The sequence below is a fragment of the Salarias fasciatus genome, chromosome 15 (assembly GCF_902148845.1).
Source record: "Salarias fasciatus chromosome 15, fSalaFa1.1, whole genome shotgun sequence".
In the NCBI taxonomy this organism is placed as follows: domain Eukaryota; kingdom Metazoa; phylum Chordata; class Actinopteri; order Blenniiformes; family Blenniidae; genus Salarias; species Salarias fasciatus.
Genome location: NC_043759.1, coordinates 16,911,939 through 16,983,288, shown reverse-complemented (window position 1 = coordinate 16,983,288; position 71,350 = coordinate 16,911,939). Strand labels below are relative to the sequence as shown.

At 40.4% G+C, this 71,350-nt stretch overlaps 3 protein-coding genes and 1 long non-coding RNA gene across 6 annotated transcripts in view; 1 reads left to right on the top strand and 3 right to left on the bottom strand.

Moving 5' to 3' along the window:
- Positions 1-4,482, top strand: part of LOC115401588 (cytochrome P450 2K1-like) — a 6,138-nt gene extending 1,656 nt beyond the window's left edge. For both annotated transcript variants that reach the window (XM_030109862.1, XM_030109861.1), the window contains 9 exons: positions 59-161; positions 256-418; positions 694-843; positions 922-1,082; positions 1,172-1,351; positions 1,462-1,603; positions 2,619-2,803; positions 3,943-4,084; positions 4,162-4,482. In XM_030109862.1, coding sequence (XP_029965722.1) covers positions 59-161; positions 256-418; positions 694-843; positions 922-1,082; positions 1,172-1,351; positions 1,462-1,603; positions 2,619-2,803; positions 3,943-4,084; positions 4,162-4,346 — 1,411 coding nt within the window. In that variant the 3' untranslated portion in view covers positions 4,347-4,482. The remainder of the gene's footprint in view (positions 1-58; positions 162-255; positions 419-693; positions 844-921; positions 1,083-1,171; positions 1,352-1,461; positions 1,604-2,618; positions 2,804-3,942; positions 4,085-4,161) is intronic.
- An 8,187-nt stretch (positions 4,483-12,669) lies between these two features.
- LOC115401889 (uncharacterized) lies at positions 12,670-30,933 on the bottom strand. Of its 2 annotated transcripts, none has more exons than XM_030110268.1 (8): positions 30,904-30,933; positions 16,513-16,833; positions 16,051-16,371; positions 15,555-15,674; positions 14,846-14,871; positions 13,622-13,681; positions 13,394-13,465; positions 12,670-13,261 (listed from the first exon to the last, which is right to left on the bottom strand). In XM_030110268.1, the coding sequence occupies exons 1-8, from the start codon at positions 30,929-30,931 to the stop codon at positions 13,205-13,207; spliced, it is 1,005 nt and encodes a 334-aa protein (XP_029966128.1). In that variant the 5' UTR covers positions 30,932-30,933; the 3' UTR covers positions 12,670-13,204. The 2 variants fall into 2 exon arrangements, with proteins under 2 accessions (XP_029966128.1, XP_029966127.1); XM_030110267.1 differs by lacking the exon at positions 30,904-30,933 and adding an exon at positions 17,812-17,906.
- LOC115401900 (uncharacterized) lies at positions 25,977-29,141 on the bottom strand. The gene is made up of 4 exons (XR_003933029.1): positions 29,036-29,141; positions 26,734-26,759; positions 26,186-26,245; positions 25,977-26,030 (listed from the first exon to the last, which is right to left on the bottom strand). It is a non-coding gene; the product is annotated as an uncharacterized LOC115401900 (long non-coding RNA).
- A 9,829-nt stretch (positions 30,934-40,762) lies between the features above and the next one.
- LOC115401891 (uncharacterized) lies at positions 40,763-45,435 on the bottom strand. Its single transcript, XM_030110271.1, has 8 exons — positions 45,363-45,435; positions 44,210-44,527; positions 43,794-44,081; positions 43,554-43,673; positions 42,457-42,482; positions 41,547-41,606; positions 41,311-41,382; positions 40,763-41,193 (listed from the first exon to the last, which is right to left on the bottom strand). The coding sequence occupies exons 1-8, from the start codon at positions 45,406-45,408 to the stop codon at positions 41,137-41,139; spliced, it is 987 nt and encodes a 328-aa protein (XP_029966131.1). The 5' UTR covers positions 45,409-45,435; the 3' UTR covers positions 40,763-41,136.
- Between the last annotated feature and the right edge of the window lie 25,915 nt (positions 45,436-71,350).

Here is a 71,350-nt window from a genome sequence, read left to right as displayed (position 1 = left end):
TTATGAGGAAAAGATTCATGTTTATTGTTGTTTTGCATGCACCCATTTTTATTTCCAGTTTCCAAAATCAGAGGAAGGAACCTCCAGGACCCATGCCGCTGCCTTTGATAGGAAATCTGCTGCAGCTGGACGTGAAGGCGCCCTACAACTCACTGATGGAGGTAAACAGACATTAAGAGGGAACTTCAGACGCCTCTGTCAGGTTTCTTTCATTTATAGGAAAGAAAAAAGCGCAAACTGTCTGATGTCTTTCAGTTGTCCAAAAAATATGGAGAAATCTTCACCGTGTATCTGGGAACCAAAAAAGTGGTGGTCCTCACAGGATACAAGGCAGTGAAGGAAGCACTTGTGACCTTCGATGACGTGTTTGGAGAACGAGATCCTCCAGCATTTATGAATGACTACTCCCAAGGACACGGTGAGAAAAGCAAGACTGTTGTAGCTATAATGAATAATAACTTAGTATTAAAGCAACTGGGAGGCAGAAGTAAGTCACTGTTTCCAAAAGCTTCAGCTTCAGCTGTTAATGGCTCGCTGTACCATCTTGTGGTTCAAAGTGGTACTACAGGACAGATAAGGCCTGCTAACCTGTTTCCCCGAAGCGTTGTGATGATTTGGCCGTACAGAGGTGGACGGTCTACCTTTCTGCATCGGTCTTGGTCATGAAAGTGCTCCTAAATCCCTTCGCTCCAGGGGTTATATGGGCCAACGGCGACTCGTGGAAAGAAATGAGGCGCTTTTCTCTGAGCAACCTGAGAGACTTTGGCATGGGCAAGAAGATCTGCGAGGACAAGATCATTGAAGAAAGCCACCATCTTATTGAGGTTTTCAACCAATTCAAAGGTAGTCCAACATTCAGTTGCATACTGGTTGTGCAGGACTTTAACAATTGTATCATCAAACTTTTCTTTATTTTTAAAGGAGAAGCTTTTGATACGACTCAGCCAATGAACTATACCATCTCCAACGTCATCTCTTTATTCGCCTTTGGCAGAAGATTTGAATACGATGAGCCTGAGTTCGTCTCTATGATGGAGGGAAGCGTCAGGAGAATTGAGCATCTGGGTTCCCCTTCAGTACAGGTGTTTTTTCACACCTTTGTGAAGCTCATACTGATAAATAATTTCAAAACGCTCGTACATTTAGCGTGTTATTCGAATTTGTGCCGCAGAGGTACAACTCCCTCCCCCGGTTGTTCAGATGGGCCGTTGACTTAGGGCCGGCGCAAGCCGCGATTCGGATCAACAAAGAAAACCTGTGGGCCATCATCAACCGCCTCAAAGAGATGTTCGACCCACAGGCGTGCAGAAGCTTCGTGGACGCGTTTCTGCTCCAGCAGCAGAAGCTGGCGGTTGGTTATTTTTATACCGTCTCCAGTGTGGCAGACCTACGTTCCAACATACGGGGAGACAAGGACGCACTCTGGGAACGCGGGACCTCATTTTGTGTGTCTCTGTGCAGAAATCCGGTACAACCAACCGTCACTTCCACAGCGACAACCTCCTGAACACAGTGTCAAACCTGTTCGCTGCCGGGTCCGAGACGACCTCCACCACTCTGAGATGGGGATTGCTGTTCATGACCAAGTATCCCAAGATACAAGGTATGAAGCTCAAGGCGGCCACAACTTAAATGCAACAAATTCTTCTTTTCTTTTCTTTGTTTTTTTTTTTTGATAAAAATTACTCTGTAGGATCTGAAAGGGGCAATTAATGTTATTTTTGAAAGATAAACTTAAATTTCATCCTTCTGTGTGACTTTTATTGTAGAGTATATCTGATACGATATTCATTACAATTGGGAACAGTTTGTGTCTAACATTTTTACTTTAGATTTGCTTTCATTCTCATATATTTACTTGTGAATTCGGTGAATTACTTTAAATCTAACTTTGGATGTGGTTTTGAACTTATGGTAGACTGCCTTCAATCATTTTGGACTCAGGTTTCAGACTATGTTAGGTTAATTTATCAATAGTTCTGAACTTGGTTTTGGTATTAGTGTAGTGCATTTTAAGAATAATGACATATTGACGAGTTGGTATTGAACAGTTTGAAACTTCTGGGCAGCTAATTTAAGTCCATGGTATCTCATGTTACACTGATCGTGCATTGATTTTTTTGGTGGGCAGACAGGAGGAAATGAAAAAGACAACAAGAAATCCAAAAAGACGAACTGGACACGACACAAAACCAGGAACAAGACAGTTTAATGACGTGAGATTTATTTCAGGCTTGTTTTGAATGTTGTTCTAGACTTGTAGATGTGTTGAAAGTGAATTACAATGTGGGATCGATTCACTGGGCTTTGAAATAATTTGAGACGCAATGCAAGACTAGATGTTGAATTTTATTTTGAAAAGATCGCTGATCAGATTGAGACTGGTATAAGACCACATTTTGAGATCAGATGACTGTGGAGGTTGTTTGAGCATGAAAACATAAAATAAAATCAGTGGATTGTTGAAGAAACCAGTTTAAAATGATCGAACTGAGGTAGAATGTCGAACTCAGGCAGCGATCAAAACTCGCTGAAGCAACTTTCTTCTGTTCAGGTTCAGACTCGTGAAGTAGCGAGTGCTGCTCTAATTTGGCATTCTGTCTTGTTTTACTTTACAGACCAGGTCCAGGAGGAGCTGAGGAGGGTTGTAGGCATTCGCCAGGTGCAGCTGAGTGACAGGAAAAGCCTGCATTTCACCAATGCTGTCATCCATGAAGTCCAGAGACTGGCCAACCTCACTCCCCTGGCACTTCCTCACAAAACCACTCAAGACATCAGTTTTCATGGGTATTTCATCAAGAAGGTGAGATTGAATACACTCCTTGGCATAACATGGCCTCCTGAAATGAATAGAAGTAAGACCCAAACTGCTTGTAAAAGACATGCCAGGAGCACAGAAGAGAAATGGATTTTAACCCTCCTGTTATGTTCGTTTTTTAGGAACAGCAGTGATGTTCCCGGGTCAGTTTGACCTGGTGCGTGTTCAACTATCCAAAAGATGTCCAAAACCAAAAAAATCCTGACAATCATTGTTAGTCTGTCATTACTAACTCCATTATTCTCTCAATATTTAGTGCAATGGTGTTCTTTACCTCTAGAGGTTCATTTAGGATAAGTCACTTGTTTTTTTCTGAAAAACTACATGTTTAAACATTATTTTAATCGTTTCACCACTTCACTACTTTTGAAAGACCAACAAATAAAACAATATTTTTGGATGACATTGAAACACAGCATTTGAATTTTTCCCTGATTCTTCTCTGGGGCTCCTTCAACTGGATTTCCAGTGTAAACCTGCATGTTCAGTGGTGTTTGCATCACATGCTGTCTGGTTTTTTTTATCCCATATTTAGATGGCTTGGAAGGCATGTATTGCCTAAATGGACAGTGACCTCTGAATGCCTCCAGCCTTTCCTCCACTGTGACATGAGGGTCTGGGTTATAGAGTAGTGGAGGTGGTTCTACCCACTTGTCCCACACTGTCCTCAGAGCTCCCAGGTTGTCTCTCCTGTCTGCCAGCCCTTGTCTTTGGATTATCAAGTCGGAATAGTTGGGAGAAAATGTGAAAAGTCTCCAGAGACACTGTGGCTCAAAATCTGGTCCTGCCTGCCTTTGTATCCCTCAGACTGGCTGTCGATTCATCCTTCGACTTATAGACCCCAGCCAGGATGAGGAGCCCCAAATACACTCCTGAATGTGTTTTGTCCAACTCCTTCCACTTCTCCCCAAAAACACATCTCAATCCTACATTAGTCCAGATCCAGAATGACTGTCTGTACTGAATTAGGCCTGACCAGCTCAAAAGCTGCTAATTATGGCAAGCAGAAGAAGTTTCATCCTGAAAAAATAATTTTAAATACTTTTCCTAGGTCTTCAAACTTTAAACGGGTCAATTTGACCCGGAACATGACAGGAGGGTTAAAGTTTGTGTCATTCCTGCAGGGAACCACAGTGTGTCCTCTCCTCATGTCCGTCCTGTACGATGAGACGGAGTGGGAGCGTCCGCGCTCCTTCCACCCTGCACACTTCCTGGACGCCAACGGAGAGTTTGTCAAGAGGGACGCCTTCATTCCTTTTTCTGCAGGTTTGTGAGCTCGGCCATCGCTGCCGAGGCGGTATTGACCAACCGGAGGCTCACGGAGTCTCCGTCTTCTCCTCCAGGTCGGAGGATTTGTCTCGGGGAGGGTCTGGCCAGGATGGAGCTCTTCATCTTCTTCTGCACCCTCCTGCAACACTTTCGCTTCACTCCCCCACCTGGAGTTTCAGAGGACGACCTGGATCTGACGCCGCATCCCGGCTTCACCCTCGCCCCCTTACCTCACAAGCTGTGTGCCGTCGCCTTGTAGAGAAGACGCTACGTTTCTTCTTATTTTAAAAGCTTTGTTGCAACAAAAGATTTGATTGATCCAAATGTTTGAATGACAGAGCAATATGTTTAATATAAAAGCTGCACATTTCTCAGTTGAAAGAATAAACCTACGTTGCCACGAAAATGCAGATGAATTTTTATTTTTTTTATAAGATGTACGTGTGTCATATGCAGGTAATAGATTTTAAGGCAATACAAAAGACTCATTTTAATCTATTGGAAAGACCGAGTGGTATTCCCCTCATATAAAATTTGTAGATCTATAGTTCCTCTTTAAAACTACAGCTTCCAGTTAAAAGTGTCCATGCAGGTGACTGCAGGTTGTCCAGGAGGTTTTGAGTAGCAGCAGCAGAAGCTGTGAATTATGGTTAGAAAAGATATAATCTCATGCAATGAGCACATTAAAAAAAGTACAATGTACATACTGCACATCCATTTCTATGAAGACTTTTATCTAAAACAACACATTACATCCATACATAGTACACAAAGTTTGCAACAACAACAAAATGAAAATAGCATTTAGTTTTCAAGAATGTTCAAAGAATTGTAGGTTTTACAGTTTGAAACTGACTCCAGAGTCACCAGACTCACCTGCTCTGCAAAGGATGTTAAATAATGAACAAAGACAAAAGAAAGTGTCTCAATGCTGTTATGATGAATGTACATACAGTGGCATGAAAAAGTTTGGGCACCCCTGATCATTTTCAAGATTTTCATTTATAAATCATTGGTTGTTCGGATCAGCAATTTCAGTTAAATACATCATATAGCAGACAGACGCAGTGATGTTTGAGAAGAGAAATGAAGTTTATAGGATTAACAGAAAGTGTGCAAGAATTACTTAAACAAAAGGAGGCAGGCGCATGAACTTGGGCACCACAACAAAAATTTCATCTTTTTTCATCATATTTAGTAGATCCTCCTTTTGCAGAAATAACAGCCTCTAAACGTTTCCAATGAGGGTCTGGATTCTGGTTGAAGGTATTTTTGACCATTCTTCTTTCGGTCAGGTTTGATGGTTTCCGAGCATTTAAATCACACCACAGATTTTCAACGATATTCCGGTCTGGGGACTGAGATCACCATTCCAGAACACTGTAGTCGTTCCTCTGCATGAATGCCTTTGTAGAGTTTGAGCAGTGTTTCAGGTCGTTGTCGTGTTGAAGTATCCAGCCCCACAGCATGATGGAACCGCCACCAAGTTTTACTGTAGGTAGCAAGTGTTTGTCTTGGAATGCTGGGTTCTTCGTCTGCCATGCACATCGCCCCTTGTTATGTCCAAATAACTCAATTTTACATTCATCAGTCCACAGCATCTTATTCCAAAACGAAGCTAGCTTGTCCAAATGTGCTTCAGCAAACCACAAGCGACTCTGTGCCATGTGCGTAGAAAAGGCTTCTGCAGCATTACTCTCCCATACAGCGTCTCCTTGTGCAAAGTGCGTTGAATAGTTGAACGATGCACAGTGTCACCATCTGCAGCAAGATCATGTTGTCGGCCCCTGGAGCTGGTCTGTGGGTTGAGTTTGACCGTTCTCACCATCCTTTGCCTCTGCTTATCAGAGATTTTTCTTGGCCTGCCACTCCGGGCCTGAACTACAGCTGTGCCTGTGGACACAGTGGAAACTGACAGCTTAAATCTCTGAGCTTTTTGTATCCTTCCCCTAAACCATTATACAATCTTTGTTTTCAGGTCATTTGAGAGTTGTTTTGAGGCTCCCATGTTGCTACTCTTCAAAAGAGATGCAAAAAGAAGAACAACTTCCAACTGGCCACCTGAAATGTGCTTTCTCATGATTGACTTGCTTCACCTGTGTATGTAGGTCAAGGGTCAATGAGCTTACCAAACAAACTTTGTGTTCCAGTAATTAGTGCTGAAGGAACTCAAAAAATTCTTCCACACTTTCTGTTAATCCTGTAAACCTCATTTCACTTCTCAAACATCACTGTGTTTGTCTGCTTTATGATGTATTTAACTGAAATTGCTGATCCGAACAACCAATGATTTATAAAGGGAAATCTTGAAAATGATCAGGGGTGCCCAAACTTTTTCATGCCACTGTATATTCTTAAGCGCAATTTACCAAGATGATTGACTGTTCACTGAATTCTGCCTCCACTGTACTTCACCATTGTGAAGATATCTTTATGTTGGCAGCAGTGCCTTTTATTATTATTATTATTATTATTATTATCATTATTTATTTTTATTTTCATTCAAAAGATAACAGAAAAAATATACATAAAAGAAAATAATACAAGAATGAATGAAAAGGGGGCAGAAAGAAGAATAACTTGTAATGTCTGCCCCTTCTTTAAACAGTTCATATTTTCCCAATATTTACAAACACCATCATGTTTTCCACCTGATTTTACACTAGTTACACACACCTATTATCATTTTTTTCTCTATCTACCTCTCCTTTTTCCAGCCACTTATATTCCGTCTACAATTTCGATCATTGTCCATATTCAAAATTCCAAGACCAATTCAATTCTGTCAGAAGTATATATGTGTTATTATTATTGTTATGTAATATAGTGTCCTATGTGGTCCTTGTCTGACACAAATGTCCATGGTGGATTATGTTCAGCACAAATGATTATTTGTGCAGATAGAAAAGTGTCAGAATCCAAATTACAAAGTCATCTGAGAGCAGCAAAAAGCAAAGGTCTGAATGAATCAGCATGTTAGGCAATGTAATGTGTGAGCCCTTTCAATTTTATTGTGTGTTTATTTATTAACAGCTGAACCTGCTCACGCGTTTTCTCCACAAACCAGGATGTTATCATGCGAGGTGATTTGAAGGTGAACGACTTGTGGGTTCTGTGAGTAGTTGAGACCTCTGGTACTTTGACCAAGATTGAAGTCAGTATGAATATTTCACAAAGTTTAAGTTTTGTTTCTTGGATATTTACATATACACAGTATTGTTGATGCCTGATCCACATGATGTGTGACATATATTTTATGTCTTCAGTGCTTCATTCAGGTTCAGGTTCCTGGTCACCTACATTAGTGAAGACCTGACCGGGACTCACATCAGTCCTGCAGAGGGCACAGCAGAGACTCTGCTTCCTGAGGATTCTGAGGAAGAAAAACCTGAAAACTGAGCTCTTGATGTCTTTCTAGTGCTGCTCGGTGGAATCGCTGCCGAGCCACGGCACTTCGCTGCGGTTCTCCAACAGCACTGCAGCAGAGAGGAAGCAGCTCCAGAGGGTCATAACCACGGGCCAGAAGGCGACCGGCTGCCCTCTCATCTCTGGACGACATTTAGCGTCATACTTTGACTAAAACAAATCTCAAAATCTTAACAGTAGAATAGCACAGGCCTGCATTACAGTACCAGATTTTGAATGCCCAACCTGTAATAAGAATAAAAGCAGAATCCACAAACAACAGCAGCAGCAGCAGTGCCACGGTCTGGATGTTGAGGCTGTGGTGACCGATGGGTACGGAGACTTCAAAAGAACCAGTACGATGCACACAAGCACACTCCTTTTACAATTTGATTCAAATTATAATAGAATTCAGATAATAGAGGTGAGACGTAAAAATTTTTTTTTTTTTTTTTTTTTTTTTTTTTAAAATCGGCACCTGACTCCCCTGCAGCTGAAGGGAATTTCTGCTCCTGAGCATAAAATCATTATACATGTAATGCATATGCAAATACATGTAAATAAAGTGTCATTCTTGTCTATTTCATTTTAGCTCATGGCTGTAAATGTGAGTTTTTCCATAAGGTAATTTTTACTTTTTGTTCAAAGGACAGACGTTATAAAATTTTTATCTTTGTAAGTTAAGCTGTATTCGTGCACTGTAAAGCAGAAGTCCCTTCAAGGTGTGTAGATGACGATTTGCTGACACAGCAGTAGAAGTACAACTAAAATAAAACCTGTGTGAAGAACAGACAGAGCAGGCAGTGGTGACACTGTCGAGTCCGATTTCAGAACTGTTCATTTCCAGTTCACTCAGCGTTAGAGTCCCATCGTACAGGACTGCTGTGGCTCGGCTGGTCGTCATCGGGAGGTTGTAGGTTTGATACCCTATCTGTCCACATGCTGCCAGGCAGCCGCCTCCACTAGTGTGTAAGTGTGAATGTGAGCCAACATTAAGCGCTCTGGAGACTTCTCAACAGTTTGCACGCAATCAAAATACATAACTCGGATTCAGATACAACATGTTGCCTGTCTGAGCTGGAGTGTTGACAGAGTTGAGTACTAATTAACCATTTCTCTGTCCAGGAAGAACTCCAGACCACTGCATAGAAGACAGCAGATGCTCGACTGTCTTTAGCAGACTCCTGCAGACTTAGCAGGACTTCTGAGTAGGCGGAGTCCACTTCAAACCTTCTTTTACAGGTTGTCTGTATTTTCGGTCCATGTCAGTTTGTTAAAGGGTTAAACAGTAATGGCCCGAGGACAGATCCTTGAGGGACACCTGTGGACAGATGAAGGAGGGCTCATACCACGCACCGGCTCTCCCTCAGGTTTTGACTCTTGCCTCCACAACAGCAGGTCTGCTGCAACACATTCCACCTCCTCTTTTCCCTCTTATTTAGTAAAAACAGTGCTTGTTTCACCTGTTCCAGCCTTTTAAGCCCTTGCTTCACCAGTGACACTGACCCTGACGGTTCTGTCCCGCTGATTTCTGAACCACTGCACTCAACCCACAACATTTTTATACACTTTACAAGAAAAAAATTGGATTTTTAAGAAGTGTTTAAAATTTTCAAAACAATAATTTACAGAACTGTGCTAAAATGTCTGTAAAATGCCACAGGGCCACTCCAGACCATGCTTACCTCTTGTCTGCTGTAGTGCTTCTTCTTGCGGTGTGATATTAAGAAGGCGCCCTCTGCTGCTCAACATAAATAAGTACAATGATATTTTAAGTACTTCTCTTTCCTATTGAAATGGAGAATAATAAACATTTTTAAGACTATATCAGTTGAATAATCGGCCCCAAAGTCACACTGCATTAGATGTGAGATGCCTGGCTGCAGACCAGAACTACTCATGTTGGATTCAGGTAAAACAATTTCATCTTCTAACACTTTTTCTGCAATCTTGGACACAGGAATACCGACGGGTCTTAACCTGAGACTGTTTAATATCATATTTACACACAAACAAAAACCGGCACAAGTAACTTGTGTGAGAAGATATCTTATGATAATAGAATATTTTACCCGAAGATTAACTGTAATAAATAAATAAATAAATAAATAAATAAGGTAATGCAGATTGGAGTGGTTAAATTTTGGTCTTGGAGGGCCACAATCCTGCAACACGCCTGATTTCTGCAGATCTCAGCGGTGACACTTGAACTGGAATGTTTAAAACAGGCTGGAGAGCGACTCCTCACTCTGGGTCTGGTAGGATAAACTAAAGCCACCTCCCACTTTCTTACAAAACATAAACAATTATCTAGTTCTCCCTATTTGCTGGTAACCTCTGCAACTACTACCTTGATGTGATTTGCCTCTTATTTGAGATTGACTCTGGGCTGGTCCAGTCCCTGTCGAGGCCCAGCCCCCCTCCCCTCAGACTTAATTAAAAATTAAGAGAAATTCGCTGGTGCAGCTTGATCCGCAGAACATTTCGTGGTAAGGTGAGATTTCCCTGCTGTCATTGAGCCATTGAGCCATAGTTAATGAAGTCCAGCGTGACTGTGATGGCACCTGTACACAAAGACCTGCTGTCTGGAATTTTCTGTTCATTTCCTCTTAAATGCGCTTTGAGACCACCAACTGACCACATGTGTAAGGGGTGACATGTTGGTGCAGTGGTTAGTGTTGTATATTTTTATCTCATTTTAAATGGTTACACTGTGATTCTATTACTCTGCCTTGTGACTGCCTTTTGTGCCTTGCAACTGTGTAGGTGAGGGGTCACCATAGCTAAACCTTTGATCTCTTTGTGATAATGTAAATGCCACAGCCCTAGGGACTTTAGGTGTGAACCAGCCAGGATAAGGAGCTGACGCCAGGTCAGAGGCCACAGGAGGTAACCAGGTGTCAGTCTATTGTACCGGTCGTATGTGGCCTGCTGAGATAAGCTGAACTGTTGTAAAAGGCCCCAAGCTAGCAGGAAGAGACTGTTGTGACTGTATGCAGGATCGCAAATCTTAAGCATGATTGTTAACTCCTGGAGACGAGAAGTCCCATATGCCACCATTAATTATGCGGAAACCGAGGATAAAGGTGTCGCTCTACCAACAATCAGGGCCATTCAGCCTGGGGTTCAGACTGAGATCTGTTCTCGCAGGGCTGATGGACCGAGAGCCTCATATTTTGATTTTATTGCTGGCATGAGACCTTCTTCGCTGTCTGATCATCCTCAATCAAATAAAAGAATCTGTGCTGAGACTTAGAGGTTTCAAGCATCCTTTTTTCATTTCAAACTCAGTCTCAACATTAGTAGGTTCTTTGATTTTCCAATTTTTTACACAATTGTATGCTTTTCTTTCTCTTTGTGAAACACTTTGAATTCCATGTTTATGAAAGGTGCCACACAAATGAACGCGCCTTGACTTGGATGTGTGTTCTTGGAAGTCAGTTGCGACATTTAATAAGACAATATGTTGCATCATTTACCATATAAAGTATGTACTGAGAATTTGTTGTCTTTCGTGCAGGAAACCACAGTCTATTCATTCCTGTACGACGAGACAGAGTGGGAGAAACCATTCATCCTCCACCCTGCACGATTCTTGGAAAACGAAAAGAGAAAGAGAATCAGGTTTGTAAGCTCAGCTGCTGATGTTGAATTAACTGACATGTTGAGGATTATCGCTGAAAAACATTTGAAATGTGTGAGCTTTTGAAACTTTGCCAGTCGGCCTGACTGCAGCTGAGACAGTTTGTGGGAAATATTCTCTCTCTTTTTTTTTTTAATGCACCAAGATTCTCAAGGGAAAAGGCAATTTCCCTTCTCTGTCTGTGCTGTACAAACTGATGAATTGTAGCTCTGTATTACAGTGTGGTGAACATTTGTGACTACTATCATGTAAAAGTATCTCAGCTGCATGTACTGAGGCTCCAGTGTGCCGGTGACTTTTGTAGTGAATGGAAACAGCTTGAGAGCTTCAGAGGTTGAAGCACGTTTAGCGTTATTAATAGCATCATTAATTCCTGTGGTATCAGCATTATTTCATGACTATGACTAAAAGGGTTATTTTCCAGAAGAAGTTATTTTTTCCAGAAGATTATGTGAGTAATACTGTTTGCTGTTGTCATGTGAATGCTCCCAATTCTTAATTCCCAATAGGTTATTTTCTGAATTCCCAGCAGCGCAAAACAATGTGCAGGACAGTCTGGACCCACAGTAATTCTCGATGCAAAAAAAACAAAAAACAAAAAACAAAAAAAAACAATCTGAATTGGTTCCATAAAGGACTCACAAAACCTTCTCAGTTCACTATCTGTAACCTGCAGGTTCCCTTTTTACTTTGTTGCAACATCTGCGAGATAAAATGACTAAAACGGCCGCAGCATACTGACGCTGTGTCCACTTCAAAACAAAGTCAGGTTAATATGATTAAACTGGAACAAAAAGCTTCACATGCAAAACTGCACAAAACACCAAAATGTCTTTTCGACGCAGCACTTCACACCAAACACACATTTTCTCACACTAAGTAACAACTTGTGGCTGAATGCAGTTCCTGCTGTGATCAACACATCTTGACTGAGGTGGCAGGGTGTGTGTGTATGTGTGTGTGTGTGTGGTCAGTGCACCGTCAGGGTTCAGTGTTGGTGCCAGTTGTGAGTAGACTGTTCATCTAAATGTGGATTATATAAACTTTATTTCTATTCTGGCTTAAATGTTTAAGCGGACAATGTCAACCATCATGCATCGACGTGCCTGTACCCTGATTTCACTCTGTGAACTCTCTATTGCAGTCACAGTAGAAGTTGGTTCAGACGATACGTATTCATAGCTTCTCTAACAGTCTACACATTTTCTAACGATGTTTTTATTAGTTTTTTTGTTTCACCTCTATTATAATCTGCCGCCCTGTGGTTTCTGCGCTGTTTAGGCAACAGTGTGTGGAAACTCTTGCAGGCAGTCAGTGGTTGCAATATAACTGATGCAAAACGATTGCATGTTATCTTTTGGAGTCAAGAGAAGCAGAACTAAAGTCTTCACTTTAGAGGAGTCATTTAAACTGAAAAAGAGCTTTAAAAAATAAATAACCTGCAATATGGATAATTCATGACCGTGAAACATAGCAGAAGTGAGATAAACATAACAAACAATACATTTTGGAGAAAACACTAAAAAGTCTCATTTTTTACCTCGATTTTTATACTGATTTTATAACAATTGTACACATTTTCTGAAATATTAAAGCAAAACTCCAGACATTTTAAAATCAATGCAGCATCACGTCCATTACAGCAGGGAAAATAACAGCAAAAAAATAAACCAAGCTTCATCCATCACACAAGATGTTGAATCTTCAAAGTGGAAAACCCTGATATTGTTAAACAAATAAATAAAAATGGATTCTGTTGGTCTCCTTAAAGATCCTTACCATGGGTGGGCTGTTATTTTGGGTTTTCAAGAAAAAAATAAACTTATCTATTATATATTATCCAGAAGTAAAATATTATGTTGAGACGTATAATTATAATATTCAGTAAAATACTGACATGAGAAAAAAAGTTTAAAGATGACACTGCTTCTGTACAAGTGAAATAATAATAATTAAAGAAAAGCCTGTTTAAATCAAAGGAAATGAAACTCATTACAAACTGCTGACTGCTCCTTCATGAGTGACGACAGTCTGACCCCGAGGCATTCTGGGGGTTTTCAGTTTGGTCTTCACCGAGTCCTGACAGTAGAATAAGTCACTTCTTCCTCCTTTTCCTCGACTTTGACCTGAGTGACACAAACAAGAGTTTTTATGTGATTCACTGCAAGAAGGTCACTCTTTGATAAACTTTACAGTGTTGGACTCAGAGGAGTTTTCATTTCTTTCTTCAGGTCAGTGTTTTAAACAGAGGGACTCACCTTGTTCTTCTGATGGACCTTCTGATTAGTGAGGCTCACAGTGGCGTAGGTCAGACTGATCTCTGTCTCATCCTGAGTGTCAACACACACGTTTTAAAAACAACAGAAAAAAATTAAAAATTAATTCTCTCCAAAACTATCATGGCACAATATTAGAATCTCAGAGTGACAAAAAGTGTAACTTATTATGCTTCTGTGGTTGAAGCTTAAATAGATCAAACTACTTACATTTTTATGATCAGTGGTGTGATGCTCATTCACTGTGGCATAGGTCGCCTCTGTCTCTTCCTGGAAAACACAGGAGTTTATGAAAAATGTGACTTTTGATGGTTCTGATCAGTGTTTAGGAAACACCTCACTGCTGCTGACACACACTGCTGTCTGATGGAGGCTGACTGATTTTAATCACTTGGTTTGGATTCAGTGAAAATATCAGTGTGAGATAAAACAGGAACAATTTTGTTTCCACGGCAACTGTGGTAAACACGTCACACTTCGTTGACTCAGATACTGAAAAAAATGTGCTCAGCATGTTGCTCTAGCTGGCAAAGGATTATGGGAAATATAGCACTTAAAACAGCTGTGTACAGAGAGGCAGTCACAAGCACAGACATGAGAGAAACAGCAGGAAGTAACTTGATGGTCACTACAGTGAAAAGTCTCTGTGGAGAGTCTTTCAGTTGTTGCAAAACTTTAAAGTAAAATCTAACCAATAACAGAACACATTCCTATTGTTAATCTGTAAATATCTGCTGTAAATCTATTTACGGTATGGTATATTAAAAACCGTGATGGAGACTGTCCCTACAGTGAAATGCCTTCATAAGTAAACAGGTCAATGCTTTTAAAATACTTCAACGTGCGCCTCCTCCCTCCTGTCTGTCTGCACCGCCGCTGCCATTGATGTGTGCATTTGTTGTCGCGTGTGACTGTTCTTCTAACTGCATTTTCTCAAAAAGACCAGGACTAGACAGCTACCAGAAGTGGATATAAAGATAGATACTATTTGTGGCAGTTGTCCTTTTTGGAGGGTTTTATACCAAACTGACTTTCGATAAAGTTAGCTGAAAGTCACAAATAGTTGTTATTACTTTTAACTCACTCAGAACAGTAATATATGACTGAATTATGTCTTATTTCCCCCTCAGGACAAATTCATGTCAGAATCAATTGTTATCAGCTAAACTAAATCCAGATCACTAAACAGAACATGCTGGTTTTTCACCTCAGATTATTAGCTTACTTCTTATTAATCTGTACATGACAAACGAAGAAGAAAAAGGAAGCAAAACCCACACTTTCCTGTCAGCACGCTGCAGCTCAACTTCCAAAAATAACTGACAAAAGCAAATATCTTACAAGTGCTTGAAATTCAGTTTTACAAATCATAGGAAGTGGCTGCTTGTGTGGAGCTTTTATGAAGTTATCAAAATCCACTCAGGAAATACTTACCGGGATATTGGCAGATTTTGGAGCATCTGGAAGAAAGAGAAAGATTTCAGTACAATCACGAGATTACATAGTGAAACTTGAGTTTAAGTATTATTTTGATACATTTTCAACACTATAATAATAGGTACAGATAAGCACATTAAATATTCTGAGATATTTATGCTCTGGTCTGCACTTGTGTGCAGTGTTTTGGTTCATGTTCATGGATGAATTTGTAAGAAAAGGGAAGATGTGACTCTTGGAACGGGATGTAAAGACATTATTCATCCACTCAGTTCATAAAATTCAAGCAACATTATAAAAATATAACTTTATGGCTGTTCATATGAAAAAGTAAAAGCAAAGCACAGACCTCAAATATCTGGCCATCATAATATTCCTAATTCTAAAAATTACTGAGGCACTGACTAAAACTTCAGTAAAAGTCAATGAGTTACTAATTTCAGGAGGGGAATCAGTTTCAGAGAAACACTTTACATTATACTGCATTATTCAGAGCTCTGTCTGACAGACAGAAGCAGAGAGGAAGAAATCATATGTAGTGTTCACTCTCAGCACTTTGCTGTCTGTTTTTTTAATCTTGTTACAGTATCCATTAAAAACATTTAGTCGACTCTCTGACAGCCGTTTAAGTCATTTTGAAAGTGTTGTTGAGTAGAAATAAACTTTATCATTGACTTAAATGCTGCATTTATTCGGTTTTACTGACCTTTTGTAGCTTTGGCTTGTTTTCTGCATTTCAGTAGAATCACTGCAATGACAAGTAACAACACCAGCAGCCCGACCACTCCCCCGATGATGAAGATGAAGGCTTTATCACTGGATGAACCTATCATCAGATGAAGTGATTAATCAAAGAAACATAAGTGCTTCATGTAGTAAAGTTTTTTTATAAGCTGTCTCAGTTTCCATTTGTGGTTAGATTTGCAGTGTGTTCTTGTTCCTGTGTGTCAGGACTCTCTCTGCTTCTTCCTTTCCTCCCTGTACTCTGTGTCCCTCATCCTCACCTGATGTCTGTCTCTCTCCCAGTTTGCCCCTCCCTCACCTCACATTTCCTATTATCCAGTGGTCTCGTCTTCTCTCATCTCCTCCCCCTTCCCAGTGTATTCAAACCCTGCTCTCATCATGTTTGATTGTCTGCTCACTGCGTTGGACCTGTTCTGTGTTTACAGCGTTTTCTGTCATGTGTGTGTTTGAGTCCTCACCTGGTATTGTACCTGTGTCACCTGTTGGTGACACTGAGGACACAGTTGAGTAGTGAGCCTCGATCTTCACACCTGCTCTATCAACATACTGGCAGGTGTATCTTCTGCTGTGTTCAGTCTGAAGCTTCACAGTCAGATAAGAAACACAGTTTGTCTGTCCTTCATACTTGAAACCATCACCTTCACCATCCAGCTCAGCTCCCGTCTCATCCACCCAGTGGAGACTCCTAGTTTCACACTGTCCTTTGTGTTTGAACATGGAGCAACTTAATGTCACTTCTCCATCTTTATTTGGATCTGTGTCTGTAGATGACGGTGAAACTAGAAGATAACAAGTAATATCTGTTAACAGAGCAAAAAGTGGAACATGTATCTGTCTGTAGTAGAAACATCAAACTGTTTTACAATCAGACTCCTCTCAGAAAAAAAAAAACAAAAAAAATGTAACATTAAAACACTCACTTGTCAAAATGTTAAGAAACACCTGTGTGTCCCAGTCAGTGGCTGTCAAATATCGACAGGCGTACAGACCAGCGTCCTCAGCTGTGATGTTATTGATGATCAGAGAGCAGTTAGTGTGCAGACTCAGTCTGGCAGCTCGGGGTGAGGTCCTCTCAACTTCTCCATCACGAACATCAGTAGAAGTTCCCCTTTCATCTTTGCTGTAAAGCCAGGTAAAACTTGAACATGTGATATAAGATAATGATTCCTGAAGACAGGGTAACAAGACCTCATCTCCAGGTCTCTGATAGAGATGATAGAAACAGATCTCTCCTCTGATGCCTGATGGAAAGATAAAACAACAAATGTCAAATTTTTATTAGAGCAAAGCGACCAAAATCAGGTCAAATATTTTATGTTTAAAAAATTTGAAAAAACAAAACCAAAAAAAAGATCCCTATTAATCTAATCAATTAACTGAAATCAGTTCAAGTCAATAAAGTCATGACTGAAATTTTAAAGTTAAACTGTTATTCCCCTTCTTTAATGATACCAGTGCCAAAGATTATTTAAATTTGCTGACATCAGTTTAATTCATTTACATATTTGAAACAACCACAAAATCATTTTTTTTTAATTTTCACAGTATAGAATTCAATCATACACAGTATTTGCAGGAAATTCAAAAGAATGACTGAACAGTCATTACATTATCAATACGTTTTTAAACCAATTTAATATCACACCCCCCCCACCCCCTTTTTTTTCCTCACCACAAAATTGCTTTTAATCTCATCCTTTAACTCAGTTTCCTGGATTAGAAAATTCTCCTTTATTCAATTAACTTTTTACCAAAAATCACTCTGACCCAAGTCAAATCATTAATTATTACCTATCACTAAACTCAGTTTCATAATGTCCACTTAATCATTTGGATGTATATTTACAACACTGAACTACAGATTCTGTTTTTAATCTAATCAAACTTACAAATGCCTGAAATGTGAAGTTAAATCATGTCAACACACATCTAATGAGACTGGATGAGAGGCTTCCTACAAACCAGAAATAACCTGCTCCACAATGAATGACTTAATCACCATCATCTCACTAATATCATGTATTTGAGCAGATGGAATTCATCAAAGTTTTCACATCAGTATCTCTGCAGAGCGACATCTCACTGACACTGCAGGAATAAATGTGATCCTCCTGTAAGTGTCCACCACGTTCACAGTTCAAATACAGTGTCAAAAGTATGTTGTTTCATATCAGTATCTTGTATCAAAATATGGAATAATTAACACATAAGAGCCTTACCTCCATTCTGAAGTAGAAAAACCAGCATCAACATGAGCAGAGTCATTCTGCCACCAGGAAATCAATATGAGGCTTTTTCTCTGACACGAAATCTGTGAGACACTGAGCTGCTTCCTCTTTCTGCTCAACATATGAACTATCAAAAAAAGAAAAGAACTTGGCAGCAACGCCCACCAACGGCTTCTCATGAGAGTTTTTCAGTTTATCATGTTTGAGTGGCTCCACTGATCAGACAAGAGATACAACTAAAAGAAACAGTATTTCTTCTCACAGTTGGTGTTGTTGGAGCAACACAAAGCAGTCATACATTTGGCTGAATATGTGTTGATCACAGTGAAGTTTTTTTTTTGGTCCTGAAATGGTGAAATACATAGTGGTGCAATTCCCACTGTCATGTCAGTGGTGAAATAAAAGGAGAAGTGTCCTGTTTGGTGATCAATCCAGCAAAAACAAGTTGACATGTCTTCCAGACCAATCTGGAGCTTTGAGTTTAAATACTGAGCATGAAGAATGTGCTGAAGCGGAAAACATTTTTCTGCCAACTGTTGAAAAGTCCAGGCGCATCTCTGAAAGTGGAACCAAATTTGGCATGCGCTACAGAGAATTATTACAAAAACAGCTAACCAGGCTGGTGTTTGTGGTCAGAAGCCTGAAAAGCCGCCTCATGTTGAGTCGATAAGACGACGGCTGAATAATTCATGTAACTCATCTTTCTGATTTTTTAAAGGAAACCATGACAAAAAGAGAGATACATTTAAAGCAATAACAAATTAAAATCTGACTTTGAAACTGAAAGAAACAGTACATGCATTGAAAGACACTAAATTAATCAAGTCAGCTGCTGCAGCATAAACCACCAGCGACCAACATCATTATTTTATCATCAGAGAAAATCTTGACAGCTGGGACACACTGATGAAGGCAGCAATGATTGTCAACAGAAAAACGGGTGTTTAAAGTTAAATGAACCGTGTTGGGTTTTTTTTTTTTTTTTTTTGCAACAAGGTTTTTATTTCTTTTTTCAAAGCAATAACAGTAATACAATGATAATGAAAAGTATGATTCATTGTCTCTTCTAACTCAAAACCAGAGCCATTGTTATCCTCTGATCAGTTCGTTCACAGACCAAGAACCAGCTCACAAAATTGACCAGCAGCAATGAAAGTCTGGTTCTGGAACTGGGTCATGTGTCATGTGTTGATGCATAAACCACTGTATTTACAGTAATCTTGTTACACACCCTGCCTGTCATTACACTTTGCAAGTCTGATCAGTTCTAGTGTTCCTGCTAGCAGCTGTGTGTTAACATACAACCCCTACATGACAGATTTATTTAGTAGGATCTATTTCACTGAACAAACCGTTGGCTGTGAAGTCTTCCCACTTATAAAGCTGTTCTTTCCAGCCATGAACTGCAACATATAAACAATGATCCCTGATCACCATGAAACCTAAAGAACACACACCAACACTGTCAAAGAACACATTGGTTGCTTAACAGTACAGTGGGTGTGGCAAAACATTCTGAAACTGCTTAGACTTTTTCTTTATTTGCCAAATATACTTGAAGGGGTGGTATGATTTTGTGCCAAAATTACACCACATGATGCTCCCCTGAGCCAGAGACTGAAGTATTTCTAAGACTACATCAAAAACTGTTTTATCCCATTGTGCAGTTAAGTGGACATTCTGTGAGGTATGAAGAAACCAAAGTTTTCTTTATTTCATTCATTTCAAATGTTTGTTGCTTGGAGTTGTTTTGGAGTTTCGGGTTAGTGACAAAGCCAGTAACTTAATCTTCATTTGTTTATCAAAATATCAGATATTTCTTGCCAGCTATCATGAATCAGCCGTAATTGAGGTGCTACCTCATAAAAAAAAGTTTCATGTAGCTACTTTTTAAAAACTTACATTGACGTGAAATGTGTTTGGTAATATCTAACTGATGAATTTAATGAATACAAATGGTAAATAATGAGTAAATACACTCACTGAAGCGCCACCATTTACACCTGTGGTTGACAGTCCTGATCATCTGAGTCATTCAGGTTTCACCACCTTCCTGTTGTGGGTCACATGATCTGCTACCTGGAACACAACTTGATCGGCTGGATGTTGAATGATTTGATTCAGTTATCGATTGCTTCTGTCTGGTTACCCAGATGTTGACTCTGAATTTCAGATGCTGAATTTTGAACATCAAATTTTTTTTACACTGCATTTTCTTAAACACTGTAAAAGAAATCAGTAGTAGAAATTGAAGTACCGTATTGGCCCGAATGTAAGACAATATTTTTTTTCCAGAAATTGCATCCTCAAAAGTGGGGTCGTGTTATAATCGCGGACTTACGGTAGATGGTCAATACGCATCCGCGCAGCTAGAAGGAGCCGAAGTATCACTGACCAGAGAGCGAGCGGAGCGATGAAATGAGATGAAATGATCTGATGAAAAATGGCGGATCATCTGGAACGAAGGGGCTGGAACGCTGGACAACTGAGCAAACAACAGAGGCGAAGTTATGATACCAACTTAAAACTGATCTTGATCAACGCAGCAGAGTCATCAAACAGCTGCCAAGCCGCCAGGAGATCTGGTGGAGCAGATCGCCTTGTTCTTATTGGAGAGCACAGAAAAAACGCCTACAGATGCTAACGCTATGAGAAAAGCTTTCCGTGGTCCAAGAGTGGACGCTTCAGAGAGACTGATAGAAGGGTGAGTCACTGAAAAACGGAAAGACGGAATGCCCATCACCAGAGCCGTAATTCAGCTAAAGGCATTGGAAAGTTATTTACATCATTTATGCAGTTTTGACCCCTTGAGGCTTCTTATTTGTTGCTTATTGTTTCTTATTTTGAGAAAGAGAATATATTTTTTATTCAATATTGTAGTGATATTTATTTTTATTTATTTATTTATTTGTTTCTTTCGTTTAAAACAACAACACAAAAACAAAAAAATGATAAGAATACAACAATGTCTGTTTGGACACAAAACAAATGAAAGAAAAGGAGCAGAAAGAAGAACAATCTTATTATAATAGTAATATTTTTTCATTTTATATCTTGTGAAATGTTATGTCTGTTGTGAGTTTTTGAGTTTATAATAATTGTACAATAAACATTTGTTTTTTGAGTGACCTTATTGTCTTCAGCATTTTTTTTTTCACAAAATGATCTTTGAAAAATAGGGGTCGTGCTATAATCGGAGTCGTCTTATATTCGGGCCAATACGGTACTTTTGAAATTCAAAGTCTGATTTCGAGGTTAAAAAAAAAAAAAAAAAATCGGGTATGAAATTTATAACTCAAAATCAGATGGCACAGATTTACTTCCCAACAGATTAGGCATCGGAACTTTTGCAGATTTATACGTTGACTCAACTTTTACATTTTTTCATCAACCACAAGTTAAAGCCAGGGTTAGCAGTCCTGTTCAGAAACACTTTTTGTTATACTTGGTGAAATGGTCCTTCCATCCTGAAAGTAGTCAGTGCATTCTGTATTCATAAATAGTTTTATTAGTTTTTGATTTTTTTAAGTTCTGACAGGGGTGGAGTTATTTGTGTAAGAACTGTGAGGTGTGGCGTGTGAATGGGCTGAAATGTGTGAGAGTTGAGAGCCCTGCATTAAGGTGTGGACTGGAAAACAGCGGAGTCCGCGGACAGCTCCCCAATAATGACAGTTAGGATCCGCACTTTGACAGTGACTATGACATTTGGGCTCTAACCCTTTCTAGTCTGAACTATTTTGTTTAGTTAAAAAATTCTTTAAGTTTTGCCTGTTTCGACATAAGTCTCCCGCTGTATTGTTGTTGTACTCAGTGCTTTGTCGGAGTAAGGAAACATGTGCTACAAGTTTAGTTCTGCCTGAAAAAGATAAGAGTCGGGGTTTTATTGTTGTTGCTTTTTAATAAAATAACGTGGAAACTGCCTTTTTTAATTTAAACTTCGCTTGGAGGGAATATTCAAATAAAAACTGAGCTTGGAGGGAATATTTTTCATGGGACATTTTGACCGGTGGTGTTAAAATATGTTGGACTTCGGCAGATTTTACCGGTCAAAGTCCGGTCATTACCGGATAACGGAAACCCAGATGCAGGGTTTTATGCCATTTTATGCGGTAAGATTGCAGTCATTTTTGTCGGGTTGAGTTTCATCTGCCTGCTCAGTGATGTCTGCCATTAGCTCTATTCCACTAGCCATGGTGGCTACGTTAGCATAGAGCATAGAGCCCGGTTAGCTGAGCTCGTTTCTCCCAAGCTTCGTGGGCTGCAGCTCCTATGTCTGAGACACAGACAATGGTTCCCGTCTATTTTAATGCCTTTTGCAAACACTGCTTCTCTATTTCTCTCGATATCTCCTCGTCTACTTGTCTCTGGTCTGTTCTCATACATCTGTGTGTTGTTGTGGTTCGCCCGCTAAGTACCGTATTGGCCCGAATATAAGACGACTCCGATTATAACACGACCCCTATTTTTCAAAGATCATTTTGTGGAAAAAAAAAAAAATGCTAAAGACAGTAAGGTCACTCATAAAACAACTTTTTATTACACAATTATTATAAACTCAAAAACTCACAACTGAGATAACATTTCACGAGATATAAAATGAAAAAATATATTCTCTTTCTCAAAATAAGAAACAATAAGCAACAAACAAGAAGCCTCAAGGGGTCCAAACTGCATAAATCAGGGGTGGGGAACCCCGGTCCTGGAGGGCCACAAACCTGCATGTTTTCCATGTCTCCCTGCTTCAACACACCTGAATCGAATCAAGATTCATGGCCAAGTCCAGCAGAAAGCCAGATAACGAGCCTCATTGCAATCAGCTGTGTTGAAGCAGGGAGACATGGAAAACATGCAGGTTTGCGGCCCTCCAGGACCAGGGTTCCCCACCCCTGGCATAAATGATGTAAATAACTTTTCAGTGCCTTCAGCTGAATCACGGCTCTGGTGGTGGACATTCCGTCTTTCCGTTTTTTCAGTGATGTATTCACTCACCCTTCTATCAGTCTCTCTGAAGCGTCTCTTGGGACCACGGAAAGCTTTTCTCATAGTGTTAGCATCTGTAGGCGTTTTTTTTTCTGTGCTCTCTGTTACGGCCCGGCTCAAGACCGCAACAAAAGAAAGAGGGGACAGGACAACGGCGGAAGTTTAAATAGTTTATTTAATCATTAATTTGGTTTCTTCTCTTTAATTAATCTAAAAGCTGCAAATACAAAAAGGGTATCAGTGTGTCGTCAGTATGCAGTCAGCTGTAGTGCATGTTGGTTGCAATCAGTAAATGGAATCACCGGCAGGTGAGTGTGTGAGGTGTTGTAAAGGTGCGGGTGTGCGTGCGGGAGATCAGTGTAAATGTGTGTGTGAGCAAATCAGTCAGTTAACCTGAAAACAGGCGGCGTGGCAGGCAGACTCGGTGCATGGCAGAGTCGGTGGAGGTTGGCAGCCCGGAGAGAGAGCGGCACCAGCGAGCTGCAGCAGGGAGAGAGCCAAGAAGCAAACCCCAGAAGCGAGCTCCAGCAGCAAGCTTGAGAGGCGAGCTCCAGAAGTGAGCTAGAGAGGAAGGCGGAAGCCCGGCTTTTAACAGGGGCGGCCGGAAGTGGCGCAGCCCCAGGACGCACTCAGCTCCTCCCACTCATGAGCTACCACAGACCACCAGCAGGGGGGCTGTCACACTCTCCAATATCGAACGAGCCTCTGCTACACCATATCTCTTGGCGGCTTGGCAGTTGTTTGATGACTCTGCTGCGTTGATCACCATCAGTTTAAAGTTGGTATCATAACTTTGCCTCTGTTGTTTGCTCAGTTGTCCAGCATTCGAGCCCCTTCGTTCCAGATGATCCGCCATTTTTCATCAGATCATTTGATCTCTTTTCATCACGCCACTCGCTCTCTGGTCAGTGATACTTTTGCTCCATCTAGCGGCGCGGATGCGTATTGACCATCTACTGTAAGTCCGCGATTATAACACGACCCCACTTTTGAGGATTCAATTTCTGGAAAAAAACATTGTCTTATATTCGGGCCAATACGGTAAGTCGTGCGGAGACAAAGTGAGAAAGAGAGAGGAAAAGGGACTGTTTTGGCTGCATTTTGCGCCACACGGGAGTCTAAAATGACGGACTGTTGTGGGCGGAAATAACCGGTGTTGCGGAATGTCTGCGGTTATATAACCGTGACGTTTAAAACCACGGTCAATAGAAAAACCGGTTAATCGCTGCACCCCTAGTCAGAGAACAGCGAAGTCTCTCTTCACCGAGAGTCTCTGGAGGTCTCCAAGCCGGGCGAGGAGCCCTGTGCGTGGGCCGCGGGGCATGGGGGGGCCGCGGCGCGGCTGACAGGAGAAGCTTCAGCATCCCAGCTAATTGTGGCTAAGTTAGCGAGGTGTCAGAGAAGAGCGAAGTGGAGCAGATCCCATCAGAGCAGAGCTTTGAGCATCCAACCCCGGACCGAAAGGCAACCCGGGGCCGCCACGGGGGCCCCCCGCCCGGCACGGTGCCCAGCGCCGCCGCCGCTGTGGCGGACGGTTCCCCCAACCCAGCGGCCTAGCCTCCAGGCCCGGTCGGGCTCCGCAGGCAGGCGACCGGACCCACGCGTCGGCCGCCCCTGGCCGTCAGCTGACCCATCTGAAGATGGGAGACGAGCTGATTTTATGCAGCCTCCTGGTGAGTCAGATGCCCGGGCGCCGTGACAGCCGAGGCCGACTCAAAGTGCCTTTCTGCTGCCGAGAGGAGCTCAACAACGTTCCCATCCGAGCTAATTGTGGCTAAGTTAGCGAAAACTGTCAGCTGACCCACCTGGAGACGGTAGACGAGCTGAATTTATGATAACACTGGCGATGGATGAAGAAATATAGCCAAAATGAGCGATTGTGCAGAGATTATGTCCCGCACTGAAGCTCCATTGCCGTGGCCCCCGCTAAGTGCGGCTAAATCGGTTGGATCTAAATAACTTCTGAAGGACTCCTAGCTGCACGATGTTTGTCTGAGTGAGTATATGAGCATGCACACACCTAGAAATAAGGTCCAGGTGTAAAAAAAACCGGAGTTGCCTTTAAAGGACAGAGACATTCATTTGTGAGAAAGAAGGTTGTTCCGTCTTTTGCTGAATTAATTTGAGTTGTGCATTTTATTTTATCTTGTTGTTGTCAACCATACATGATGATATTGTAGCAGTGTTACTTGAAATGTAAACACTGGCTGGTGAAACAAACTGAAAGCGCTCAAAGTTGAAAAGGGATATAGCTTGAAAAGGGATATAACTTGAACTTCATATGTAAACGAAAGAACTAAACTTGCAGGTAGAACTAAACTGGAGTGAAATATAAAACTTGAAATGAAAAGCAATCTCTTTGGATGAGAAAACGTTATCCTTTTAGACCAAATAATAGGTTTAAATCTGAAAATCAATTGAGAAACCAAATCACTTGAAAAGAAGGGGAAAGAAAATTTAATTTATTTTAAAGCGATAGTGAAACATCTGGCATCTCTTCCTCAACTGTTTGTTTGCTTTTTTGTTTTTGTTTTCTGTCCTCGATATAAATATAAGACTGAAATTTAAGCTGATTTTCTGGTCTGTGGTCTTTAACAAACCTACACTCATCGCTGCTCGAGCAGTCGAACCGAGCACTGTTCCTACGAATCAGGAATATATTGTAACTAGTCCAGAGGTGTTACGAAAACAACTGCTGTATTTTAAATAAAACATGTTCAGATGAGAAACTTAAAGAAGAAATAATTAAACACTAAACCCAAACCACAAAGAGATCAACTTACATCAGTATCACAATGTCAATGTCTATCACATTTTTAACTTATATTACACTATATGCTCTGTTTCTGTCTGTAAATATGGATTTTTTTTTCTCCATATTTTTGACCATCAAAAGTGCAACACGATTTTCTTCTTATGAGTGACGACATTCTGACCCCGAGGCATTCTGGGAGTTTTCAGTTTGGTCTTCACCGAGTCCTGACAGTAGAATAAGTCACTTCTTCCTCCTTTTCCTTGACTTTGACCTGAACAACACAAACAAGAGTTTTTATGTGATTCACGGCAAAAAGGTCACTCTTTGATAAACTTTACAGTGTTGGACTCAGAGGAGTTTTCATTTCTTTCTTCAGGTCAGTGTTTTAAATAGAGGGACTCACCTTGTTCTTCTGATGGACCTTTAGATTAGTGAGGCTCACAGTGGCGTAGGTCAGACTGATCTCTGTCTCATCCTGAGTGTCAACACAAACGTTTAAAAACAACAGAAAAAAAATTAGAAATTAAACTATCATGACACAATATTAGAATCTCAGAGTGACAAATAGTGTAACCTTATTATGCTTCAGTGGTTGAAGCTTAAATCATCAGATCAAGTTGAACTACTTACATTTTTATGATCAGCGGTGTGATGCTCATTCACTGTGGCATAGGTCTCATCTGTCTCTTCCTGGAAAAAAACAGGAGTTTATAAAAAAATGTGACATTTGATGGTTCTTATCAGTCATTAGGGAACACCTCACTGCTGCTGACACCAATTCCACTCCACTCTACTCTAAAATGACCATGTAAACACCTGAAATGTGTCTGTTTAATTCTCCTTTGTTCATGGAATTATATGTAAATTATAGGCACAACAGTCCGGTCGTTCTGCTCATGCTGGTCCATCGCGATGACATAATATTCCAAGATGGCGAACCACGGTTTGACTCTTATGGAGAGGATTTATTAAGTGAGCACTTCAGAAGAAATAGATATCATGAAAAATGCAGATGGACGGGTGCATAACAATGCAGACATTTCTAAAGCTGTAGCATCAAAGTTAATTGATAAAGAAAGAGAGAAAAATCACCAGTAACATGCTTTGTTGCTGGTGAGAAAGTGGCTACTTGTATGGGGCTTTTATGAAGTTATCAATTCTTTTCAGGAAATACTTACTGGGATATTGGCCAGTTTGGGAACATCTAGAATAAAAAAGTGAGATTTCAGTCATTATTCATCAGTACAATCACAAGATTACATGGTGAGAGTTTGGTTTAAGTTTTTTTTTTTTTTTTTTTTTTTTTACTCTACCCACTCAGTTTGTAAAATTCCAACAATAAGATAAAATATAACATCATTGTTTTTAATTTGAAAAACTAAAAGCAAAGCACAGGCCTTAAACATCAGGCCAGGACAACACTGCTATGCGGAGGTATTGTTGGTGAGAAAGGTTTGAGCACTTGTCAGCAAAATTTGTAGGTGTGTATCCTAAGTTGTATACTTGTAGACTTTCTTTCTCTTCACAAATACAACACAAAACTTACACATTCACAAGTCCTTAATTGCAGATGCACAATCTTATTTAACAAGTCACAGATTAAAAAACTTAGAAGCTCATATTTTTTTTCTGTTGCTGTGATAGGGCGAGTTATGCAAAACTTAACTCATAAAATAAATCAACAGATGATTTATGTGAAAATTAGAGTTTGGTGAAGCCGACATGGTTGTAGAAACTATTGATAGAGACCAAAACAGGTTCTGAAACCAGACGCTTAATATGTTTATTTGCACTCCGAAAATCTGCATTTTTGAATGGTTTCCAGTGAGACCCGGGCTCTTTTTGAAAACAACATTATCGTCCCCTGCTGGAATTTCCCCGGTATTACAGCTTTTCTGCAGTTCCGCATTATCTTCACGTTTTAGAGGTTGGCAGTTGGCCACTCTCATGTTGATGAGAATATTAAGAACTTTAAAAATTTCCCTTGATTGTACATTTAGAATAGATAAAAACGGTACGGTCAATTTGCAATTATTCCAGAGTTTATGGACAATCATGCAAAAAAAGCGATTAAATATTTTAATCTATTGACAGACCCATGAAAAACACATCTGTGCTCCTGTATCAATATGAAGTTATTCCTGAAGAGTCACAGATTCTTTTCTCCTTCAGCACAAGTCACACATTGTTGCACTGCACGTATGTATATTTGGTTAAAATAATCTGTACGTTCAGTCGATGGAGAAAAAGGCGGGGCTTAACTGAAATCGACTGACTCCACAGCCAATCAGAAGAGAGGAGCTTTTGCCTCATGGACTTGCCATGACAAGCTGAACTGAAGTTTCTTTAGAATCAGAAGTTTAACTTAGAGATATAATTTGTCTTGACGTTTGCTCCGGTTGTCAACAGGAATTTAAGCCAAGTGCTTCGGTTACAGCTCACATTAAAAAAAGAAAGAAAAACAGAAGGGAGAGTCACTGTGTGGTGCCAAGGGAATCCCAAAAACTTTACCAACAAAACTAACAATATTCAGCCCACATTACAAGTCCTTGAAACCTCTACCTAGTCTGACCTTCATGTTTTTTTATTTTTAATTTCACTCTCTTTTTTCTTTCTTTCTTTTGTCTGTGTGATGGGACTGTGGGACTTCTTTAGACATGTTTCAGTATTCACTGGTTGTTGTTTCCAATGAATAAAATGGATGAAAATAACATAAAAATACTGTGAAGTACAGCACTAACCACATGTCAGATGACAAGGATACATAACTTAAATGGAAGATGCAATATTTGCATAATATGTAAAAAAAACCAAAAAACATGGGTCTACTTTCTGTGTGTCTACGACTTGCGTGTCAAGTAAATTTCCTGGAGGTGTGTGTGGTAGCCTGTCCCTGTGTGATGCTCTGAAGACCTCTCCAGGATGGACCCTGCCTGTAAGTTGGCTGTGGGAACCTTTAACAGGATGGTTCAGATAGTGGATTAATTAAAAATACATTTTATGAGTTGTACTTTGATTCATGACTTCAGTTAAAACATTGATCCACCTCAGATGAATTTATGTTAAAATGAAATTTTAAATTATTACAACTTAGTGAAGGGAGTTTTCTTGAGTGAAATAACTTTTTGTTTTAACTCTCAGTATCACATGAAACAATTCACTGAAGTTGGTCCAGCTACTTTCTTTTCTCAGTGCAGACAGAACACAGGAGGAAGACAAAAATAGTAATATTCACTACAAATGCTGAGCAGCAGGAATAAAAATGTCCTGCTGAAAGTTTTAAACAAAGTCTTCAAATCCAGAAAGAGTCATAAACTGAAGCAGAGTAACCCCTAACACTTTGCTGTCTGGTTATTTGATTTTCTTCCAGTATCCATTAAAAACATTTAATTGACTCCATGATAGTATTTTGAAAGTGTTGTTAAGTAGAAATAAACTTTCTCATAGACTTAAAAGCTGCATTTGTTCAGTTTTACTGACCTTTTGCTGCTTTGGCTTGTTTTCTGCATTTCAGTAGAATCACTGCGATGACAAGTAACAACACCAGCAGCCCGACCACTCCCCCGATGATGAAGATGAAGGCTTTATCACTGGTGGGACCTATCATCAGATGAAGATTGATTATTAATTGTGAAAATAAGTGCTTCATGTAGTAAAGTTTATTTTGTAAGCTCATCTTAAGTTTCCATTTATGATTCAACATGCAGTGTGTTCTTGTACCTGAAGATACAGTTGGTGACACTGAGGACACAGTTGGTGACACTGAGGACACAGTTGAGTAGTGAGCCTCGATCTTCACACCTGTTCCATCAACATACTGGCAGGTGTATCTTCTGCTGTGTTCAGTCTGAAGCTTCACAGTCAGATAAGAAACACAGCTTGCCTGTCTTTCATACTTGAAACCATCACCTTCACCAACCAGCTCAGCTCCCGTCTCATCCACCCAGCGGAGACTCCTGAGTTTACACGGTTCCTCATATTTGAACAGGAAGCAACTTAATGTCACTTCTCCATCTTTATTTGGATCTATGTCTGTTGATGATGGTGAAACTAGAAGATAAGAAATAATATCTGTTAACAGAGGAAAAAGTGGAATATCTGTCTGTAGTAGAAACATCAAACTGTTATTTTCTCTGTGGTTTTGCAATCAACAAGGATTTACAATCAGATTACTGTTGGAAAAAAACACTCACTTGTCAAAATGTTTAGAAACACCTGTGTGTCGTCCCGAGACTTCTCCAAATATCGACAGATGTACCGACCAGCGTCCTCAGCTGTGATTTTATTGATGATCAGAGAGCAGTTAGTGTGCAGACTCAGTCTGGCAGCTCGGGGTGAGCTCCTCTGAACTTCTCCATCACGAACATCAGTGAAAGTTTTGCTTGCGTCTTTGTTGTAAAGCCAGTCAATACCTGAACATCTGGTATCAGATAATGACACCTGAAGACAGGGTAACAAGACCTCAACTCCAGGTCTCTGATAGAGATGATAGACAGAGATCTCTCCCGTGATGCCTGATGTGAAAAGAAAATAACAAATCAAACATTTTGAGTGAAATAATGCAGGCCATGATAAGTCCAAAGCAAAGTCAAATATTTTATGCGTCAAAACAAAACAAAACAAAACCACCTATATCAATCTAATCCATTAAGTGAAATCAGTTCATCACTTTAAGTCAGTAAAGTTAACTAAAATTTTAAAGTTAAACTATTATTCACATTCTCCAAATACTGCTGCAAAGGAATATTTAAATTTACTGATATCAGTTTAATTTATTTGCATATTTGAAACAACCACCAAAACCACTTTTAATATCATCCTTTATCTCAGTTTGTTATATTAAAAAAAATTCTCCTTTGTTAAATTCACTTTTTAACAGAAATCAATTTGCTCCAAATCAAATCATTCTGATCAAATTATTACCAATCATTAAACTCAAATAATTTCAACTTAATCATTTCGATGTATGTTTTCAACACTGAACGACAGATTCTGCTTTTAACCTTATCAAGCTCACAAGAGCCTGAAATGTGAGGTAAAATAATGTTGACGCACATTTAATGAGACTGGACGAGACGCTGTCCCACAAACCAGAAATAACCTGCTCCACAATGAATAACGAGATAACCATCATCTCACTAATATCATGTATTTGAACAGATGAAGTTTAATATCATCAGAGTTTACAGATCAGTTTCTCTGCAGAGCGACATCCCACTGACACTGCAGGAATAAATGTGATCCTCCTATAAGTGTCCACCACTTCCACAGTTCAAACAAAGGATCAAAAGTATCTTGAAACCATTTCAGTTTCAAACTATGGAATAATTAACACATAAGAGCCTTACCTCCATTCTGAAGCAGAAAAACCAGCATCAACGTGAGCAGAGTCATTCTGTGTCATTCTGTCAACAGGAAATCAGGAACCTTTTTCTGTGAAATGAGGAAATATGTCATGCTGCAGTTTCCACTATGTCATGTCAGTGGTGAAATAAAAGGAGGAGTTCCCTGTTTGGTGAGAAATCCAGCGAAAACAAGCTTCCAGACCAATTTGGAGCTTTGAGTTGAAATACTGTCCATGAAGAATGTATCGCAGAGGAAAACATTTTGGTATAATTCGCTACGAACTGTTGAAAAGTTCAGGCACATCTGAATGTGGAACCAAAATTGAAATAATATGGGCTGGTATTTGTGGTCAAAAGCCTGAAAAGCCGCCTCATGTTGAGTCGATAAGACATCAGCCAAATAATTTATGTTACTCATCTGAAAACCAAGACAGAAAGAATAATTCAAAACTTAAAAAAAAAAAAAATGAAATCAAAACCAATTTTAAGACTGAAAGAAACTTTACACGCAAAGAAAGACACTACATTGATCAAACCAGCTGCTGCAGCATAAACCACCATCGAGCAACAGTGTCAGCAGGACAGCAGGAGTGGTGGAAAACAGTGAGCAGCAAGAAGACATGAGACAAGGTCAAGTGGTCCACTTCTTTTTTATTTTCATGTGGCAAAGAAATGATAAAATGCCAAAAAGTGCATGAGTGCACGGATTTCAATGGAGCACAGCTTCCCCAGCAGCAGAGCAGAACCAAGCAGCAACTCCCCTGAGTGAAGGTCTTCAGGACTTTAAATACATTCACCTTAAGTGGGTAAAACCATAAAATCTGTATAGGGTTAAAACATAATATTAGTTCACTAAAAGTATGTTAAAATCGTCCATTTCAAACTCCATTATAATAATCTAAAGAAAACAAAACCCATACTGAAGAATAAACTGAACTAATCACCCAAATGAATAAATTAAATCCTAAACCATATATAAAATCAGTGCAAACCACCCCCCTCCTGTTCCTGCTCTTGATCCAGCCCAGAACCTTCTACAGTGGTATGCTTCGCTTGGGGAAACTTTTGGCAGGTACTGCGAGCTTGGATCTTCCAGACCAGCACATCAGTTTCCTCCTGGGAGAAGTTTGGCTGTCTGCTGCTCGTGTGTTCCTCCATGGCTGTTCAGTCAAATTTCGAATGGCAGCACATTTGAAGGCGTTTATTTAATTCAGTGGTCCTCAAACCAGTCCAGAATGAGCCGCTGTAGCTGCTGGTTTTTATCCAGGATCTGCATTTTTATTTCATTTGTCCGGCTCCCCAAGCTATTCAAGAGATTAATTATACAAAAATAGAATCATGTACTTTGTTGGTTTGTGGTTTTAGTATTAGAGTTTATTTTTTGTTTTTCTGCTTCTGAGTGAGTGGGGGTGGGGTTCGGGTCATATTTAATCAATAAGTAATGTGCACACAAATATACTCACAATGAAGCATGTAATTCTTTCAAGGTACAAGACAAAGTTTTTCATTCATGATTAATGTGCATCTTAACCAGAATTGTGGCACAAAGAAGCAGAAATAAGCTTAACTCCCCTCAGACAGTCTGGGATGTGGCAGAGCAGCCAGGATATAAAATGTATTTAATCATATTAATTTGGTAGTGTGCTTCGCTGCAGTGCATTCAAAAATGAGGAGAGGTGTTCATTTGACTGGTCGAGATTACACTCAGCTGGATTAAACCCACTTTCTCTCCTCCCTCTTGCTACACTTGCTCCGGTGGGCGGGATGGAGGCGTGGCTGCGCTGCTGTGCGCCCCTTCACCAAAACTGCAAAATGTTCTGAACACGCCTCGTTGACTTCCTGCGCTGAAAGTCCGCCTGCGCTGCCCTTACATCAGGAGCAGGCTACAAAAATAGACTCCTCAAATTTTATTCAATAATTATTCCATTTTAACTTTTTCTTTTTTCGAATGTAACAAATCAATCCTGAATCATCCACAGATTAAAAGAACTTTCAATCATTTCTTCTCATTCTCCATGCATGTTTTGCCATTCTAATATTCCTTCAATTACCAAGTTACACCAGTGTACTGAAAGTATCTAATGAGTGTTCTTTTTTTTTTTTCTTTCATGATGTCGAGATAATATGGAGTCCAGCTTTATGTCCTGTCAGTGCAATGTGGTTTCAAAATTGTGAGACTGAAAATAATAATTCTGTTGTGATTCTGGTTAAAACTGCCGAAAGTAAATGTCAGTTCTACTTGGTTAAGAATGTGTTCATTTGCGTTTAGTTTAACAGAATTGATTGATTCAATAAATAAATGTAAAAAACCTCTCAAGATTTGTTAAAACTTCTGAAAATAAACAGTCTTGTGAGCTTCAATCATCAATATTTACTTCAAAATGCTTGAATGCTGGATCAGAAAACTTTATTTTTAAATGTACAATTCCACAACAAAGCAACTCAAAGTGCTTCAAATTACCAGAACCGAACAAAACATCAATAAAATATTCGATAAAGTGAAAATACAGACGTCAAGAAATACTACAAATAAAGACTGAGTAAAATCAAGAGTGAAAGAATCATAAATGTAGAAGATACAGTGCATCAACAAATCATGATAAAACACATCAGTACTGATTGATGACAAGATTTGCTGGAACCTCGAATAAAACAAATTCGGAAGAAAATATCCAAAAGCATCTCAGTCCTGACCAAAGCTAAGTGCTGTTAGAGCAGAATTCTCTCTATATTCTGTCCAACTCACTGACACCACCTCATCTAACTTACTGTGTGGAGGGATGGAGAAATACTTATGCAAGTTCCTTGAAAAAACATGTTTTTCTGCAAAAAAAGAGCAATAAGATTTCTACACAATGTTGGCCTTCAAGAACAAACCAATCCACAATTTTCACAATTAAAATACAATGTTAAATTAAAGGATCTTGTTGAATTTTAAATTATTGAAATGATTCGTAAAGTAAAGAATAACGTATTTCTGGGTTATTTTAAAAAATGTTCTGTTTTGAGAGATGGGTGTGTTTTAACTGTTCACATTATAGCATATTTGTAGTCTATTATTAGGTGATAATTATAAAGATATATTGTTTTTGCAAATTGAGGTAAAGGCAACGGTGTGAAGAAGTAGGACTGAATAAGTATTTCTACTTCCTGCTCCTTTTCATGCATGTGAAAGACACTGGCACATGATGCTGACTCTTTCATGTTGTTCATGTAATGGGGTGTTCTGTTTGTCTTTCTGTTCTTTGACTTTTCACTTTGTTTTTTCACTTGTCCAAAACTTAATATGAATTAAGTTTACACCTGATTTACTCTGAACTGACTCAGTCCTCTGATGAAAGTCGATCATAACCCGTATCCACAGTCGCTGTCTGATTCTGTGAAGGGTTTTTTTTTCTTCTCTATCTCCATGCTTGATTAAGAGCTGCTTACTGCTGTCTAAATGTTCTCGATAGTTGATCTCTGCTGTTTTCTTGCTGCTTCTTCTCATTATCATCAGGTCTTTATTAGTTTCTTTCAAGAAGCGTGTCTGTATCTCTCCGGTGTCTGGAGCATCTTCCTCCCACAAACTGATGTAAACTTCAGCTGAACTGAAGAAACTGATGAATCACTTTTCAAAGAAGAAACTAAAGTTCTGTTTTTTCACTAACTTGCACAACAGTTGATCAAAATAGCAGTTTAGCCATGTTTCAAACCTACAGAGTTCTGATCTCTGTGAACCAACAGTAACATTTTGAAGTGTTCTGACTGACAGAAAGTCGGTGTTAAGACCAGGACTCATGCTGTTGACTTCAGTTAAGCTTTCTGTGAATATTTTTTATATAGAGCAAGAAAGACAGTAAAATGAAGATAAATGTCTGGATTACTTTCTTTAAATTCTTCAGGAACATTAATCTTGTTTCTCAGCAATTCTTCTAATGAGAGTCAGTTGTTTTTTGTTGAAATATGGCTGGAAGGACTCAAGTTGAGTCTGAGGTTTCTGGCTTTCTACTCTTAAACCTCAAGGATTCACAAAGAGCATCAAATTTTAATCTTCTTCGATCTGAACCTACAACCTGTTAACCTCATCTGTATGAAGGAGACATTAATCCTAAAATCTGTCAGCATGTTGAATTTTTAAGTCAGGAATCAAAACAGTTCATGTTAGCATGGAGAGTTGTTGTTGCTGGAGGTCAGTGCAGCGTGGAAGGAGACAGACGCTGTTCTACATTTTCATAGTTCACTGCTCCACCATCATCAGTCTTGATGTAACGAACCTGTAAAATAAAACAGGAAACAATCTGAAAAAGAGGCTTGAGGGGACTGAATAAACTACGGTGCCTCCAGAGAGTTGCTGCAATGCATCTTCACAATCTGTGATCATCAATAATGATCAAATGAATGATCTCATCAACACAGAACATGTGGATTTAATGTGACGGTTCAATCCTTTGTTTATACTCACTCTGTTGTTTCTGACCTGCCTGCTGCTTCCTGCAAACAGATCCAGAGTCATACTGAAGTTCAGAGTTCAAATTGTGATACGATGTGAAAGTTCTCACCTCTGCCTCTGATGATCAGAGCCGTGATGACCATCATGAGGATCAATAATGAGATGCGCAGAGCCCACGTGGTGTATCTCAGAGGAGACCAGTCGGTGGAAACTGCAGGAAAATACAATTCATATTGATGTCACATGGAGATTTTGGCTACATTTTGTAAAGACACGACTTCATTCTGAAGATAAAAGATTGGATTTCATAGAGAAGACAATTTTTTATGACAATGTTTCTGCAGTAAAATTTTGAACACCAGAAGAAGGAAAATGTAGAAATCCTCTGAATTTCAATGTGTGCATGTTTTTCTACAGTCTGAAACCCTGATAAAGAACTACACATTTTCAAAGGTTCAGTGTGTCATGTGTGTTTGAGTCCTCACCTGGTATTGTACCTGTGTCACCTGTTGGTGACACTGAGGACACAGTTGAGTAGTGAGCCTCGATCTTCACGCCTGTTCCATCAACATACTGGCAGGTGTATCTTCTGCTGTGTTCAGTCTGAAGCTTCACAGTCAGATAAGAAGCACAGTTTTTCTGTCCTTCATACTTGAAACCATCACCTTCACCAACCAGCTCAGCTCCCGTCTCATCCACCCAGCGGAGACTCCTGGGTTTGCATCGTCCTTCATATGTCAACAGGAAGCAACTTAATTTCACTTCATCTTCATTTGGATCTCTGTCTGTAGATGACGGTGAAACTAGAACATAAGTAATATCTGTTAACAAATCAAAAAGTACAATAGCTATAGTAAAAACATCAATGTCACGCCCTGTGCCCCTGCACCCATGTGGGGGCGCTCGGGTCCTGTTTTGTGTTTGTCTGCCCTCATGTTCTCCTGCCTGGTCTCTGTCTCCTTAACTCCATAATGTGCTGCACCTGTCCTGCCCCCTTTATTAAGCCCCAATCTCCTGGTGTGTCTTGTCGGTTTGTTGTGTGTTGTCCGTGTGTTCCGTGTCCCTGCCTGCACCTCAGCTCGGCTTGCGTTCCTGTTCCCTGGATTCCTGTAAATAAACCTCCTCAACTCTGCCTGACTGCCTGCGCTTGGGTCCTTCCATCCTGCACACGTGACAAACTGTTATTTTCTCTGTGGTTTTGCTGTAATCAGCAAGGATTTTCAATCAGATTATTTTCAGAAAAATAACCGATACATCAAAACACTCACTTGTCAAAATGCTGAGAAAAACATGTGTGTCTTCCTGAGTGTCCTTCAAATATCGACAGATGTACCGACCAGCATCCTCAGCTGTGATGTTATTGACGAACAGAGAGCAGTTCGTGTGCAGATTCATTCTGGCAGCTCGGGGTGATCTCCTCTCAACTTCTCCATCACGAACATCAGTGAAAGTTCTGCTTGCTTCTTTGTTGTAAAGCCAGTCAATATCTGAACATCTGGTGTCAGATAATGACACCTGAAGACAGGGTAGCAGGACATCATCTCCAGGTCTCTGATAGAGATCATAGAAAGACTTGCCTCCTCTGATGCCTGATGGAAAAAGAAAACAACAAATGAAATATTTTAGATTGAAATCATTTTAAATTAGAGTAATAAAGACCACGACGTGATGTGCAAAGCAAGGTCAGCTATTTCTGTTCTAAAAGTTGAATGAAAACTCTTTCAGATTCAAATAGATTCATTTCTTACGGTTCAGGTTTGTGTCGTCACTCGTAATAAAGCTTTTGTTTGTTCTTCATTCCATTTTTACATTTTACTGCTTTCTCTGTTGCTTTGTTAATACTTGTTTTTCATATTCAAACCCATCTGTGATTACAGTAACACACGGTCACATTCACACCAACAGATCATATAGATTCACCAATCAGCCAAACAAGAATGTTTTTGGGCTTCTGAACTCAGCCAGAGTGTCTGGAGAAAAATCCACGTCCAGGGAGAACATGCAAACTCCTCATAAAATCTTACCATGTTCAAACTCTTAGACAAATATATCCTGACTTTTGGTCAGATTATTTTGTAGATATTGTCAAAACAAATTATTGAACTGCTTACAATGATTGCAAAGAAAGAAAATAATTTAAAAAACATGAAATTTAAGCAATTACCTTCAAACTGAAGCAACAAAATGAGGAAAACTCTCAGTGAAGCCATTTGATGTCTGATCATTCGACAATTGATCCTCTGTTGGAGAAATCAACCAAACTTGAAAACAACAAGCTATGTCATTTCCTGTTTGTGGTGGAGTTGTGATATAAATGTGTGAAACTGCTCATCTCCTTACCCGGTTGAGGGGAAAAAAATTAGTTTAAAGGCCATTTCCTCTTTACGGCAGAATTTCTGAGTAAAAATAAGATGCAGTCATCACCAGAGGTGGAAAAACTACTCTCATCTTTTACGTAAGTCAGAACTAAGTAAAGATCTTTTACAGGTTACAAAATTTAAAATGAAATCGGAGAAACACAATACGACTATTGGGGGTGTGACGAGACACTCAGCTCTCGAGACGAGATGAGACACGATATTGGTGTCTCGATCAAGAGACGAGACGAGACTCACCCTTTACTTTTGAGAAAACTTTAAATGACAACATATATTACTGGAAATAGAGACCTTTTAAATTTAACAGTCACAGAACGATACAGGTGCATTTTGTGCAGAGGTCTAATGAGGGGACACCCTAAAAACCAAGCAGCATGTCGCCTGGAGAAAAGTGTCTCTTTTGAGGGACATGCCATGAGAACAAAATGGAGAACATATTTAAACGAAAGGAGTTGAAGCTCATTGGTGACAATGAATGGTCAAAAATCCCAATGGAGACAAGAAATAAGCTGCTCAGTAATTACAGGAAGAGTTTGGCTGGGTTACTGTAAAAATAACCCAAATTGGGTGAAATTGCTAACCCAGCACTGGGTCCAAAAGGGACCGAGCCAGTGCTGGGTTATTTCTACCCAGCCATTTGGGTTGAAGAGTTGACCCTGATGCTGGGTCAAGATTTATCAGCGGGTCTGGGAAGGTTACTTTAAAAATGTAATCCCTGGAATTCACACACAAGTGCCCTCTGCCATGCAAGGCTGTCAAACCCTCCACTGGAAGCCAGCTGGGGTTCAGTGCAGTTCATTGACATGAAGAGGAAAAGATTTGAACTAACAACCTCACAACCGCAAAACAACCACTCTACCAACTTAGCCAGAGCCACACATGTCCATAGGGAGAGGGATGTCATACATCTTTTTCTTCTTAGCCATTTCAATAATCCTCTGTGAGAACACAGGACTCCAGTTTTCTGTTGCGTTTGTTGCCAGAAGTCTCCAGATGCAAGAAAGAGAAGGAGTTGCAGGAATGTTCAAAATGGTGATTCTTCTCTTCCCTTCAGCCACAAAATCATCAACTCACTCTGCTGGGTCAACACAGTTCACCTAATTTTGGGTAAAAGTGACCCAATCTGCACAAAATCTAGGGCTGCCCAGAAAATGGGTTGGGAAAATAACCCAGCAGGTTTCAGAGTGTGGACTGCTGCTGTGTCCTCAGTTATTTCATGTAGTGTCTAATGAACGATCTGAGGTAATCTGTGTGTAAGATCTGAACGCATAGTGTGGTTTTGAACACTGGAGAACTGGTTTTGAGGTGATAGTTTGATTTTGACAGAAGTGTCTGAGGTTTTGTGAATGCAGTGTGGATTTTTGGATTTGTGTTTAAGGTTTTGAGAAAATGGATGGAGGTTTCAAGAAATGTGTTTTAGCAATTGTGAAAAACTGTAAGAGTGTGCAGTGCACAGAAAATGTTTATTTTACATATTGTAAATGCTTTTAGCAAAAAAAAAAAAAAAAAAAGCATCAAAGTCAAAGTGACATCTAAATTCATTGTCACAACAAAAAATACATACAAAACAAACAAAACCAAAGCACACTACTGCATGGTCACGGTAACAGAGATTCAGTCTCCAGCATCTTTTCTTTGTGCACACTTGGTCTTATCACATCATTAGAAATATGTGTGTTCAGTTTTGAGTTGTGTGTAAAAGATGACAGCTGTGTTGGAGTTGTGTTCACATTTTGCTGCCAGTGAGTACAATTTTGCAAAAATGTTGTGAAATGTGTTTAGTGACTGAGAATGTGTCTGAGGTTTTGCAAAAAAGAGCAGATGGGTTTTGCAAATTGAGCAGAGGACCTGAACAGTGTTTAAGTTCATGCCAAAAGAGGGTTTGATTCGAAAAATGAGTTTAGGCCACTGAGAGTTTGGTTCAGGCAGTGGGGTTTAGTGTTTTAGCAATTGTGAAAAACTGTAAAAGAACAGAGTCAGAGCTCATTGCTGAAAATGAATGGTCAAAGATCCCAATGGAGACAAGAAATGAGCTGCTCAGTAATTACAGGAAGAGTTTGGTTGCTGTTATAGCCAATGAAGACTTTTCTATTAATTATTAAGAAGAGTGTGAATAATTCTGGACATGACACTTTTTGTCTAAATGTAAATGAAAGTTGAGAAATGTTTTTTTCACAATGGCGCTTCTTGTCTTGTCCATCATCTTTTTAACTTTTGGAAAATGCCTGCATCATTTGTGGTTTAAAAAAAAAAGAACATTTTCAGTTTAATAAAAGTAACTTTCAGTCTAAATTAGCTAGGAATATGAATAATTTGGGGCTTACGTGTGTTCACCCAAAACTTGCACAAAAACAACAATGGCGGCTTCCAGAGTGACATGACTCCCAGTTTATATTCTCTACAGACTTGGTAGTTTTACAGTTGAATCACCTGCATTCGATCAAATGTATTGTTTTGTTATCAAGTGGTTTTAAAAATGTTGGTTTAATCAATATTATTAAAATCTTACATTGACAAAAGAAAATCAGAGGAGAGAAAACACATTTTAGGGAGGTGGAAATGCTCTGCAGACCATTTCCTGTACGTCAGTTCACTCATTCTGTCCACAGAGTAACTGAACTGGTGCCTAATTTAAAAAGTTCTTTGAATCTAGTGAGAAGTTTGATTTTTTTCAAGATTTTTGCCAATTATTATTTTTAAGTTGTACAAATCAAGATTGAATTCTCCACAGATGAAATGAAACTTCTGAGTTGATCTGAATATTTCTCTGAAATTTTTCATTTTAGAGCTCGATGTTGTTTGTTGTCATATTTTCATGAATATTTTAGAAATTGGAATTCTAATATCCCTTCAGCCACCATTTTTCTCCTACAGCGTTGCCCACACCCACAGCCACCACTCCTCCAGTCTGTCCCTCTCTGTTCATGTGTTGAAGGTTGTCATGTTTGCAAACTCCCAGATGGAACAGGCAGACGACGATCAAACATTTAGAAGGCTTTACTTTCCAGGCTGCAGATTTCATGCTCAACCATTGACTGGCTTCTGTTACTTCCTCACATTCGACCTCTAGATGTTGCTGTTGTTTCACACAGATTCATCATCATTAACATGACATTGCTCTCTCTCTTTTTTAATGAATAGAAATAACATAATGTCACCATAATGAACTGACTCTTCGAACTTGACTCAAAACTTGACTGATTCCTGGTGACGCTGTGCTCATCTCCAGCAGCTGGAGCCACGGGGCGTCTGGCGCTGGTCGCAGTGTGTGGCTGGTTGTCGTCTGGTGGAGTCAGCTTGTTTTTCTTGGACTGTCGATGAAGTCCTGAATCGCTTTAGAAAATCAGTAATCAGGACCGCTGACTGCTCCTTTATGAGTGATGACAGTCTGACCCCGAGGCATTCTGGGGGTTTTCAGTTTGGTCTTCACCGAGTCCTGACAGTAGAATAAGTCACTTCTTCCACCTTTTCCTTGACTTTGACCTGAGCGACACAAACAAGAGTTTTTATGTGATTCACAGCAAGAAGGTCACTCTTTGATAAACTTTACAGTGTTGGACTCAGAGGAGTTTTCATTTCTTTCTAAAAAGAGGGACTCACCTTGTTCTTCTGATGGACCTTCTGATTAGTGAGGCTCACAGTGGCGTAGGTCAGACTGATCTCTGTCTCATCCTGAGTGTCAACACACACATTTAAAAACAACAAATGGCACATCAACTAATTCTCTCCAAAAACAGTCATCACACAATATTAGAATCTCAGAGTGACAAAAAGTATTACCTTATTATGCTTCTGTGGTTGAAGATTAAATCATCAGATCAAATGAAACGACTTACATGTTTGTGATCAGTGGTGTGATGCTCATTCACTGTGGCATAGGTCACATCTGTCTCTTCCTGGAAAACACAGGAGTTTATGGAAAATGTGACCTTTGATGGTTCTTATCAGTGTTTAGGAAACACCTCACTGCTGCTGACACACTGCTGTCTGATGGAGTTTGATTAATTTTTAATCACTTGGTTTGATTTCAGTGACAATATCAGCGTGAGATAAAACAGGAACAATTTTGTTTCCATGGCTGTGGCAAATATAGCATACTTTGTTCACTCAGATACTGACAAAACATCCTCAGCATGTTGATGTAGCCAACAAAGGATTATGGGAAATGTAGGGATAGCAGATAAGAAAGCTTATGAACTGTGTATGGAGTGACAGTCGTGAGCACAGACAGGAGAAACTGAACACAGTAAACTATTTCTCTGTGGAGACTCTGTTAGTTGCTAATCATGAAAATAAAATCTAATCAATAACAGAACACAACTCTGTTTTCAGTCTGTAAATATCTGCTGTAAATCTATTTATGCTGTATAAATCAAACAGAAACTGTCCCTACAGTGAAGTAAATTAACAACTAACATGTCAATGTTTTTAGCTACAGTTTAAATTAAACATACTGTGAATTGAAACTTAAATGAGAAATGTCAGTGTAAAGCTTTGAAAGTGTGTGTTTAATACACAAAGTTTTATGTGTTTGCATAAAGACTGGAGCAGCTGATCTAAATTTGTTTGGGCTTTTTTCATATTGGCTCATTTGGAGCTTCTTTCAGATTCTAATCATTGGGACACAAATCACTGACAGAAGCAAATATCTTTCAAGTGCTGGAAATTCAGTTTTACAAAGTGTAGGAAGTAGCTGCTTGTGTGGAGCTTTTATGAAGTTATCAGTTCTATTCAGGAAATACTTACCGGGATATTGGCCAGTTTTAGAGCATCTGGAAGAAAGAGTGAGATTTCATGCTTTATTCATCAGAACAATCACATGAAAACATGATGTAACTTTAGTTTATGTATTATTTTCATATATTTTCAACACTGCAGTAAGAGAAACACTTGAACAAAAGGAGAATGTTGAAACTGTTTTGTACTATTTAAATATTACAGTAATATCATTTTTTTCATGTCCATTTTCTGGTCTGGCTCCACTGAGACCAAGTTCGGCTGTTTTCGACCTCTGAAGTGACGTAAAACGAAACAGAATCAGTTTTAAACCCCGGTTCACATCCAGCTAACAGTCAGCAGCTCTGCAGCACTTTTCACTGCTGTCACTAAAATTCAGTGACGAACAAAGAGTTGCTAATTTCAGGAGCGGAATCAGTTTCAGAGAAACACATTACATTATACTGCATTATTCAGAGTTCTGTCTAACAGATAGAACACAAGAGGAAGAAAAAAACTAACGTTCTCTAAAAATGCTGAGCTGCAAGAATATAAAAATCCTTCTGAAAGAGAAATAAAGTCTGTCAACACAGAAAACTGTAGCAAAAGCAGAAATGAAATGAGGGAGGCATTCACTGACTCAATGTATGATTATTACACGTACATTTCTAATAACAGTGAGTGAGATTTAAAAACAAACAGTCTGAGAGTCACAAACTGAAGCAGAGTAACTCCTAACACTTTGCTGTCTGTTTTTTTAATCTTCCTACAGTATCCATTAAAAAAAAACGTTTAGTCCATATTAACAAGAGGAGCTTTATACTTATAAGCTCCTCTTAGAAGAGCAAATCTGTCGGGCATGTAACAGCAGCAAGACGTCCCTTCTGCTGTTTCCATGCTGAACAGGACAGGTAAAAGAGAACAAACAGACAGTCTGAGAGTCACACTGAAGCAGAGTAACTCCTAACACTTTGCTGTCTGTTTTTTTTTTAAATCTTCCGACAGTATCCATTAAATAAACATTTAGTCCACTCCCTGATAGCCTTTTAAGTCCTTTTGAAAGTGTGGTTGAGTAGAAATAAACTTTCTCATTGACTTAAATGCTGCATTTGTTTATTTTTACTGACCTTTTGTAGCTTTGGCTTGTTTTCTGCATTTCAGTAGAATAACTGTAATGACAAGTAACAACACCAGCAGCCCGACCACTCCCCCGATGATGAAGATGAAGGCTTTATCACTGGTGGGACCTATCATCAGATGAAGAATGATTAATTAAAGTGAAAATAAGTGCTTCATGAAGTAAAGTTCATTCTTTAAGCTCATCTTAAGTTTCCATTTGTGATTGAACATGCAGTGTGTTCTTGTACCTGAGGACACAGTTGAGTAGTGAGCCTCGATCTTCACAGCTGTTCCATCAACATACTGGCAGGTGTATCTTCTGCTGTGTTCAGTCTGAAGCTTCACAGTCAGATAAGAACCACAGTTTGTCTGTCCTTCATACTTGAAACCATCACCTTCACCAACCAGCTCAGCTCCCGCCTCATCCACCCAGCGGAGGCTCCTGGGTTCACACGGTCCTTCTAATTTGAACAGGGAGCAACTTAATGTCACTTCTCCATCTTTATTTGGATCTGTGTCTGCAGATGACGGTGAAACTAGAAGATAACAAGTAATATCTGTTAACAGAGCAAAAGGTGGAATATCTGTCTGTAGTAGAAACAAACGGTTGCTTTGTCTGTGGTTTTGCAATCAGCGAGGATTGCTGTTGGAAAAAGAAACTCACTTGTCAAAATGTTTAGAAACACCTGTGTGTCTTCCTGAGTGTCCTTCAAATATCGACAGATGTACCGACCAGCATCCTCAGCTGTGATGTTATTGATGATCAGAGAGCAGTTAGTGTGCAGACTCAGTCTGGCAGCTCGAGGTGATGTCTTCTCTACTACTCCATCACTAATATCAGTTGAAGTTGTTTGATCTTTGTTGTAAAGCCAGTCAATATCTGAACATCTGGTCTCAGATAATGACACCCGAAGACAGGGTAACAAAACCTCATCTCCAGGTCTCTGATAGAGATGATGGAAAGAGATCTCTCCCGTGATGCCTGATATAAAAAAAAAAAGAAAAAAAAAAAGAAATCAAACATTTTGAGTGAAATAATGCAGGCCATGATAAGTCCAAAGCAAAGTCAAATATTTTATGTAAAAAAAAAAAAAAAAAAAAAACCTATATCAATCTCAATCTAATCCATTAAGTGAAATCAGTTCATCACTTTACGTCAATAATGTTGACTAAATTTAAAGTTAAACTATTGTTCACAATCTTCAACAATACTGCTGCAAAGGAATATTTAAACTTAATGACATCAGTTTAATGTATTTACATATTTGAAACAACCACGAAAACCACTTTTAATATCATCCTTTATCTCAGTTTGTTGGATTACAAAATTCTCGTTTATCAAATTTACTATTTAGTAAAAATCAATCTGATCAAAATCATTAGATTATTACCAATCACTAAACTCATTTTAATCATTTACACTCAATCATTTGGATGTGTATTTTAAACACTGAACTACAGATTCTGCTTTTAATCTCAAACTCACAAATGCCTGACATGTGAGGTAAAATAATGTCAACGCACATTTAATGAGACTGGACGAGACGCTGTCCCACAAACCAGAAATAATCTGCTGCACAAAGAATAACGTAATAACCTTCATCTCACTAATATCATGTATTTGAGCAAATGAAGTTTAATATCATCAGAGTTTACAGATCAGTTTCTCTGCAGAGCGACATCCCACTGACACTGCAGGAATAAATGTGATCCTCCTATAAGTGTTTACCACTTCCACAGTTCAAACAAAGGATCAAAAGTATCTTGAAACCATTTCAGTATCAAACTATGGAATAATTAACACATAAGAGCCTTACCTCCATTCTGAAGCAGAAAAACCAGCATCAACGTGAGCAGAGTCATTCTGTGTCATGCTGTCAACAGGAAATCAGGAACCTTTTTCTGTGAAATGAGGAAATATGTATTGCTGCAGTTTCCACTATGTCATGTCAGTGGTGAAATAAAAGGAGGAGTGCCCTGTTTGGTGAGAAATCCAGCGAACACAAGCCTCCAGACCAATTTGGAACTTTGAGCTTAAATACTGACCCTGAAGAATGCATTAGAGGGGAAAACATTTTACTACAAACTGTTGAAAAGTTCAGGCACATCTCTGAAAGTGGAGCTAAAATTGAAATGCACTGGAGAATTGGAAAAAAACCCAACTAACCAGGCTGGTGCTTTTAGTCCAATGCCTGAAAAGCTGCCTGACATCGAGTCGATAAGAGGTCAGCTAAATAATGCGTTACTTTATAAAGGAAACCATGACAAAAACAGGGAAAAATCTAAAAAAAAAAAAAAAAAAAAAAAAGACATCAAAATCTATTTTAAAACTGAAAGAAACTGTCCAGTGCAAAGAAAGACACTACATTGATCAAGTCAGCTGCTGCAGCATAAACCACCAGTGAGCAACAGTGTCAGCAGGACAGCAGGAGTGTTGGAAAACAGTGAGCAGCAAGAAGACATGAGACAAGGTCAAGCGGTCCACTTCTTTTTTATTTTCATGTGGCAAAGAAATGATAAAGTGACAAAAAGTGCATGAGTGCACGGATTTCAATGGAGCACAGCTTCCCCAGCAGCAGAGCAGAACCAAGCAGCAACTCCCCTGAGTGAAGGTCTTCAGGACTTTAAATACATTCACCTTAAGTGGGTAAAACCATAAAATCTGCATAGGGTTAAAACATAATATGAGTTCACTAAAACTATGTTAAAATCGTCCATTTCAAACCCCATTATAATAATCTAAAGAAAACAAAACCCATACTGAAGAATAATCACCCAAATGAATAAATTAAATCCTAAACCATATATAAAATCTGTGCAAACCACCCCCCTCCTGTTCCTGCTCTTGGTCCAGCCCGGAACCTTCTTCAGTGGTATCCTTCCCTTGGGGAATCTTTTGGCAGGACACCACCCCTGGACACAACAGCAGAAGGTGAGCAAAGAGTCACATTTTACCACACACACATGCACACACAGCACTCTCACATTCACTGGTGATGGCAATCTGAAAGCTTTCTGAAGCAACAAAGCTTTCAACACAGTTGTATTGAAAAAAGGTTCAGTACTCGAAGCTTTTCAAATCAGAGCCCAACAAGGACCCCTGGTGGTGAAAGTCAAGGAAAGCATGTCATGTGTCAGAGCTGAATGAATGAATGTGATGTATGAGTAATTACATGTTTTAAGTTATTGAATGATTTGTCCACATCACTGAAACCTAGTATAGCTAATATTTTGATGTCAGCATTTCTATTGTTCATAGGCCAACTTGAATAAAGATGGGGATGAAAAAGCAGAGTGTTCATACGCATGACTGAATGTGTTTGAAGAGACCAGGACATTTGCTGTGTCTCACATAACAAGTCAGCAGCAAGCTGACTTATCATTTGAGACACAGTAATTATTAAGGTATCATGAGAGATAGTGGAAGTGAATTGATGTTGGCAGATGCTGGCCACAAACTAAACACTGGACCGAGAAAAATAAATTACAAATGAGGGATGTTTTCTGAAGAAGGGATTGGTCTGACAAAACAATACTTTACATATGACATATTGTTGCAACTTGCAACCAACCACCCTAAATACATTTCAAAGTCTAACATTAAGAATGAACAAAATGTAGGCATGACACATTTGCTCATAACACCATTGTTGGGTGAAATGAAATGAAATCAAAGTGTTCCAAAACTTCAGAACGTCCTCTTTTTGCCACAGGCTCCATATCAAATCTATATTCACTCTCTCTCACTCTCTGTCGACTCACAAACCGCCTCAACAACCCACAAACAGCTGCAGCGCGTTTTAAACCTGTGAAGCAGCGGCTGAAGCGTCAGGTGGGTGTATACGAACGAAGCTTCAGACGTCACGGATCACGTGATTATCAGGAAACGAATCAAGCTCCGATACAAAGCTCCACTGAGAAGAGGTTCATTTTTTCAACACATGCTTCGAAGCTTCGGTGTCACGGTTAACATCACTAACATTCACTGCGTGCACACCAACACCTAAAAGAAAATCATTGCGCAAATTCTTTATGTGCAAATTAGCTTCCTTAGAAGTACTGAGTGCATTTTAAAGTGCTCTGTGGATGAGAAAAAAAGTGTTCAGTGTAAAAAGTGCAGTGCCATGTCTGTCATCAATACTTTATTCTGGTTCAGTTCGCTGTAAAGTACTGGTAAGTTCGTTTTTGATTTTCTGATGATAATTTTCTGCTCCTGTGGTACTATTCCTCATGAGTCCACGATGAAGTTTCTTTTTCTTACAAGAATTTTCCACTCCTTGAGAAATCCACAGTGCGTTTGAATACTTCTCGTCCTGAGGATATTTCATTACAGGACAGAGTTTATCTTATAAGGTTTCGAAGATCTTGAAAGATGATGACATGACCTTTGTCGAGGTTTTCTTTTTCCATTCCAAGTTTTGATCTTGAGCTCATTTCTTCCATCATTCTCTCCTCTGTTCCCACTCCTTTATGGGTTTGAAAACACACCTGTCTCACAACAGGTCTTCGGATTTTAGTGTGAAGACTCAAGGCCCTATTTTGACGGTGCAACGCACAGATTGCAGCCACCAACAGCTACAGCATCCAAAAAGAAGTACATATTGGGCTTCTGTCATCTCTTGAAATTCAAAAGAGAAAGAGAGCGCCAGTGGTGTAAGTAACCGTAAGCCAGTCAGTTGCTGTGTTCATACATGTGATTGCCCATATTTCTGTTTTGATCTTTATTCTTATGTAACACTTATGTTATACGCTAAAGGCCAATTAATCCCGGGCCTAGATGTAAATAGTTTCTAAATTAGCAATAGTAGTGACAGTAATGATAACAACAGGCTAGCTGATCAGAAGTCCAAGTTCGCTCGTGGAGAGAGAAGAGGCAGACACTTAGATTTAATTTTGCAAATAAAAAGGCACCATGTATTGTGCACTTGAAAAATAAACAGGACAAACTAAACATTTAACAGATTTGCAAAACCTTTTCAACCTGCGCGAACGGCCATTCGAATTACTCACAACAATTTACAATGGTAAGAAAATATTTAAGTTCAACAGGTATTAGAAATGCAATTTAATACAAAGGTGATGATTAACAGTGAATGTATTTTCACAATGTTAAAGGGTAGAGTCCAGTTTCGAACACTTTGAAAACACAAACAACCCAAGCGTCCATTTGTCCCACCCAAAGTTCATATGACCCACGTCTGGGTCACAACAGCTTTAGACTATGTGAAAGAGTCCAAGCGTGTGTGGGTTGTTCAAGTTCAAGTTCAAGTTCAAGTTTATTTATATAGCACATTTAAAAACAGAAACATACTGCCCCAAAGTGCTTTCCATGATTGTTAAACCGCCATTATATAATAAAAGGTCAACTATAATAAACATTAAACACAAGACTAAAACAAAACCTGCTAATACAATAAAATTACAATACCAAAAGCCTTAAAATCAACTTGAATTGAAAGCCAGTGAAAAGAAGTGGGTTTTCAGCAATGATTTAAAAGACTCAACAGAGGAAGCATGTCTGATATTAATAGGAAGAGTATTCCAAAGTTCAGGGCCTGCAATAGCAAATGCCCGGTCCCCTCTAGTTCTTAGATTAGACCATGGGATGTCCAGAAGAAGTTGGTTGGAGGACCTCAAGGTTCTTTGTGGGGTACGCAGCGTAATCAGCTCAGTTAAATAAGAAGGTGCGAAATTGTGCAAAGATTTAAAAACCAGCAGCAACATTTTAAATTGGATTCTAAAACTAATAGGAAGCCAATGAAGGGAAGCTAAAACTGGAGTGATGTGCTCCCAGCGTCTAGTTCCTGTAAGCATCCGAGCTGCAGCATTTTGGACCAGCTGAAGCCTGCGGATAGAAGACTGGTCCAGGCCGTAATACAAAGAGTTGCGTGGGTGTAATATAGTTCATGGGTGAGGGGTTATCTGGGCTATAGGAGCCCCCTACCGGCCCGGCAGAGGTAGCGATTGGTCTCCAGTTGGAAGACCGGAGCTCAGTTTAGGCTCTAGGCCTGGTCCTTAGCTCACCATCATTCATCAACAGGATCATACGGTAAAAAAACCCGGCCAATTCCACGGTTTGGGTCACACGTGTGTGCCCTAATCACACGATTACGGACGCGGTAGCTGACGACACCTGAGCACAGCCCTCTCCTGGCGTCCCCACTGCCTCTCTGTGTCTCATTACTCCCCGGCACGATTCTACTAATGATAGCCGGTGCCAGGTCATGTGACTGTGTGACGTTATCGTAAATAAAGCGATCTGATTGGCTAATCGCCAAACCAGCGGGAACATATCAAATACCGCGGGATTTGAGAGAGAGTGAGTGTAGCAGATGTATAAATCAATGGATGTGGACAAAAGAGAATAAGAGGCTGACAGGCTGTCAAGATTTGACACCTGGGTTACACTTAACATCATCTAAAAAGATGGAGTACATTATTGCAAGAAGGATGAGGAGGAGGCACCGGGAGAGGGTGTATCACCGGAGGTTCTCCTATTTGTCCATGACAGAGCGGGAATGCAGGTGGATCACATATGACACCTGGATTAGCATGCTGCTATGTTTGATGTAATTTTCATTTAATTCTGTTCTCGACACAGGAAGAGACTACGTCTGTCCCGTGAGGTGGTCCATGCGGTGACGAGCATCGTGGCCTCTGATGCGCAGCCCCGTGGCCCCTGCGCTCTCCCGGTTGCTGTAAAGGTGACGGCGGCTCTGACTTTCTTCGCCACCGGGTCTTCCCAGCACACTGTGGCCAAGATGGTGGGAATCAGTCAGGCCGCTGTCAGTTCGGCCATACACGCAGTGTCCTCCAGTCTAGTCCGACATGCTCATGAGCACATCATTTTCCCATCCAAACCCGACGGCCAGCTGGAAACTAAGCGAGGTTTCTTGTTGAAATGTGGATTCCCCGGGGTACTGGGAGCCATGCCATCGACTGCACACATGTACGGTTGCACGCACCAGACACCCAAGCCATCACTTATGTGGACCGTAAGGGAGTCCACTGCATTAATATCCAGGTCATCTGTGATTCAGACTGCCTGGTGACATGTGTGTATGCGAATTACCCCGGGTCGGCTCATGACTCATTCATCCTGGCCAATTCTGTCATTCCTACAGTCTTTCAGAGGGACCCCCCTCTGGATTGGTGGCTGCTCGGTGACAGTGGATATCCTCTTAAAACGTGGTTGATGACGCCATACATTACACCATCAACAAGAAGGCAGCGTGGTTTTAACCATGTTTCCAGCTGTGCCAGGTCAGTCATCGAATGTACTTTTGGACTGCTCAAAATGCGTTTCAGATGTCTGGACCGTACGGGTGGTTCACGATCATACAGCCCTCAGAGAGTCAGTGCATTCTTTGTGGCATGCTGTGTCATACACAATATAGCCTTACGCCATGGATGCCACTTTGACCTCATGGAGGAGACATTACAGGACTTTAGACGGGGAGAGGCTGGACTGCATGTGCCGTGTCAGCAGGGAGAGCAGCAGAGCGCATGGGAGAGGAGAGACCACCTGGCTGCTCAGCTCTGTCCTTAATGTGAGTATTAGGCTGCTGCTTGTGGTTTGGACACAATTTAATCAATCACAATAAAAATATACAGAGTAACTCATGAAACATCTTTCATGCAATGATTTTTATTTAAAGGAGCACAGCGCAGTTTGCTCGTTTTATGCGAAACACCGACCCCTGCAGGCCTTAGGCGTAACTGTAGCTTAGTGAAAAGCCTGTGTCTGTGGCTTGTGCCCATGTACGTGCACAGAAGAGGGGAACTCCTTCCTCGCTCTTTTAGTAGTGCTCGAGTAAAATGTAAGTTTCTTTTGCCTTGTGGGGTCTGTGCTGGAGTTGTGGCAGTGCTAGAAGCCGGTCTTTTCTTACTTTCTGGAAGCTCCATCCTCAGTACTGCTCAGTTGTTGCTGCTAAGCGTCTGGCGGAGTAATGGCGGACAAATCGAAACTTAAGGGTATCAGGCCAGCAGGAGCGCGCATTACGTCATGCTCAGAGCGATTCGTACCCGAATCACTCATATTGCTGTGCCTTCAGTGCCCTGCACAGGAAAATAGGTGCGACTGCGATCTTGCAAAAATAGCTCTTGCTGCCCATCAGGCAAAGGTGAAAACGTGTGTGGGTGTGAATAATTGAAAATTTAATATTTAAAACTGCGCTGTACCCCTTTAAATCCGTCTCCTTTCTCTTCCTCTTCGAGCCCTAGTTGAAGGAGCAGGGGAGCCTGAGGACAGCCGTCCTCTCCTGGTTCTGGACCTCAAAGGCCACTTGTCACTGGCGGGGAGCGCGGACATAACATGCTGGAGGAGGCGTTCGACTGCCTCCACCAGCCTAAGGAGGCTGGAGTCCATTGAGGTCAGACAATCCTCCATGTTTCAGAATATGGTGTCCAGTCCGCCTACACGCACATTGAGTGCGCCCAACGGCCTCCCCAGCATGTCAAGCCCTCCCCTGCTGGATGTCCAGGAAGGGTTGGTCCTTGCTCTTCACCACTGGGGTCTGTCCCCGGGCCGCCCGCCACCGCCTCCTCCTCCTGCTGCTGCTGGGTTTCATCTTGCCGATAAACAGTAAATCAAGGGCATTCACATCTTCGGTTTTGTGTCATTAGGAGTTCCATGCCAAAATGATCATGATTCAACAATTTTTATTTCACAAGCAAACAATGGCAATGTGTCATTTCAGCACAGGTGCTTCTGATTTCATTGCCATTACAGTTTATTCACGTTGTGTCCACACCACTACCTTAATTATTTCGCTTTCAAGTAAAAAGTTACTGAATGCAAGTGTATTTGGTAAAAACATGTTTGCCTTATCCGCAATTCCAACTTCTTACCCTCCGAACCCCACCACGCCTACGACAGGAAGGGTGGAGGATGAAATATCCTTTGCTTCCTTCATCATGAAGCTGGTGGAGGGGCCGCCCCCAGTGGCCACTACATACCTCCTATCCTCTGCAAGTTTTTGCTTAGCCCTTCTCCCGGTACTGCGAGCTTGGACCTCTCAGACCAGCTCATCACTTTCCTCCTGGGAGAAGTTTGGCTGTCTGCTGCTCGTGTGTTCCTCCATGGCTGTTCAGTGAAATTTCGAATGGTAGCGCATTTAAAGGCGTTTATTTAATTCAGTGGTCCTCAAACCAGTCCAGAAGGAGCCGCTGCGGCTGCTGATTTTTGTTCCAACCAAGCATGAGCACAATAGCCTCCAACTATTTCACCAAGTCTACAGGTGGACTCACTTGGTGAAATAGGTGCAGTCTGTTGTGCTTTTGCTGTGTGTGAGCGCTTGATAAAAACACTCTGCTTGGGGATGAAGACTGCTAAACATCAGAACCTGTAAAGTGGGAGAGAGTTGTTTTAATCATGTCACAGATACTGAATAATACGCTTCCCTTGATAGGACTGAACCTGGATCGCTTTCAATACAGATGCTTCTAATACGATTGTTTTCAATCGGATTGGGAAAAAAACCACCCATGTGTCACCTAATTTATCACCTGCAATGTCACTCATCAAACCCGAAACTGTTGCGCAGTGTTTTTCCGTCTAAAGGCAGGTGATTAACAGACACAGCGTTACACAAAGAGGGCTGCTGTCTGTGGCCAGACACAGGGGTCGCATTAACCAAATGTTTTTCATCATTGGCTGAATTTGTAGATGGATGACGGAGAGATCTGGAGGCTGTCTGTCATCAAGAATGTGTAGAAAATGAGGGACGCTCCGCTTTGCCTTTTCTCATTCAGACGCTTCGTAATCTCTATTTTGCGCTTGGAAGACATCGTGTGGTGGAGGTTGCACGCTAATCAGTAGCACAGGGGTTTGCTGAGACCGCTGCATGTTAAATGTGGAGTTCCGAATCCCAAGGGTTAAGAACCTTCTGGCAGTGCTGGTGGACTGTTCCTGTATATAGTGTACGTAAAACCACAGATAATGCCGTAGTTGCGCAGAGTTGGTGAAGGGATGTCTTGCATCACGCAGAGGCGGCGTTCTGTTCGGCTGCAGAGCTTGTTGATATCTCACATGGTCATGGGCTGTGGGGGATTGATGTAATTAAAGAAAAAAAGCTATTTCGGGTGCGATTCTATGTGGATTGTCCCGCACGGCTGCATACGCATGCATTAAACAGCGACAAAAGCAGGTGAATCATCATTTCTACCTGTGATTTTGAGGAGGAGTAAACCTGGACTGCAGCGCAATGGAATACGTTATTTCACACCATCAAAGAACATATACTGCTGCCACATATCTACTGACTGACGATGAGGAAGAATGAAAGCAGTGAAGAAAGTTTTTAAGGTGGAAACGACAAAAAGAGGAGAAGTTGATTGCAGATATTGAAGATTGATCTGGCACTGGTCAGTCCAACCCCGCACCTGCCAGTCTGCAATAAATCATAAAACATGTTCTATAGTTTGGAAAAAAAAAAAAAAAAAAAACGTTTCAGACAGTCTTGGAGAGCTTCTTAGTGTGTTTTATTGATCTTGCGTCTTTTCACTACGCATTTGGTAAAGCCATGCACCTGTCAGTTTGCCTTCTCAGTTCCTTGTGAATGAGTAGTGTGACTCGTTACAGCGCGCGCCGCATCGGAAAGACCTCGGTGGAGCCGTTTGTTACTGAGAAAGGATTATTAACCTCTAAATGCTGGATATCTGCATTTTATTTCGTTTGTACAGCTCCCCAAGCTCTTCAAGACATTTATTATATAAAAATAGAATCATAAACATTGTTGATTTATGGTTTAGTATTAGAGTTTATTTTGTTTTGTTTTTCTGCTTCTGAGTGGGGGTGAGTGGGGGTGGATGGGGGGGTGGGGTGCGGCTCATATTTAATCAATAAGTAATGTGTACAAAAATATGCCCACAATGAAGTCAGTAATTCTTTCAAGGTGAAAAACAAAGTTTTTCATTCATGATTAATGTGCATTTTAGAACCAGAATTGTGGCACAAAGAAGCAGAAATAAGCTTCAAGCTAGGGTTGGCGATCTGAACGAGATACATTTTTTTAAATACTGGTTAAAATGATTTTTATGACCCGATGGGAAGCAATTCATAGCGTGTTTTTAAAGTAGTTTGGAAAATATCCGCTATCTACAGCAGGAGTAAAACGGGAAAAACAGCAACCAATAGTCTTGAGGGGACACCTTTTTTTAAACCAATAAAATCCCTTCGCCGTTCGACCTGCCCTCTGCGCGTACATGTCAACGTCGTGCACTGACCCTGGTTCAGTGCGCGCAGAAGGACAGAGCGTCGTTGAAGAATGGCGGAGATGAATGTTTGGGGGTTTACTTACTGTTGAGTGCACCATGACTTGGCGTAGTGCAAATAAAGAAAAACGAAGAAACGAAGCGCTGCGGACAGGTTACGCCAGGGACGCACTGGACGTGGAAGCGCCGTGCGCGCCGCGAACGTCTCCGCCTCTCCGCTCCCAACGGGAGCCCCTCCAATGGGGTGGGAGCTGGGTGGAGCTCGGCGGAGCCTTGGGGAGATGCTATATTCATGCTACATGCTAGTTTTCCAAGATCGCCAACCCTAGCTTTAGTTCTCGTCAGACAGTCTGGGATGTGGCAGAGCAGCCAGGAAATAAAATGTATGTAATCATATTAATTTAGCAGTGTGCTTCGCTGCAGTGCATTCAAAATTGAGGAGAGGTGTTCATTTGATTGGTCAAGATTACGCTCAGCTGGGTGAAACTCACTTTCTCTCCTCCCTCTTGCTACACTTGCGCCCGTGGGTGGGATGGAGGCATGGCTGCGCCGCTCTGCCAGTGTTGCCAGATCCTCATGGTAGTTTCCCACCTAAGCACAGCTGAAAACCCGCCCATTTTTATGAAATCCAGCCCAATTCGGCCAAACCCATGAGATAGCGCCAAAACATTACACACGCAACAGAAAACACTTCCTAAGCATACAAACCTTCATATAGTGACCATAACGAGGATAAACAACTGTATAAGACAACGCAAGTAACACCTCTCTGTTGCCACAATACAAAAACAATGCATTTTAAAACCAGCTCCTGCTCTCTCTCATGTGCACAACACGGCTGCTCACATGCACGCACGCATGCGCGCACACACGCACATCCTAATTAAATGATCTTACCTTCATGAAGAATCAAGCTCCATTTCTTCTTTTTTATTACTTTGAACGTTGAACTCGCCAATTAATAGGGAAACCAGTTCTTCCAAAACACGGGCTCCGCTCCGGGTTCTACACACTTCTCCTCCGCTAGTTAGCTGCTGCGTTCAGGTGACTAGAGCGAGCGGCGGAAAACTGAAACTCGGTCGTTCACATGAAGGCAGCAGTGACAGCTAGACTCAGGAGGGACTCAGGAGACACGTGAAGGAAGCGTGGACAATTTGCACAAAGGAACTGCTCTCAGACAGCTGTGAACCGGCTCTCGTGTTCACTTAAAAGAGCCGTTCGTTCATTGAACGTCACAGCATTAGAAACCGTCTGTGGAGGATAACAATGGTTGCTGCAGACGACTGGTTTTTCGTATCTGCCGCCTTGCAGTCGTCTCAGCTTGGCAGGAACATAGTGGAGGGGGGCGTGTCGCGTTTCTGCACCGGCCGCGGAAGAGCGGACAGACGTGATTTCCGTGAAAAATTCCGCAATCGCGGAACTTGGGCTCCCGCCCAAGTCTGATTTTTCCAGCCCAAGGAGTTAAAACCAGCCCAATTTTTACATGCCCGCCCAAGGCTCTTTTTCCCAGCCCAATGACTTTTAAAGTAGCCCAATTGCGCGGGAACCCGCCCAATCGGGCAACACTGCGCTCTACGCCCCTTCACCAAAATTACAAAATGTTCTGGACACGCCCCGTTGACTTCCTGCGCTGAAAGTCTGCCTGCGCTGCGCTTAGGTCAGGAGCAGCCTACGAAAATAGACTCCTCAAACGTTATTCAATTATTATTCCATTGTGACTTTTTTCGAATGTAACAAATCAATCCTGAATCATCCACAGATTAAAAGAACTTTCAATCATTTCTTCTCATTCTCCATGCATATTTTGCCATTCTAATATTCACTCAAACACCAAGTTATACCAGTGTACTGAAAGTATCTAGTGAGTGTTCTTTTTTCGTGATGTCGAGATAATATGGAGTCCAGCTTTATATACTGTTAGTGCAATGTGGTTTCAAAATTGTGAGTGTGAAAATAATAATTCTGTTGTGATTCTGGTTAAAACTGCCAAAAGTAAATGTCAGTTCTACTTGGTTAAGAATGTGTTGATTTGCGTTTAGTTTAACAGAATTGATTGATTCAATAAATAAGTGTAAAAAAGCTCTCAAGATTTGTTTAAACTTCTGAAAATAAACAGTCTTGTGAGCTTCAATCATCAATATTTACTTCAAAATGCTTGAATGCTGGATCAGAAAACTTTATTTTTAATTGTACAATTCCACAACAAAGCAACTCAAATTGCTTCAAATTACCAGAACCGAACAAAACATCAATAAAGTACACGATAAAGTGAAAATACAGACATCAAGAAATACTACAAAATAAAGACTGAGTAAAATCAAGAGTGAAGAATCATAAATGTAGAAGATACAGTGCATCAACAAATCATGATAAAACACATCAGTACTGATTGACGACACGATTTGCTGGAACCTCGAATAAAACAAATTTGGAAGAAAATATCCAGAAGCATCTCAGTCCTGACCAAAGCTAAGTGCTGTTAGAGCAGAATTCTCTCTATATTCTGTCCAACTCACTGACACCACCTCATCTAACTTACTGTGTGGAGGGATGGGGAAATACTTATGCAAGTTCCTTGAAAACACTTGTTATTCTGCAAAAAAAAAAACAATAAGATTTCTACACAATGTTGGCCTTCAAGAACAAACCAATCCACTTTTCTCACAGTAAAAAAAATGTGAAATTAATGGATCTTGTTGAATTTGAAATTATTCAAATGATTCGTAAAGAATAACATATTTCTGGGTTATTTTAAAAAATGTTCTGTTTTGAGAGATGGGTGTGTTTTAACTGTTCACATTATAGCATATTTGTAGTCTACTATTAGGTGATAATTATAAAGATATATTGTTTTTGCAAATTGAGGTAAAGGCAACGATGTGAAGAAGTAGGACTGAATAAGTATTTCTACTTCCTGCTCCTTTTCATGCATGTGAAAGACACTGGCACATGATGCTGACTCTTTTATGTTGTTCGTGTAACGGGATGTTCTGTTCGTCTTTCTTTTCTTTGACTTTTCACTTTGTTTTTTCACATGTCCAAAACTTAATATGAATTACTTTTACACCTGATTTACCCTGAACTGACTCAGTCCTCTGATGAAAGGCGATCATAACCCGTATCCACAGTCGCTGTCTGATTCTGTGAAGGGAGTTTTTTTTTCTTCTCTATCTCCATGCTTGATTAGAGCTGCTTGTTGCTGTCTAAATGTTCTCGGTAGTTGATCTCTGCTGTTTTATTGCTGTTTCTTCTCATTATCATCAGGTCTTTTTTAGTTTCTGTGTCCATCTGGTGTCTGGAGCATCTTCCTCCCACAAACTGATGTAAACTTCAGCTGAACTGAAGAAACTGATGAATCACTTTTCAAAGAAGAAACTAAAGTTCTGTTTTTTCACTAACTTGCACAACAGTTGATCAAAATAGCAGTTTAGCCATGTTTCAAACCTACAGAGTTCTGATCTCTGTGAACCAACAGTAACATTTTGAAGTGTTTTCTCTGACTGACAGAAAGTCGGTGTTAAGATCAGGACTCATGCTGTTGACTTCAGTTAAGCTTTCTGTGAATATTTTTTATATAGAGCAAGAAAGACAGTCAAATGAAGATAAATGTCTGGATTAGTTTCTTTAAATTCTTCAGGAACATTAATCTTGTTTCTCAATATTTTTCTAATGCGAGTCAGTTTTTTGTTTAAATATGGCTGGAAGGACTCATGTTGAGTCTGAGGTTTCTGGCTTTCTACTCTTAAAGCTAGGGTTGGCGATTTGAATGAGATACATTTTTTTAAATACAGGTTAAAATGATCTTTATGACCCGATGGGAAGCAATTCATAGCGTGTGTTTAAAGTAGTTTGGAAAATATCCGCTATCTACAGCAGGAGTAAAACGGGAAAAACAGCAACCAATAGTCTTGACGGGACACCTTTTTTTAAACCAATAAAATCCCTTCGCCGGTCGACCTGCCCCCTGCGCGTACATGTACGCGTGCACTGACCCTGGTTCAGTGCGCGCGTAGAAGGATGGAGCGTCGTTGCAGAACGGCAGAGAGGAATGTTTGGAGGTTTACGTACCGTTGAGTGCGCTGTAACTTGGCGTAGTGCAAATAAAGAAAAACGAAGAAACGAAGTGCTGAGGACAGGTTACGCCAGGAACGCACTGGACGTGGAAGTGCCGCGCGCGCCGCAAACGTCTCCGCGTCTCCGCTCCCAACGGGAGCTCCTCCAATGGGATGGGAGCTGGGCGGAGCCTTGGGGAGATGCTTCATGCTAACGCTAGTTTTCCAAGATCGCCAACCCGAGCTTTAAACCTCAAGCATTCACAAAGAGCATCAACTTTTAATCTTCTTGGATCTGAAACCTACAACCTGTTAACCTCATCTGTATGAAAGAGACATTAATCCTAACATCTGTCAGCATGTTAAATTTTTCAGTGAGGAATCAAAACAGTTCATGTTAGCATGGAGAGTTGTTGTTAGTGGAGATCAGAGCAGCGTGGAAGGAGACAGACACTGATCTACATTTTCGTAGTTCACTGCTCCACCATCATCAGTCTTGATGTAACAAACCTGTAAAATAAAACAGGAAACAATCTGAAAAAGAGGCTTGAAGGGACTGAATAAACTACGGTGTCTCCAGAGAGTTGCTGCAATGCATCTTCACAATCTGTGATCATCAATACTGATCAAATGAATGATCTCATAAACACAGAACATGTGGATTTAATGTGACGGTTCAATCCTTTGTTTATACTCACTCTGTTGTTTCTGAGCTGCCTGCTGCTTCCTGCAAACAGATCCAGAGTCATACTGAAGTTCAGATTTACGGCTTCAGTCAAATTGTGATCCGATGTGAAAGTTCTCACCTCTGCCTCTGATGATCAGAGCCGTGATGACCATCATGAGGATCAATAATGAGATGCGCAGAGCCCACATGGTGTATCTCAGAGGAGACCAGTCGGTGGAATCTGCAGGAAAAATACAACTCTCATTAATATTCATGGAGATTTTGGCTAAAAATCTCATAACCAGGAAGTCATTTGTAAAGGCACTATTTCATTCTGAAGATAAAGGATTTGATTTAATTTTTAGAGAAGGCTGTTTTTCTGCAGCAAAAATGTTTCAGCAGAAGAAGAAACATTGAGAAATTCTCTGTGAATTTCAGTGTGTGTCAGATTTCTCGATCTGAAAACCCTGATAAAGAAAAACACATTTTCAAAGGTTCAGTGTGTTTGAGTCCTCACCTGTTGGTGACAATGAGGACACAGTTGAGTAGTGAGCCTCGATCTTCACACCTGTTCCATCAACATACTGGCAGGTGTATCTTCTGCTGTGTTCAGTCTGAAGCTTCACAGTCAGATAAGAAACACAGTTTGCCTGTCTTTCATACTTGAAACCATCACCTTCACCAACCAGCTCAGCTCCCGTCTCATCCACCCAGCGGAGACTCCTGGGTTTACACGGTTGCTCATATTTGAACATGGAGCAACTTAATGTCACTTCTCCATCTTTATTTGGATCTATGTCTGTAGATGACGGTGAAACTAGAAGATAACAAGAAATATCTGTTGACAGAGGAAAAAGTGGAACATGTATCTGAGGTGAAAACAAATTGTTGCTTTGTGGGTTGGCAATCAACAAGGATTTACAATCAGATTGCTGTTGGAAAAAATACTCACTTGTCAAAATGTTTAGAAACACATGTGTGTCGTCCCGAGACTTCTCCAAATATCGACAGATGTGCCGACCAGCGTCCTCAGCTGTGATTTCATTGATGATCAGAGAGCAGTTAGTGTACAGACTCAATCTGGCAGCTCGGGGTGATCTCCTCTGAACTTCTCCATCACGAACATCAGTGAAAGTTCTGCTTGCATCTTTGTTGTAAAGCCAGTCAATATCTGAACATCTGGTATCAGATAATAACACCTGAAGACAGGGTAACAAGACATCATCTCCAGGTCTCTGATAGAGATCGTAGAAAGAGACGTCTCCTCTGATGCCTGATGGAAAAAGAAAACAACAGATAAAAAATTTTAAATTCAAATTATTTTAAATTAAAACAATGCAGACCATGACATGACACGTAAAGCAAGGTCAACTATTTCTGTTCTAAAAGTTACATGACAGCTTTTCAGACACAAATACCGTATTTTACGCATTATAAGGCGCATGTAAAAGCCTGTAATTTTCTCAAAATCCAACAGAGCGCCTTATTATTTGATGCGCCATTTTTGCGGGAATTACGGTAATCACCCTGATCATATGCGCAAACAACCCCTGTTTGCTAAGCTGCGAAGCTAGCTGCACAGCCAGCCGACGTGGGGAGCGGTTGGATGCTGGGCGGCAGCCTGCACGCTGCAACTCAGAGAACGGCCGGCGTGCCCGGCAGCCCACCCGCCGGGAGCAGCTGGCCGGCTGCGGCTGAGCTGTCGGTGCGGCACTTCACTCAGGAGACCGCAGCTGGCTGGACCCCGGTGACCAAGCGAGTTAGACCAGTCGTGGCCGCGCTCTGAGCTGCATATTCGTGAAAAGGAGCGATCCTCAGTCAAACTGGCTCTGATATGTCACTTTACTCACACATTTCAACCGAGAATGTAACCACCGAGACTGCCAATATGTATTTCTCTCCATACATCCTATGTGCCTTAAAATGTGGTGCGCCCCATGTATGAATTTTTTTTTTTAATAAAAACCATTCATTGACTGCGCCTATTAATCCAGTGAGCCTTATAGTGCCGAAAATACGGTAGACTCATTTCTTACGGTTCAGGTTTGTGTCATCACTCATAATATAACTTTGATTGTTCTTCATTCCATTTTACATTTTACTGCTTTCTCTGTTGCTTTGTTAATAGTTTTTCCATACTCAAACCCACAGTAACACACGGTCACATTCATACCAACAGATTATATAGATTCACTAATCAGCCAAACAAGAATGTTTTTGGGCTTCTGAACTCAGCCAGAGTGTCTGTAGAAAAATCCAAGTCCAGGGAGAACATGCAAACTCCACATAAAATCTTACCATGTTCAAACCCTGAGACAAATATATCCTTCATTTTGGTCAGATTATTTTCTAGATATTGTCAAAACAAATTATTGAACTGCTTACAATGATTGCAAAGAAAGAAAATAATTTAAAATATGAGATTAAAAAAACATGAAATTAAAGCAATTACCTTCAAACTGAAGCAATAAAATGAGGAAAACTCTGAGTGAAGCCATTTGATGTCTGATCATTTGAAACTGAAGATTCTCTGTTGGGGAAATCAACAGAACTTGAAAATAGAAAGCTATGTCACTTCCTGTTTGTGGTGGAGTTGCGATATAAATGTGTGAAACTGCTCATCTCCTTACCCGGTATAGAGAAGCAAATTTAGTTTATTTTTTTTCCTCCAGAGGTGGAAAAACTTCTCTCATCTTTTACGTAAGTCAGAACTAAGTAAAGATCTTTTTCAGGTCCAAAATTTAAAATGAAATCGGACAAACACAATACGACTATTGGGGGTGTGGCGAGACCCTCAGCTCTTGAGACGAGATGAGACATGATATTGGTGTCTCGATCAAGAGACGAGACGAGACCCACCCTTTTCTTTTAAGAAAACTTTAAATGACAAAATATATGACTGGAAAAAATAGATCTTTTTTTATTTAACAGTCACAGAACAGAGGTAATGATGATGATGATGACGATGATGATGATGATGATGATGAATTCATTTCGAGCTTTTACAAAGTAAAGTTAGTACATGTCATAAAAAGTACTTTGCCAATTTTTCAAACACAAAAAAGGAAGAAGAAAGAAAAAAAAACCCAAGAAGCTCGAAAGGGAGTGGGAAGAAGTAAAACTTAAGCGCCCACCCCCTTTTTACCAATATTTACAGCTGCACTGAGTTGTTTTTTCTCGAATGTTTCATCAATCCGTGGATTGTGATAATATAAATATACAATTATACATTTGCATCTACGCATGTCTTCTTATACAACCTTATATACTGGTTTACCTTATACAAACATACACTCATAACTTATTTGTGCACCCTGTTTACATGCACTATATATATATATAAGAAATATACGTACAGACAAACCCATAATATACCTAGGTATTTATGTATATCCTGCATACATACATAGCTTTTAGATGATAAACTGTAATGACTAAATAATAACAGAGTGATTCTTGCTCTAGTTTTCTTCCGTATACTGTGTACATAACTTCAGTTTGTTTCTTGATTTGAACCTATGGATTGTCTTGCACTGCTTTAGTTCATTATCCAAATTGTTCCATAGTTTAACCCCACACACAGAAACACACCAGGGGTCTATTTCACCAAGCAGGTTTTCAGAAAAATCTGTGTTCAATAACCCGGAAATGAGGGAAACTCATTCAATTACAAGATTTCAAAGATTTCAATTACACAAAGGGAGAGAACTCAAACCAGAGACAGAGGAGTAACTCCAGCCTGTTCCACTAGGAGAGGTAACTTAAACTGTCGGTCAGTTACCTCAGTAACACACTCTGTGACTCTAACCTGGTCGGAAGCAGGTTTTTCTCAGTCAACCCTGAAGTTTATCTCTGGCTCCGCCCCCTTTCAGCTACGCACTGTTCCATTTCCTCATTCTTTCAGTCAGCTGGCGAGTTTTTGTGTCGCTGTCAAAATTTCATGTACTTTTATCAACGATCCTGCAGATGAAGGAGCAGCATTACTGCAGCGTGAATTGAATATTCGTCGGGAGATTGTTTACAGACCGCGCATAGATGTTTTGGCGTTTCCGGACAGTTATCTTTTGGAACGGTACCGCTTCACGTCTCAAGCCATACACTGCATTTCACAATCTTTTGCGTATATATTGTGCAACATAACCAAACATAGTCGCGCACTCACATCCCAGCAGATATTGTGTTGCGCTGCGGTTCTTCGCAAATGGCAGTTTTTTATATAACACTGGACATGCAGAGCACTTAGGAGTTTAAATCACCACCATCATTACCACCACAGCAAATAAAAGACATGGCACACATTTCATTTTGTCTTCTTTATTTCCTACCAAAAAAAAAAAAGGGTTTAGTTCATGTTCCAATAGTGAACATAATTCACCTGTGACCATGAACCCACCTGCAATTTCTGCTCCAGTATCTCAATTTCCAATGTCGTCTTCTTTAACTGGAGGTCCAGATACTGCTGTTCTTTATGGGATTTCTCTATCTTGTTCAGTAAGTGGATTTTGTAAATGTCTTTGACTGGTAACTGGGAATACATAGAGGACATCAAATTATACAGCTGCACATGAACTGAATGAAATGAATCTCTGGTGTTTACTGAACATCCATCTCACAGTGTTGATCTGTGATGTGGAAGTTGAGGGACCATCCTGCTGCTGACCAGCCATGATCTGTTAAAAAGGATGACAATGTTGAATATTTCAGTGTCGGCTAAATGTCATGCTCTATGTTCCACAGGAGTATTCAGAATTTTAATGGGAAGAGAACAATCAAAAAGTCATACCTCAGTATGACTTTTTGGATCCTCTGTGAGGGCAGCAGACACGGTTTCATCCTCCTCATCCTGGATAAATAAAATATTTCAGTATATTTGCGTATAATTTTCCAAACTTACATTTGCCAAAAATGTTCTGACTATTTCCTCCTGACAGCTTCAGGTTGGTTGTAGCATGAAGGGGCTCCAGCAGGCAGATAGAACCTTCACAATCTGGGCCAAAAGAAGAAAAGGACATGAAAGACAAAATAGATATTTGTATCAATAACATTTTTAAAATATTATACTCAAATAATAGATATTAGATTAAATAGGATTAATTACTAAGGCTGTGACTTTAACGCGTTAGTTCTGATTAATTAATTACAGAAATTTTAACGCGATAAAAAAATTATCGCAAATTGTCGCGGAACGTTTGTCACCAGGCGAGTTTCACCCGGACATATTTCGCTGTGACACAACGAAACAGCTCCCGACTTGGTGACTTTCTCGTTAAATCTGGCGACTTTCCAAAGCCTCCTGGCGACTTTTTTTTGTCAAAAGCGACTAGCAACAAATTTAGCGACTTTTTCTGGTGCTCTGGAGACGTGACAGAACGTCAAGTTCTGCAGCTGCTGGCCTCAATGAGCTGCGGTGCTGCTGTGAGCCCCTCCCCCGTCCCAAAGCACTCACAAGCGGTCAGTCTCACGCAGCGCCCCCTGCTGCAGGTAGAGCAGAGAGGAGACCCACACCACTCCTCCACGCTTCAAATGGATCGCGTGTGCGCAAATACGCCGCTGTTCACTTGCTGACAAACCAAGAATCAACAGAAGAAAATTCATTTGTAGTTCTAAACATATTTAGGGTGTTTTTTTTTTAACTCACATTTTGCTTCTCCCATGACGTTATTCCTCTCTCCTACAGCGTCCATTACAATTACATGCAAATTGCAAATTAGGTAACGACCTCATCTAGCGACTTCTGGCGACTTTTAGGACAGCCAATAGTGACTTTCCTTACTGGGGAGTTGGCAACACTGCTCCCGACAACAGCGCACTTGGTCTCGTGCACAGAAAATTTAGATTTAAAAAGCCAGCGGATGGCAGCGTGGATAAAACCAAAGCTGTATGCACATTGTGCAGCAAAGAATTTGCATACCATCGCAGCACATCGAGCCTGCTATATCATCTGAATGCTAAGCATGTCGCAGCAGCGGCCAACACGCAAGCCTCGCATGCAGCGAGTGCTGAAGAGGACATCACTCCGACTACTTCAAGGACCCTCGCCCAGCCGAGCAAAAGTTGCACTAATCAGTGTGTATTGGTTTATTTGTCTTGGTTAAATTCCTCCTTCCTTGCTGAAAAAATGAACAGTGTTTTGTTGTTTAAGCTTATGTATCACTATATTGATTCACTATACCAAAATCCATTAGAAAAAGAAAGGTTCTCACTGATCTCGGGTCAAATATCGATATGCGATTAATTGAGATTAACTACAAAGGCCCTAATTAATTAGATTAATTTTTTTAATCGAGTCCCACCCCTATTAATTACTTAACATAACATGATATAGATGTGTGACATAAAACAACTGCACAGTCCATCAGCCACTTAGTATTTATGCTACTTTACAATGTTAAACATGCTTAAAATGATGCACCTCAATGAGATAATGCCGAGGTCTTTTGAACAATGTTTTTATATTTCATCTTTAGCTGCTGCGCTTCTTCCCCGCGGGATTACAACTAAATGAAATACCTTAATCGGTGACCATTCAAACAGTTTCCCTGTAATAATATTTAATATTCAATAATATTCTGATATGAAGGACGACATTTAAACTTACGCATTGACATGGGCAGCAATTTTCTGCCACGCCATCTCCCTCTCTTTCGCTGCTGCAGCGGTGTTGCATTTTTTTTCAAAAAATGTGTTCCAGCTTCCATATGTCGCTCTGCGCTTCTCTGTTGCCAAGGTGACTCGTCGAATCGGTGCTCCATTAATGCTGGCTTTTTATAGTTGTTGTGCACGTGCTAAACTCCAGGTGAAACTACTTGAAGTTGAGTAATCCAACTCAAATCAGCTGTTGTGTAACCGAAAACCCAGCGTTTTCCCTTTCAGAGTAGATCAACACAGAGTTCAGGATTTCCCTCAGAGTTTTTTCAACCTGCTTGGTGAAATAGACCCCAGCTTCTCCTCGTGGTTTTCATTGCAGGAAATTTACCATATCCCCTTAAAGCTAGGGTAGACGATGTTGTCCAAAAGCACTTTTTGTCATACTGAGTGAAATGCTCCTTGCCCCCTGGGAGAAGTCAATACATTATATGGACGGAAAAAGGTGCGGAAAAAATCTGACAACTGTAGCGGCCACAGGACAGTAAAAACTCCGACCAATCGTAAGGCGCGGACCGCTCTTCAGGAACCAATCAAATCCCTTCGCCGTTCTACCAGCCCCCTGCGAGTACATTTCAGTGGCGTACACTGGCCCTGGTTCAGTGCGCGCGCACGTTTCCGAGGCGCTCTCGGCAATCGCGGCTCGCGTGAAAAATAGAACGAAGCGGAGCGGGCGCACTGCGCTCCTATGCGCGTTGTGTGCAGCAGTCAGAAAGATTAACAACATTGGAGCCGATCACAAACTCCGTGCATGTGGCGCTTCCGTGTCCAGGGTGTTCGCTCCCAACGGGAGCTCCTCCAATGGGGTAGGAGCTGGGCAGAGCTAGGCAGAGCCTTGGGGAGATGCTACATTTGTGCTACATGCTAGTTTTCCAAGATCGCCGACCCTGGTTTTAATGTATACCCAGAATTCCTCAAAATAAATAAAAAGCATAATTTTGGTTTTGCTTGTGTTCAATGATAGTTTATTTACATTCATCCAATCCTTTATGTGACGAACAGGCGTTCGTCACTGGTGAAATGCACTGCACTTTGCACTGAGACACTTTCTCTCATTCACATTGCACTAATGCACAGCACTTTAAAGAAGCTAATTTGCACATAATATAAAGAATCATTTGCACAACGATTGTCTTTTTAAATTATTTATTTATTGAACGAATGTTTGTCTGTGGGTCTGGTCGGCTGTGGTGGCGGACCTGCAAGACAAACAAATGACAAATGAAATTGGAAACGTGCAATATATGTGCCTGGTTTTAATTAGCTTTTCTTTTCGGTGTTGTCATGCATGTAGTGAGTGTGGAGAAGGTGTTGGGTGTGTGAATGTGGTGAAGTGTGTGTGTGTGTGATTTTAACTCATCTTTCTGCTCTTGTGTCCAGGAGTGGTGTCCGGCCAAAAGATTCCCCGGGGACGGACACCACTAAAGAAAGTTCTGGGCTGGACCAAGAGTGGAAATGGGTGGGGGGTGGTTTCACGGATTTTAGATATGGTTTAGGACTTCATGTATTTATTTGGGTCGTTAGTTTGGTTTATTCTTAAGTATGGGTTTTGTTTTCGTTAGGTTAATATTATGAGTTTATAGTGGAGGATTTTAACATAGTTTTAGAGATCGGATATTATGTTTTATACCTCCTGGAGTTTTTATGGTTTTACCCTGTTAAGCTGGGTGTACTTAAGGGCCCGAAGACTCTCAGTAGAGAGAGATCTGTGATTGTGTCGGCGGCAGCTGTGAGCGGTGTGCTGCTGCTGCTGCTGCTGGGGAAGCCTGACTCTGGAAATCCTCCAATGCACTTCTGCACTTTATTGTTGATTTTTGCACAAGAAAATAAAAAAAAGAAGTGGACCGCTCAACTTCGACTCATCTCTTCGTGCTCACTGTTCCTCCGCCGCTCACGCCACGCTGTTTACACTTTAGTTTGTTTAATTCTGTATTTGAATTAATGAGATCATTATAATTATCATTAGAGTAAAAAATATTAGTATCATCTGCAAATAATATCAATTTTAATAGATCTGAAACTTTGAAAATATTATTTATATACAAATTAAATAGTTTTGGTCCTAATATTGAACCCTGGGGCACACCGCAAGTAATATTCAACAGTCCAGAAGCACTGGTCCCCAATGATACAAACTGCGATAATCCGTCCCACCTCACACGTGTGCCACATCCAGCTGCTCATCAGACACCATGATTAGTGCACAGGTGTGCCTTAGACTGCCAACAATAAAAGGCCACTCTGAAATGTGCAGTTTTGTCTCATAGCAAAAATGCCACAGATGTTGCAAGCATTGAGGGAAGCATGCAATTGGCATGCTGACAGCAGGAATGTCAACCAGATCCGTTTCTCGTGCATTGAATGTTCATTTGTCCACCATAAGCCGTCTCCAAAGGTGTTTCAGAGAATATGGCAGCACATCCAACCGGCCTCACAACTGCAGACCACGTGGAACCACACCAGCCCAGGACCTCCACATCCAGCAGGTTCACCTCCAAGATCGTCTGAGACCAGCCACTCAGACAGCTGCTGAAACTATTGGTTTGCATAACCAAAGAATTTCTGCACAAACTGTCAGAAACCGTCTCAGGGAAGCTCAACTGCATGCTCGTCGTCCTCATCGGGGTCTTAACCTGACTCCAGATCGTCGCCTCCATCCATCCATCCTCCATCGTCTGGCACATTGGAGAGGTGTTCTCTTCAACTTCGCACAGCCTTGGAAGAGGAGTGGACCAACATTCCACAGGCCACAATTGACAATCTGATAAACTCTATGTGAAGAAGATGTGTTGCACTGCATGAGGCAAATGGTGTTCACACCAGATACTGAGTGAGTCCCCAGACCCTCAATAAAGCAAAAAAAAACAAAACAATGCACATTTCAGGGTGGCCTTTTATTGTGGACAGTCTAAGGTACACCTGTGCACAAATCATGGTGTCTGATGAGCATCTTGATGTGGCACACCTGTGAGGTGGGATGGATTATCTCAGCAAAGCAGAAGTGCTCACTATCACACATTTAGACAGATTTGTGAACAATGTTTGAAAGAAATGGTGATATTGTGTATCCGGAATGAATTTTAGATCTTTAAATCCATCTCATGAAAAATGGGAGCAAAAACAAAAGTGTTGCGTTTATATTTTTTTTGAGTGTAGTTTCAAAATTGTGAGTCTGAAAATAATAATTCTGTTGTGATTCTGTTAAAAACTGCCAAAAGTAAATGTCAGTTCTACTTGGTTATGCGTTCATTTGTATTTAGTTTAACAGGCTTGATTGATTCAATAAATAAGTGTAAAAAAAGCTCTCAAGATTTGCTAAAACTTCTGATAATAAACAGTCTTGTGAGCTTCAATCATCAATATTTACTTCAAAATTCTTGAATGCTGGATCAGAAAACTTTATTTTTAAATGCACAATTCCACAACAAAGCAACTCAAAGTGCTACAAATTACGAGAACTGAACAAAACATGAATAAAATATACGATAAAGTGAAAATACAGACATCAAGAAATGTTACAAAATAAAGACTGAGTAAAATCAAGAGTAAAAGAATCATAAATGTAGAAGATACAGTGCATCAACAAATCATGATAAAACACATCAGTACTGATTGACGACAAGATTTGCTGGAACCTCGAATAAAACAAATTCGGAACAAAATATCCAGAAGCATCTCAGTCCTGACCAAAGCTAAGTGCTGTTAGAGCAGAATTCTCTCTATATTCTGTCCAACTCACTGACACCACCTCATCTAACTTACTGTGTGGAGGGATGGGGAAATACTTATGCAAGTTCCTTGAAAACACTTGTTATTCTGCAAAAAAAGAGCAATAAGATTTCTACACAATGTTGGCCTTCAAGAACAAACCAATCCACTTTTCTCACAGTCAAAAAAATGTTAAAGGATCTTGTTGAATTTGAAATTATTCAAATGATTCGTAAAGTAAAGCATAACGTATGACTGGGTTATTTTTAAAAATGTGAGATGGGTGTGTTTTAACTGTTCACATTATAGCATATTTGTAGTCTACTATTAGGTAATAATTATAAAGATATATTGTTTTTGCAAATTGAGGTAAAGGCAAGTAGGACTGAATAAGTATTTCTACTTCCTGCTCCTTTTCATGCATGTGAAAGACACTGGCACATGATGCTGACTCTTTTATGTTGTTCATGTAATGGGGTGTTCTGTTTTTCTTTCTTTTCTTTGTTTTTTCACATGTCCAAAACTTAATCCGAATTAAGTTTACACCTGATTTACTCTGAACTGACTCAGTCCTCTGATGAAAGACGATCATAACCCGTATCCACAGTCGCTATCTGATTCTGTGAAGGGTTTTTTTTTTCTTCTCTATCTCCATGCTTGATTAAGAGCTGCTTGCTGCTGTCTAAATGTTCTCGATAGTTGATCTCTGCTGTTTTCTTGCTGCTCCTTCTCATTATCATCAGGTCCTTTTTAGTTTCTTTCAAGAAGCGTGTCTGTATCTATCTGGTGTCTGAAGCATCTTCCTCCCACAAACTGATGTAAACTTCAGCTGAACTGAAGAAACTGATGGATCACTTTTCAAAGAAGAAACTAAAGTTCTGCTTTTTTACGAACTTGCACAACAATTGATAAAAATAGCAGTTTAGCCATGTTACAAACCTACAGAGTTCTGATCTCTGTGAACCAACAGTAACATTTTGAAGTGTTTTCTCTGACTGACAGAAAGTCAGTGTTAAGATCAGGACTCATGCTGTTGACTTCAGCTGAAGCTTTCTGTCAATGTTTTTATAAAGACCAAGAAAAACAGTCAAATGAAGATAAATGTCTGGATTAGTTTCTTTGAAATCTTCAGGAACATTAATCTTGTTTCTCAATATTCTTCTAATGAGAGTCAGTTGTTTTTTTATTGAAATATGGCTGGAAGGACTCAAGTTGAGTCTGAGGTTTCTGGCTTTCTACTCTTAAACCTCAAGGATTCACAATGAGCATCAACCTTTAATCTTCTTGGATCTGAAACCTACAACCTGTTAAGCTCCACTGGCTCCCCGTCCCTCAGCACATCCACTTCAAACTCCTCCTGATCACCTTCAAATCTCTCCACCATCTGGCCCCTCCATACCTCACAGACCTGCTCCACATCGACACTCCATCTCGCTCCCTCCGCTCCTCCACCTCCACCCTGCTGTCCCTGCCGTGTAGGACCAGGCTCCGAACCTGGGGAGACAGAGCCTTCTCCATC

What these genes read in the sequence shown, in the direction of transcription:
- LOC115401889 (XM_030110267.1), bottom strand. Translation starts at nt 17,857, where the DNA reads ATGACTCTGCTCATGTTGATGCTGGTTTTTCTACTTCAGAATGGAG. An exon ending in GTTTCTTAACATTTTGACAA is followed by an intron (nt 16,372 to 16,512) that starts GTGAGTGTTTTA and finishes GTTATCTTCTAG; the next exon opens with TTTCACCGTCATCTACAGAC. An exon ending in TGACACAGGTACAATACCAG is followed by an intron (nt 15,675 to 16,050) that starts GTGAGGACTCAA and finishes ATCTGATGATAG; the next exon opens with GTTCATCCAGTGATAAAGCC.
- LOC115401891 (XM_030110271.1), bottom strand. Translation starts at nt 45,408, where the DNA reads ATGACTCTGCTCACGTTGATGCTGGTTTTTCTGCTTCAGAATGGAG. An exon ending in CTACTCAACTGTGTCCTCAG is followed by an intron (nt 43,674 to 43,793) that starts GTACAAGAACAC and finishes ATCTGATGATAG; the next exon opens with GTCCCACCAGTGATAAAGCC. An exon ending in ACAAGCCAAAGCTACAAAAG is followed by an intron (nt 42,483 to 43,553) that starts GTCAGTAAAAAT and finishes TCTTTCTTCCAG; the next exon opens with ATGCTCTAAAACTGGCCAAT.